The 72089-nt window shown below is 40.9% G+C and overlaps 4 protein-coding genes across 4 annotated transcripts; 1 reads left to right on the top strand and 3 right to left on the bottom strand.

Annotated features, from left to right (window-relative positions):
* The first annotated feature begins 14491 nt into the window (after positions 1-14491).
* On the top strand, positions 14492-15421 carry LOC143400222 (olfactory receptor 7A10-like). Its single transcript, XM_076857531.2, has one exon. It carries the CDS (start codon positions 14492-14494, stop codon positions 15419-15421), a length of 930 nt encoding a protein of 309 aa, XP_076713646.2.
* A 22710-nt stretch (positions 15422-38131) lies between these two features.
* On the bottom strand, positions 38132-39058 carry LOC143410267 (olfactory receptor 7A17-like). Its single transcript, XM_076871059.1, has one exon. The coding sequence runs from the start codon at positions 39056-39058 to the stop codon at positions 38132-38134; it is 927 nt and encodes a 308-aa protein (XP_076727174.1).
* A 15655-nt stretch (positions 39059-54713) lies between these two features.
* On the bottom strand, positions 54714-55670 carry LOC143400211 (olfactory receptor 7C2-like). Its single transcript, XM_076857526.2, has one exon. It carries the CDS (start codon positions 55668-55670, stop codon positions 54714-54716), a length of 957 nt encoding a protein of 318 aa, XP_076713641.2.
* Positions 55671-62686: 7016 nt separating this feature from the next.
* Positions 62687-63625, bottom strand: LOC143400200 (olfactory receptor 7C2-like). Its single transcript, XM_076857516.2, has one exon. It carries the CDS (start codon positions 63623-63625, stop codon positions 62687-62689), a length of 939 nt encoding a protein of 312 aa, XP_076713631.2.
* Between the last annotated feature and the right edge of the window lie 8464 nt (positions 63626-72089).

Raw genomic sequence — 72089 nt, 5'->3', positions numbered from 1 at the left:
AGGGAAGGGAAGTAAGATAGAAATACAGAAAAAAATGGGGGGGAGGTGGGGTATATGCAATTCCTCTATATTATATTACTTTGGTAATTCAGTTGTTCATGCTCAGTTCTTGGTTTCACATATGCTGAAGTTGTGGAAGAGAGAGAAGAAAAGAGAAAGAGAGGAAAAAAAAAAAAGTCTCTCAGAACACTGTTTTCCTTGCTTCCAGTAGGTGGCGTTGTCTATTCCTAGTTTGAGTCTCTGTATTCAGGGTGGTGGGTATAGCCAGTGTGAAGGGAAATGAGCTTCCACCTGTATCTTCCCTACTCTAGTCTCTGAGGTAGAAACCAGGTGCCTCTACAGTTGTTGTTTTGTGTTGATAGCTACAATCCCCAAAAGCTTGTGGGAAATATTTTGAGTTATCGCAGCTAAGGGTGGGGGAGTTGGAAACCGGGTACCTGGATCAGCCGCAACTGTGCTGGTAGCCACATCCACTTTGATGGGTTTTAAGGGTTGATGGGCTTCCTGGAGACTAGCGCTCGGGGCGGGACCGGACTTCCTCCTCCGGTCTGGCTGAGCGGCTGGCGCCTTCCTGCTCCGGTCTGGCTGGGCGGCTGTCGCGGCTTCCTGCTCCGGTCTGGCTGGGCGGCTGTCGCGGCTTCCTGCTCCGGTCTCCTGTCCACATTCTTCAGAGAAAAGACAAACTCAGCTTATTTTGTGGAAGCTCACAAGCTTGTCAGGGTGACTAGGGCAGAGAGGCCATGGTAGAAATCAGGCTATGAGAGTGTGTGAGTGTGTGTGTTTGCCTCATGGAGGGTGACCTGATGTTATATATTCCAGGGTGATTCTTAGCAGCTAGAGGTCAGAACTTATCCTCAGGTGGTAGCAAGGAGGGAATCCTTTTGCAATCCTTTTGCAGCAAATCTAAGGGCAAGAGGTTCAGGGTTACCTTGTAGCCTCAGAGAGCAGTGAGGCCAGCTCACTCTTTAATATTCTCTGACACCATTTCTCATCACTCTTGGCCTTTTTCCTCTTCCTTGCCCACAGCTTTCTTTTATGCCTCAGTTTTTTGAAACAAGCATGTTCCTTAGGACCCGTGCACTGACTGTCCCCCAATGAAGACAACCCCACTGAGGATGACTTGTGGCTCCTGCCCTGCCTTCCTTGTGGTCTCTCTTTGGATGCCCCTCTTTCTGCTGGTTTTCCCTGTATTGCTGTAAAACTACAACTACCTCTGCTCTTTCTTTTTCCTTTTAGTACCCATCACCATGAGACATATTAAGTGATTTTAACCATTTTTGCTTATGTTCTTTCCCTCTCTTTGGATAATGGGGACTTCTGTATTTTAACTCATGCAGATTACTGATCCAATGTGTGGAACGTACTTGGTACTCAGTAATTAGTTATTGCTTTATTTTTAATTGACATATAATTATACAAGTTCACAAAAATAACTTAATATTTACATACATGTATAAATTGTATAATAATTGAACAAGTATGATTGGCTTAATTTTCTGAATTATTTATCATTTCTCTCTGACAATCATTAAAATCCTCCCCTCTATCTATTTTAAAATAGGGAACATGTTATTTTTAACTATAATTATCCTACTGTGCAATACATCACCAGAAGCTATTCCTCTTCTCTTACTGTAATTTTTCCTCTTGATGAGCTTCTCCTTATCCCTTTGGGCTCAAAATGCACCTCAGCTTCTGGTGACCATCATGCTATGCTGACATTCTATGAGATCAAATTTCTCGGAATCCACACAGGAATGTAACCATGCAGCTATAGTGTTCCTGTACCTGGCTGATTTCACTTCATAAATGTCCCCAGGTTCATCTACGTTGTCTCCAAAGATAAGACTCATAATTTCATTAATAGCTGTTATTATTCCACTGTGTATCTGTACTACTTACAAATGGCCAATAGCTGTGTGAAATATGCTCAAAATTGCTAATTATCTGGGAAATGCTAATAAAAACTATGGTAGACTGTGGACTAACTTCAGTTGGAAGAGCTATTATCAAAAGACATGGATATCAAGGGCCAATGTGTATGGGGGGAGAAAAGGAATCCTGACCTGGAGTTGGTAGGAATGCAAGTTATTGAAGCCATTATGGAAAACATTATGGAGAATCCACAAAATTAAAATACTGTTATCACTTGATGTAGCAATCCTATTACTGGGTATGTGGCCAAAGAGAATGAAATGGGTATTTTGAAGAGATCTGCCCTTCCACATTGACTGATGCACAATCCACTGTAGCCAAAACACAGAAACAACCAAAGTGCTCAGGAGGGATGCTCAATTTACACTTCCCAAAGGCCTGAATAACTTTCTTATTAGAATTCTGAAATGCATGACTTCCTAGTCAAACCTTCAGAATGAAACAAGATCCCTTAGGGGACAAGAGCCACACATGTTCTATAGAAGTTATTTTTTCCCCATTCTCTTGGCATTTCTCTATTTGTTTTTGATGTGTGTGGATGGTAACCAGGGCCTTGCATGTTAGGCAACCACTCCAACATGACTGACACACACATCACTAAAATTATTTTTATAGCAAAATATGTATTGTTTCATTTCAATTATGTAAGTAATACCTGTCTGTAAAAAAATAGTTATGCTCTTTTTCTCATTTCTGGTAGTCACATGCATTTGGAACCAGGGAATAATACTCAACATTTAGAATTCCTTCTTTTGGGACTTACAGAGGATCCAGAACTGCTGCCCCTCCTCTTTGGCCTTTTCCTGTTTATGTATCTGGTCACTCTGCTGGGGAACCTGCTCATCATCCTGGCCTCAGACTCCCACCTACACACACCCATGTACTTCTTCCTCTCCAACCTGTCCTTTGTAGACATCTGCTTCACCTCCAACATTGTCCCAAAGATGCTGGCGAACATCCAGACACAAGCAAGGCCATTACCTATGCAGGCTGCATCACCCAGATTCACTTTTTTGTACTCTTTGCTGGGTTGGATGACTTCCTTTTGACTGTGATGGCCTACAACTGGTATGTGGCCATCTGTCACCCCCTGCACTACATGGTCATCATGAACTGCAGGCTCTGTGGATTTCTAGTTCTGGTGTCCTGGGTTGTCAGTGTCCTACATGCATTGTTACATAGCTTAATGATATTGTGGCTGTCCTTCTGCACAGACTTGGAAATAATCCCACACTTTTTCTGTGAACTTAACCAGGTGATTCAGCGTGCCTGCTCTGACACCTTTCTCAATGAGGTGGTGATATATATTGCTTCTTTCTTGCTGGCTCTTGCCCCTCTCATTGGCATCCTTTACTCTTACTGCAAGATAGTGTCCTCCATCCGTGCAATCTCATCAGCTCAGGGCAAGTACAAAGCCTTCTCCACCTGTGCGTCTCACCTCTCTGTGGTCTCCTTATTTTATGGCACAACCCTAGGTGTGTACCTCAGTTCTGCTGTGACCCAAAACTCACACTCTACTGCAACAGCCTCAGTAATGTACACTGTGGTCACCCCCATGCTGAACCCCTTCATCTACAGTCTGAGAAATAAGGACATCAAGAGTGCTCTGAGAAAAATTTGTAACACAGGAAGATAAAAATGTTAATTGTGCTGAGACTAAATAAGTGCCCATGATTTCAGGGATCAGAGCCTCAGTAGCAGAATCCGCAATTCTTCACTGGAATGTGGAAGCAGGACTGGATCCTTCTATGTTAACACAGAGTTTCCATTTCTTTGATTTCAACTTCGACATACAATCTCACTACACATTTCATTTTATTGACATTGTGATCACAATGAAATTCAACCCTTTCCCCTGTCATTTCCAACTTTCCCAAATTATTCCAACTTTGGATGAGAAATACTTGAAAATTCTCATTTATCCCAAAAAAATACATTTTTAGAAATAATCTCAAATGACATATATCATGCTAAGTAATTGTTCATTTTGCTTAAAATATGCATAATTACCATTCACATGTGTAAAACTGAATATAACAACAAGTGTTAATTTTAACAATTTTATTGTGGAAGTAAATCTGAGAAAATAAAATTTAATACTGTGGATTGAACCCAAGGCTGTTTAACCACTGAGCAATAGGCACAGCCCTTTCTGTTTTTTGTTTGAGACAGTGTCTTGCTATGTTGCTTAGGGCCTTACTACATTGCTGAGGATGGCTTTGATATGTGAACCCCCTGCCTCAGACTCCTAGTCACTAGGATTGCAAGTGCACACCATGCATGGATGAGAATAGATATTCAATTTTGTATTTTTGATTTTTTCCTATATTATTTCCAAAAATTCCATTTCTGATTAGGTAACCTTTAACTTCCCAAGGTATTAGCTGGTCATTAGGTTTTATTCTCACTTTTGGATTGTGTTTCTGTTTCAGTGTGGTGTCCACAGTGCCTAACATAGTCGTGGGCAAAACAGGTCATGTCCCCAGTGGTATCTACTCCACCATTTTTTTCCCAGGTGCATATTTTTATGTGGTAGACAACACTTTTGAAATTATAGCAATATATAAATGGTGAGCAGATTGATGGTTCTGTGGGGCCAGGCACTGGGCAGGGAGAAAGGTAGATGTGGCTGTAACAGGGCAAAACCTGGAATCCTTGACTCCTGGGAACAGTTCTGTTTGTTATTTTGATGAGCGTAAATAATTGTAACTATTAAGGAGATTTAGTGTGATATTTCCACACATGCCCACGGTGAACACTCATCAAATATAGACATCCATTATTCACCCTCTCCAACCTGATGTATAGAAATCTGTATTCTATATTCAAGTTATCATTTATTTTATTTTATTTTTATCTTCTTCATTTGAGAGGGACCATGAAGTACTTTTCTTTTGGTATCTGCCTTATTCACTTAGCACAATGTGCTCTGTTTGCATCCACATTGGCCTAAATGACAGGATTTCATCCTACATAAGGATAAATGGTGTTCCATGTTGTATATATGCCACATTTTTTTCTTTCACTCCTCTGGTGATGGGCACTTAGATTGACTCCGAATCTGAGCCTGTGTGAATGATGTGGTAAGACATGAGCAGGGAGCTTCTCCTGGCTCTGTGTGTTCCTTTTCTTGTTATCAGCACTGATGAGCTGCCTGTGATATTTTGCTCAGTGTTACCATGGTGGAACCTGACTAAAGGGCCGTTGGATTTCTCTCTCTCTCTTTTTTTTTTACTACCACATGTTAATCCACAACTTTCTCCAAATGAAAAGTTCCATTTAGAATTATAAATCAAAAGGGAAAGCAGAGCAAGCCATTTGTACATAGTTTAAATGTTGATGTGTTCTCCTTTCCTCCTGAACTCATGGTTGCTGTTCACTTTCTCCCATGGAATTGCAAGCTGTCAGTGCTGCCCTGGTGCATCCTAGGCTTCAAATTACCCTCATGTGCTTTCTTCTAATGAGAGCTGGTAAATGAAAGGCAACACCATCTTGATGACAATGTCAACCCACACACAAAATGTACAAAGACTGTGGTGAAGTCTGCTTTTCAGGTTGGTGTAAAAATGTTGGATTGAAATAAACAGATTTGTGACAAAAAGAAATGTTGGCATATGACAATTCATTGATCTTGATCTCTGCTACATAGAGGCAAGATAAGACAGTACTGATGAATATTTCATTTAGAATATGTTTTTTACTTAAGTAAACCTCTTCTTCTGCCCCCCTTCTGCACAAACATAGGAACCCCACACTGTTCTGGACTTGCCAGAATCCTGAGTTCCCCTATTCAGGCAACCTCATCAATAACATAGTAGCATTCTTTGCTTCTATCATTCTAGAATTTTGACAGTCAAAAACCAGTTCAAAGCCTTTTCTGCATGTGGGTCTAAACTACTGGTAATGTCCTTGCATCATGCACTTTCTATGCGAGTCAGCATTCTGTTACTATAACACAACACCTGAGATAATGGATTTATAAGACGAGAGCATTTATTTTGACTCATAGTTTTCGAGATTCCAATCTGTTTTGGATTGGCCCCATGGCTTGGCCCTATTGCAATGAGCTCATGACAAGGGGTGGCAAGAATGTGGCAGAAGAATGCCGCTGACCACATGGCCTGGATGTGGAAGAGATAGAGGAACAGATGGGGGTCCTACAAGCCCTTTCAAGGGAAATTCCCAAATGAACTAAGATTTCCCACTAGACCATCCTCTTAGTATTTCTACCACCTTCCAATAGCACCAAGCTGGGGACAAAGCTTTAACACAGGGCCTTTAGGTGACACTTAAGATTGAAACTCTAGCACTGGCCTTGAGGTCTTCCTCAGTTCTGCAGGCACTTTGTTGTCTAGATGACCTTGATGTGGCCTTGGTGTCACCCACATCTTGAGCCTCTTTGTCTACACTCTTAGGAGCAGGGAGTTGGAGGGGTCAGGTGGATGGTGTCCCAGTGAAGGCCATGGCAGGACTCTCCTGAGCAGCAGTGGGCACTACATCAAGGGCCCGAGAGCCTGGCCTCCTCCTTCCAGCCCTTTGAGGACTTCAGCTTTCACAGGTTTTAAAGCCACCCCTCCCTGGGGTCTCCCTTCAGGACCTCCCTGTCCTCAGGACTGTTCTGAGGTTCCACATTGGATCAGCCTTTTAACTTTCACCAGGAAATCTCAGTTGTGTGAATTTAACAGGGCACTTTCCCAGTTATCTACAATAAGGGATTGTCTTTAATTTTAACAAACCAAATCTTATACCTTTAACAAATAACCTCACAAGTGATGCCTTGTTGCCCTGGAAACTCACTTGCAGAGATGTGTTCTGAGGGGATGCAAATGAGACCAACTCTGAAGATTTCCTGCCTTTTTGTTGGATCCTCTTTCCTTCCCATCATCCTCTACTTACTGAAGTTTTCCACTCACTCACTATGAATTCCTAGGAATTCTGAACCCTATCTCATCTGTGCCTGCAACCATGATGTCTCATACAGTTCCTGGTAAGGAGTTTGTCCTGTGTGAATTTTAGTTCAATAGAATGAAAATTAGGAGATGATTGAAGAGAAAGAAGAGAGAGTCTGAGCTACAAAAGCATACATGGGCTGATGATCTAAGAGGATTTGAGGAAGAAAAATAACCCAGACTCACGGAGGTAGATCTTGATAATAAAGGGAGAGAGGAAGTGAACTCAGCACCCAAAGACGTATCTGCACTCCCCACCTTCTTCACAGTAGTCAAGGTATGGAACTAGCCGAGCTTCCTGTCTGTGGATACATAGAAAAGGAAATGAGGTATATCCCTAACTGAGCTCTTCAGTCTTCAAGAAGATTAAAATTCTGTCATTTACATCACAATGAATGGGACAGGCCCTTGTGTCCCATGAAAGAAGCCAGACAGAAGCAAACACTGCATGTGCTCCTATGTGGAGGTCAAAGGAGCCTCAATCTATATACAGAATAGTGACACTGGAGGCTGAGAAGGAGGCAGGAGGAAGAGGAGCAGGGGAGGCTGGATAACAGGTACAGGAACACAGGTGAATAGGAAGACCCAGTCCTGGTGTTTCTCAGTGACTGGAGGTGGGTGGGGGCTGCAGTGCCCAGATCTTGACATGTGTTTTATGAAGATCTGAAGTGAGGAGCTCTATCTCTGGGTGTTGGAGTTTTAGGACTAAAGTGAACACCAAGGTAAGGCATTTAAAGTTCCCTTGATGGTTTTAATGTGACTTTCTCTGTGTATTCATGAAATTGAGCAGGGGTTCATGTTCCTAATCCATTCGTATTTATTCTTTTGGTCACTGGCTCAGGCACATTGATCATTTCTTCTTGAGTTTTTAAGATTCTAATTGTTTTGAAATAATCTGTACATGTCTATTTTGCTACTTTGGATTTAATTTACTTTATTTTTCGGGTACATTTTATTGTCCATATTTGAGGTTTAAAACTTGATGTTATAGGGGCAACATCATAGGTAGGTAAATTATTAGTAGTAATGAGACAAATTTCCACAGTACACAATATATCATATTTTTCCCTAGATTTTTATTTTCTTATCAGTGTTTCTTTTAATTTATTTTTTTAAAAAATCATTTCAATTAGTTATACATAACAGTAGAATGCATTTTGATACATCATGCATAAATGGAGTATAACTTTTCATTTATGGGTTTATACATGATGTAGAGTAATGCAGGTCTTATAATCATGTATGCACATAGGGTAATAATGTCAGATTTATTCTATTATCTAATCATTTTATTGATATGCATAATTTAAGATATTTCATTCAAAATTATTTTCTTAATTCTACAAATTATTAGAGAGTGGCATATTAATTCAATTCATGTACACAGTATGTAATGATCGTGTTAGGATAGTCAACAAGTCTATTTTTTTAAGCAATTTCAGAAACACGTGTAATTCACATGTAATAATTTCATGTAGGTGTGGGTACAGTGTAATACTTTAAGATTGTGCACAGTAAGTATTAATAAAAATGAAGATAATTAATGCTTCCATCTATTCCTAACTACCTCTGTTCTGGAGACTTTGACCTCCTCTTTCCTAGTTATTCATAAAATATATAAAGTGTTACTATGAACAGTTCCCCTCATGTGCTCAATTTAAGAACGTGTTCAATGAAATTTTACTGTTTTATATATAATATTTATAAAATTGGCATCCTTGATCCTATGGAGACAACTGGAGGTCACCATGTGAAGGGCAATAAGCCAGGCTCAGAGACACAAGTACGGCAGGATCTCACTCACATGTAGAAGCTACAGAAGTTGCTCTCACAGGAGCACAGAGCAGAATGCTGGTTCCCAGAGGCTGGAAAGGGTAAGGGAGCAGGAGGGTCAGAGAAGGTTGGCCCCAGGGTACTAAGTTGTAGTCAGGTAGGAGGAATTGGTTCTGCTATTCTGTCGCACAGTAGGGTCTTGATAAGGTCCTGCATATTTCAAAAATGATGGAATCCAATATCCTTTGCAATCAGTGCTTTATAATTATATATAATATTGGGATTCATTTTGACATAATCATAAAGCATGGAATATAATTTGCTCCAACTTAGTCCCCATTACTTCCCCTTTTCCTCCTCTCCCCCTTCCTTTTTTCACTTTCCTTGTTTTGAAACCACTCTTGAGTGTTGTCACCACAAAGAAATGATAAATCTTGGGGAGGTATACATGCTTACCTTGATCTGGACATTGCCCAGTGTATACCAATATGGAAACATCACATGGTGCCCTAAAAATATGTGACACTTATATGGCTCCATTAAAACTCTAATATCAAGAAAATTAATCTCCCCAATGCTCCTTTTTTCTGAAGGTAATCTTGGGAAATAAGCATAAATTCAGACCAATGTTGTGAGGAATAAATGAAATGTGTGGAAAATACCACAGAAAGTGGTCATGGTACAGGGTGTGAATAAGACCATGTGTGCCTCTGGATTTGTAAGACATTTTGCTTAAAAGTTGAGTTGTCAACCCTAATGGATACACATGTACATAAAAATGTCCATTTTTTCCTCTTGAAATGCGAGAGAAGGGATATGAAAAGAGCCAACTTTGAATGAGCATGAAATGGGAAGACAGCTCCGGTCATGGTGCCTGAAGAGAACTTTATTCATTCCTTCAAACTCAACTCACATCTGAAGTCAAGAGCCATAATTTGGTGTCTTATTAGAAACGTGAGTTTATTAGAAGCATGTCATTCCAGGTACAATTGGCAAAGTGTGATGAATATAGGATGGGTTGTCTTATGGCTTCACATTAAAAAACCAACCAACCAACCAACCAACCAACAAAAACAGTGCATGCTTTTCTGATAAGAGGAAAACAGGAAAATTCTGGAGAAACCAGAGGCTGTCTTCCCAATGTGAGTCAGTGTTTTGAAGACATACAATACCTAACCAAAACAAGTTTCTTAGCTTCAGACATGGAAGTAAACTATGTCAGACGAGGGATATGGTGATGGGAGGTTGGGACTTTGGGAAGGTGGCACTGACAGATTGGTGGTAATAAGGGGAGGATTTGCCTGATTCCACTATGATCTCAGGGGAATCTATGCAAACCCTTCCTTTCCTGTATAGACCAGAGTCCTGCAGGGAAATCAGGTGCTTGGAGGTTAGAGTAAAAAGAAGGTCATGTGCCTAATGAGCAGATAGAGAAAGCTGTAAACTACGATTGCTCCAGTCTCCCTGAGTGCACTCCCGTGGCACACTTGATTCTTCAGGATCTTGAAATCTGACTTGAGAACCAAAGCTGGACCCATTCCTGTTCTCCTGTCTGGGGTCAGAGCCTCACTCTGCACCTTCAACATCCAGGGAAAAACTGAAGCCTGTGCATGAAGACCCTCCCATCAGAGATGCCACCCAGGTGAGCCTGAGGACCCAGCAGTCACTGCAGGAGAGGACTGAAGAGAATGAAGGCAGGAGCATTCACCTGAGGTTCCCTGAGAGCCCAACTAGCCTGGCCTGCAGCCCAGAGATAGTGTTGTCTGTTGCTAGCTTATTTTTTTATTAATGGATTTATAAGATACTAAAAAGAGAAGTGATTCAGAAATCAGCAACACGGGGTCATTGTTGGCCATTAAATTATGGTCACAGAAGCTCAATTAGAAGAGGGATGGGAGGCATGAAGTGGCTCAAATTAAAGTAAAACGGAAGTCTGCTTACCTTTGCAATGAAGGGGAATGTGTAAATCCAGAATTAAGTATGAAGAGATATGCACTGGGGAGGAGCTTGTTTAACAAAAATTACAAAGGAGCATATTTCAGCACATTTTCATATTTGTAAGAAAGATCCAGATTTAAGATTTTTTTTTTCAAATAAATCCCTGTAGGAGAAACTCTTGATACAGATATTTCACAGAATCTTGTTTCATTCTGAGTATTATCCAAATGAAAAATAAATTTACATAATAAGTGAAAATGGGCATGCCATAGAGTTTTATTTTGCAATTATTCCATAAACTGTCAAGATGAAGTAAATTGGAAAGCTGTTGACTTCTCTATTTCAAATTGTTAAAACCCTTATCTTTGGGTTGGAGTGTATTCCTTCCCCTTCTTTCTTTTTCCATTTTATTCTTTCAGACAGAATATTTTTCACTGATTTTGATGTTGCCACTTGTTTCTTTTACATAAGCACAGCGCATAGGTGGAGATCTGTGTGTGAAGAGTGTCTGCAAATCTACAGATTTTAATGTCTTCCAATAGATGAGTGTTTGTACTGAGTTCCTGCCAGGGCTCTTCATTCTGAAAGATCTGACTCAATAATCTGATATTTCTTCACTTGGGAATCCTCAATTTAAATGGAAATGCTGATGAAAGTTTTTCTGCACTTTTGGTGCTAATAAGTCACCTTTTCAGCACATTTCCAATTTATTTTCTGTTGTGTCTCTGTGTCTTGATTTTGCACATTTAGATGTAGGTGCATTTCCAAAAGCCTGGTCATCTTGGCCAGCAGTTGGAAGGCATTCCCCTTCATCATTTCACTAAAGATCACCTCCATCCTCCACAAATAAATTTGAGTTTATTTATCTTTAGATGAGATGCAATCATGACTTTATGTTATACTTTCTAATCTTTTATTTTCAAGTCTCTAACAATTTATTCTTACATTTTATTGCTAGTACCCTGATCTGATCATTATATAATAGTATTCATGTATCAAAACATTTTAAAAAATACCTGATAAAACACCTATACATTATTATGTGTCTTACAAAATAACACTTATAAAAAGTAAGATACCCTCAAGCCCAAGAACATGCATGAATTGATTCCACAATTCATGGAATAAAAGAAATGGTGTCTAAGGAGAATGAAATGCTAATCACCCTGATTTGATCAACACACAACACATACATATATTGAATTATCACATGTATACTCAAAAACAGGTACAATAATTCTGTGTGAATTTTAAAACAGAAAGAGTTCTGCCTTATCTGCTATGAATCTAGGGAAAAGCCAATACATTGGGTGAGCAGGGAAGACAGATGTACCATTTCATATTAAAAGTTCTCAACTTTCTGTACGTACTTTGGCATCTGCTGTTATGTATTGTTGATTTTTGACCTTAGGTCATTTTATTATTTGAAGTGTATAATCTGTCAGGTGCCTTAACATCAGGAAGGGTTATGGTTAGTGGGTGGGAGGAGAGGAGGGAATGAGAAAATTCTGGGGACCAAGGTGGACTAAATTATATTCCATGAATGTGTAATTGTGTCAGTAGGACCCCAACATTAGATTTCACTGCAATGCACTACTAAAAACATTAAACAGTAGGTTCAAAAATGTTACTACTTTGGTCTTTTGGCAAATTTACTTTTGCTGCTTGTGGTTTTTGCTGGGCACCTAGTAAGTGTCACTGGGTTTGGAATGCTGCTAAAACCAAGGCAGTCTTTTCCTCCTGGAGAAGAGACACCTGGGCTTGCAAAGTCCTGTTCCCCTGGGTCCATGTCAGCTCACCCTGTCTCTGCCCTCACCTCTTCATGTTCTATCCACCCCTTTGCCTTCTCTCTCCTTTTTTCTCCCTCCCCACCCTTCTCTATTTCTCTTCCTTCCTCTGTTGACTGGACAGATTTTCATGCTCCTTTGTAAACACAGGGAAGAAGAGCAGCATTCTTGAGTGGGTCTGCTCATTTGTTCATGGAAAATTGTGTCGAGTGGACTCTCCAGGTGCCCTGTCCACATTCTATAGGGAACTGATCATCTCTGTTGTGTTGACACTCACAATCTTGTCAGGGTGATTGGGGCTGAGAGACCATGCTGAAATAAGACCATGAGCCCAGGGTGTGTTTTGTGTTCCTCTGTGTGTGTGTGTGTGTGTGTGTCTGTGTGTGTGTGTGTGTGTGTGTGTGTGTGTGTGTGTGTTTATGTGCCTCATGGAGGGCTCAGAAAAGGGGTACCTGAGCTTATGTATTCCAGGGTGACTCTTAGCAGCTAGAGGTCATAACAGAACTTAACCATCAGGTGGTAGCATGGAGGGAATCCTTTGCAATTCACAGAATGTCTTTGCAGCAAATCTAAGGGCAAGAGGTTCAGGGTGTGGATGAAGGGCTCCCTGTACCTTGTAGCCTCAGAGAGCAATGAGGCCAGCTCATTCCTCAACATTCTCTGACACCACCTCTCTTCTCTCCCCCTCTTATTTTTTCTCCTTGTCAAGGCCTTTCTTTTAAGCCTCGGTTTCCTGAAACAATCACATTTCTGAGGTTCTTTGCGCTTACGATTCCCCCAGTGAAGACCACACTGCTGAGGATCATTTGTGGCTCCTGCCCTGCCTTCCTTGTGGTCTCTCTTTGGATGCCCCTCTTCCTGCTGGTTTTCCCTGCATTGCTGTAAAAGTACAACTACCTCTCCACTCTTTTTTTTCCTTCATAGTACCCATCACCATGGGACATATTAAGTGATCTTAAAATATTTTTCTTATGTTCTCTCCCTCTCACTGGGTAATGGAGATTTTTGTCCTTATACATATTACTGATGCCATAGAGTTGATGCTTAATAATTAGTTATTGTTTATTATTAATTAACATAATTGTACAACTTTATAGGTATAACTGTAACTTTCCATACTTGTGTAAATAGTGTAATACTTGCCTAAGGGTAATCAGCTTAATTACCTGAAACATTTATCATTTCTCTGTGGTGGAATGCTCAAAATCCTCCCCTTTAGCTATTTTAAAATATGTAATATATTAGTGCTAACTATAATTATATACTGAGTAATACAGCATTATGTTGTCCCCAGTAACAGGATTCAATCTTTCATTAATAATGAATTTTATTCCACTGTGTATCTCTACCACATACAAACAACCAATAGCCATATGAAAAATGCTTAAAATTGCCAATTATCAGGGAAATGCTTATTAAGACTGCAGTAGAATATCACCTCACACCAGTTAGGAGGGCTGTTATCAAAATGACCAAAGATATCAGTGAAAGGGCCAGTGAGAATGTGGAGAAAAGGGGAATCCTTATTCAGAGTTGGTAGGAATGCAAATTAATGAAGTCATTATGGAAAAAGGTAGGGAGGTTCCACAAAAATAAAACAGAGACACCATGGGAACCAGATATCCTACATCTGGCTATGTAGTCAAAGAAATGAATTGGCTATGTTGGGGAGATATCTGACCTCCTAGTTTACTATGCATAATTCACAGTCGTCAAGACAAAAAGTGTTCATCAGGAGTGTTTGATTTGTATTTCTGAAATGCATGAAAATCTTTACAATTCTGAAATATATGACTTCCTAGTGAACCATACAGTGAAGTAGAAATTCATTATAGAGTTGGCACAGGATCCCTTAGGGGATAAGATAAACAGATCTTCTATGGAAGTTAATTTCTCTCCTTTCCCTTGGTTTTTCTTTTTCTCTTTTTGTGGGGCTAAGGTTGAAACCCAGGACCTTGCACATGTTAGGCAACCACTCCACCACTGAGCTACTCCCTAAATTAATTCTTTTCAGAAAAATATGGATTGTTTCACGTCAATGATGTGAGTAATACCTGTCTAGGGAAAATCCATAATGCTCTTTTTCTCATTTCTGGTAGTCACATGGATATGGAACTAGGGAATGATACTCAACATTTAGAATTTCTTCTTCTGGGACTTGCAGAGGACCCAGAACTGCAGCCCCTCATCTTTGGCCTTTTCCTGTTCATGTACCTGGTCACTGTGCTGGGGAACCTGCTCATCATCCTGGCTGTCATCTCAGACTCCCACCTGCACACGCCCATGTACTTCTTCCTCTCCAACCTGTCCTTTGTGGACATCTGCTTCACCTCCACCACCATCCCCAAGATGCTGGTGAACATCCAGACACAGAGCAAGGCCATTTCCTATGCAGGCTGCATCACCCAGATTCACTTTTTTGTACTCTTTGTTGGGTTGGATGACTTTCTTTTGGCTGTGATGGCCTATGATCGGTATGTGGCCATCTGCCTTCCCCTGAACTACATGGTTATCATGAACTTCAGACTCTGTGGATTGCTCGTTTTGGTCTCCTGGTTTGTGAGTTTTTTACATGCGTTGTTACAAAGCTTAATGATGTTGCGGCTGTCCTTCTGCACAGACTTGGAAATCCCACACTTTTTCTGTGAACTTAATCAGGCAATTCACCGTGCCTGCTCTGACACCTTTCTTAATGACCTGGTGATATATATTACAGCTGTCTTCCTGGGAGGTGGCCCCCTCGCTGGCATCCTTTACTCTTACTACAAGATAGTGTCCTCCATCCGTGCAATCTCATCTGCTCAGGGCAAGTACAAAGGCTTCTCCACCTGTGCATCTCACCTCTCTGTGGTCTCCTTATTTTATGGCACAAGCTTAGGTGTGTACCTCAGTTCTGATGTGGCCCAAAACTCACACTCCATTGCAACAGCTTCAGTAATGTACACTGTGGTCACCCCCATGCTGAACCCCTTCATCTACAGTCTGAGGAACAAGGACATCAAGAGTGCTCTGAGAAGACTCTATGAGAGAGAAAAATAAAGTGTCAATTCTACTGAAACTGGAGATGTGCCCATGATCACAGGGCTCAGAGTCTTTGGTCTGAAATCTGGGATTCTTTATCAGAACTTGCTCCTTCTAATTTATTCCTGAGTTTTCATTTCTTTGATTTAATCTACTGCATACAATTCCACTGAATTGGTCACTTTATTTCTCTTTCTGATCTCTATGTATTCAAATCCCCTCCATTTGTCATTTTTCAACTTTCTCAAAATTATTCCCATCTTTGGATAAGAAATATTTGAGAATTCTCACTTATCCCATCTTTTTTAGAAATAATTGAATCTCAATTTACATACATCATACTAAGTAATAGTTTATTTTGCCAAAATAGTCATAATTTGCATTCTTAGTGAAAAAAACTATTTGACAACTAATGCTATTTTTATAATTTTCTTGTGGAAGAAAATTTGAGAAAAAAATTTCTTTTGGTAGCATTGATTGAACCCACTGGTGCTTAACCACTGAGCTACATCCACAGACATTTCTGGTTTTTGTTTGAGACAGTGTCTTGCTAATTGCTTAGGGCCTCACTAAATTGCTGAGGCAGATCTTGAACTTGTGATCCACCTGCCTCAGCCTAATGAGTCGATTGTATTACGAGCATGTACCACCTTGTCTGCCTGAGAATAGATTTTCAATTGTGTATTCATGATTTTTTTTCCTATATAACTTCCATTCTTGAAAGGTAGCCTTTCACCTACTGTGGTGTTAGCTGTTCATTAGGTTTTATTTGCATCTTCTGGATCCTATTTCTGTTCCAACATGATGTTCACAGAGACCACATTAGGCATGGAAAAAACAGGTATCCACTCCACCATTTTTTCCAGGCACATATTTTTACACATTAGACAACATTTTTGAAAAGATAGCAATAGGTAAATGGTAAATAGATTAATGGCTCTAAGGGTCTAGGCACTGGGCAGAGGTGGGGGGTTGAAAGGGGTTGTAACAGGACAAAACTTGGGATCCTTGACTGATGGGAATCATCCTCTGTGTTGATGAGCATATATTAATTATAAACATTAATGAGGTTCAGCCTGATATTTCCACATATGCCAATGTCAATTCTACTGAAACTGGAGCATATATATATATATATATATATATATATATATATATATATATATATATATTCATTCTTTAACTATAATGCAATGAGTATATTCCTTAAATAAGCCTCCATTTATCCATTCCTCTCCAACACCTTTCCAATATCTAGTAATCTCTATTCTACATTCTAGTTGGCATTTTATTAACTTCCTCATACAAGAGAGACCATGAAGAGCTTGTCTTTCTGTATCTGCATTATTCACTTTGCACAATGTCCTCCAGCTCCATCCACATGGCCCCAAATGACAGGATTTCATCCTTATATATAGCTGAATGATGTTCCATATTGTGTGTATACCATATTTTATATCTCCACTCATCTGTTGATAGGCACATAAGTTGACTCCATATCTTACTATTTTGAATGATGCAATAAACATGGGCATGGATGCTTCTCTTTGCTTTGTAATTTCATTTTTTGTTATTAGTGTAAATTCCCTGGATGTGATATTTTGCTCAGTGTTACCATTGTGGAAGCTCACGGAAGGGTCCTTGGATCTCTCATGGTCATTTATAATTTTCTCCAATTAAAATGTTAATTTATAATTTTCTACAATTAAAATTTCAATTAAAAATTATTAAAGTGAATGATATCTGCTAAGAGTTCAAATTTTGATATGTTTCCCTTTCCTGTTGAAGTCATGATTGCTTTTCACATTCTCCCATGTAATTGCGAGCTGTCATTGCTGTCACGGTGCATCCCGGGCTGAAATTACCCTTGTGTGCTTTGTTCTAGTGAGACCTGATAAATTAAAGACAACCCTGAAATGTGCTGTGGCTTTCTGTAAATCCAGACATAAGATGTACAGAAGACTGTGGTGAAGTTTGCTTTCTGATTGGGGTAAAAATGATGAATATTGAAATAAACAGATTTGGGATGATAAGAAAGACTGGCATCTGATGTTTCACTGTTCTCACTCTCTGCTGTGTAGAGACTAGGGAGACGGTACAGATGGACTTGTGATTTACATTGTGGTTTTTACTTAAGTGAACATCTTCTACTGCCTCCCTTCTGCACACACATGGGAACCCTCACTCTTCTGAGATCTTGCCAGAGTCCTGAGTTCTTCCATTCAGGCAACCTCATCAATAAAGTAGCACTGTATTTCGTTTCTATCATTCTAGTTTTTTTTCTCTCTTACTGAAATGCTCTTCTCTTCTTCTCAGATTTTTTTCCTGTCCATCCTGAAAGTTTTGTTACCTGGGGGCTAGTCCAAAGCCTTTTTCACCTGTGGGTCTAATGTCTTGCTTGATGCCCTGGCTGTGCTAGTCAGCACTCATTACTCAAATAATTGATTTATAAGGAGAGAAGGTTTATTTGGGCTCACAGTTTTCAAGGTTCCAATCTGTGATGGATTGGCCCCATGGCTTGGCCCTGTGGCAATGAGCCCTTGATGAGGGGTGGCAAACACGTTGCAGAGTAAAGCTGCTCACCTCATGGCCAGGAAGTGAAAAAAGAAAGAGGAAGAGACCTGGGTAACATTTCTCATTCACGGTAAATCTCCCAGTGAACTAAGACCTCCCACTAGACCTTCCTCTTAGCATTTCTACCACCTTCCAATAGCACCAAGCTGGGGCACGAGGTTTAACACAGGTCTTTGGAGGACACCTCAGATTAAAAATGCAGCTCTTGAGGTCAACCTCAGCACTGCAGTAACTCTCTTGTCTAGGATGACCTTGATGTAACTTTGGAGAAGGTCACCCACATGCTGAAACTCTTTGTCCACAGTCTGAGAAACAAGAATGTGAAGGGGCCAGCAGGATCATGCCCCCTAGTGAAGGCCATCACAGGACTCTCCTGAGCAGCAGCATGCATGACATCGAGGTCCTGAGAGCCTGGCCTTTGTCATCTAGCCCTCTGACTACTTCTGCTTTTACCTGTTTAAAGAAACTCATCCCTTGGATCTTCCTTCAGGTTTTTTTTTCTGATCTTGGCACTGTTCATAAAGTTCTATGTTGATCACCCATTTTACTTGTCATCCAGAAAATCTAAGTCGTATGAGTATAACATGGCATTTACCCAGCTATCTACAATAATGGTTTCTTTTCTAATTTTTAAGAAACCAAATCTTTAATAAACATTCTCAGAAGTGACACTAGTGACACTCTGTGTGTGCTTTTGCTCTGAAAACTCACTTGCAGAAATGTGTTCTGAGGTGAGGCAAATGAGACCAACTCAAAGATTTCCCCTTTTTGTGTGATTCTCTTTGCTCCCCGTCATCCTCAGCTTACTGAATTTGTCTACTCATGCACAGTATGAATTCCTCGAAATTCAGAACCCAATCTCATCTGTGCCTGAAAACTGTGATGTCCAGCCCAGTTCCTGGTAAGGAGTTTGTCCTCTGTGAATTTTAGTTGAATAGAACAAAAATTAGGAGATGGTTGAAGAGAAAGAAGAGAGAGTCTTAGCCACAAAAACTACACATGGGCAGGTGTACTAAGAGGCTTTGAGGCAGAAAAATAATCCAGACTCATGGAGGTAGATCTGGGTAATAAAGCAAGAGAGGGAGTGAACTCAACACCCAAAGATGTAGCTGCACTCCCCACCTTTCCTGAGGCAGTCTTCACAGTAGTCAGGGTATGGAAGCAGCTGAGCTTCCCATCTGTAAATGCATGGAAAACGGAAATGAGGTATATCCATAGTTAAGTGCTCTTCAGCCTTCAAGAAGAATGAAATCCGGTCATTTACAACACAATGAAGGGGACAGGTTCTTGGGTTACATGAAAGAAGCCAGCCAGAAGCAAACACTGCATGTGTGCATTTCTATATGGAGGCCAATGGAGCCTCAATCTATATAAAGAGGTTGGCATCTTCTTCACAGAAGGAGTTCAACACATGTATGTGCTTTTGAGTGAAAATGAAAGAAAACTTACTCGTGTGTTCCCTGGCCTTTGAGAAGAGATTATTCTTTAAAAAATGCAAGTTGTCATATGAGATAAACGGAAATTTCCAATATTTTCAATCCACAATTGAAAATAACTTTGAGAAAGTATGAAAGAGACAAAGGTGAACACAGTTAGGATGTCAAAGAGCAGAAAGCTTCACAAAGTGAGTTATGAAACTGTTGTAGAGGAGTTGAAACCAAAGAAAGGAAACTCAAGAAAATAAACAGAAGGAACAAGTTCTACTTCCACCTTCTGAATGAACTGGCCATTTCTCGGTCTGAGGCTTCAAACTCTGCAGTCAACAGCAATTTTTCAGTCTCAGGACAGTGGATGCTTATATAGTTTATCTGATAATATTTTCAGAGCGCTCTTGATGTCCTTATTCCTCAGACTGTAGATGAAGGGGTTCAGCATGGGGGTGACCACAGTGTATGTCACCAAGGCTCTTGCACTTGAGTGTGAGTTTTGGGTCACAGTAGAACTAAGGTGCACACTTGGAATAGTACAATAAAATAAGGGGACCACAGAGAGGTGAGATACACAGGTGGATGCTTTATACCTCCCCTGAGCTGATGAGATCTCACAGATGGAGGAAACAAGTCGTCCCTTAAACTTTAGTTTTAAGCAGCTTCCCTGAGACCTAGTTATAGTTGAAGGACTGCACATATGTCATGTGCACAATCTGATGAGTTCAGACATGTACAGAGCCTGGTGCTCCCACGCAATCAATGCCCTAGACACATCCATCCCTTCCCGAGTTTTGTTTTGTTTTGGTTTTTGCTTTGTCTTTGTCTGTGGTAACAACAATTAACACCAGTTCTGTCCGCATGGAATGTTTTCAATATCATTTGCTAGTGCCAGGCACTATGTTGTAATCAGGTATCTAGAAATTAAATGTCTTATATAATCAACTTTACACCCAATGAAGAAGCAAATGTTCCCTCCCACACTCCCCCAACACCCTTCTGCTCTGTGCTCGATGAGCTTGGTCACTTTAGGCTTCTTGTTTATGTGGAATCATATGATATTTGATTTCAAAGGCATCCCTATACCCAAATGGATTCCTTTGTTTGTTTCAGGCATCTGTATTTAAAAGTGATGATCTGGAAAAAAGAAAGAAAGAAAAATTGCAGGCTGATGTTCTTCATGAACATAAATAAAAATACCCTCAACAAAATATTCGCAAGATGAATTCAACAGCACCTTGAAATGTTGGATGGTTCCCAACTGAGAATACATGAGCTCAAGAACCACAGCTCTGAAGACCACTCTCTATAACCTCCATAGCATCTTGTCCCCCTCAAGACACTCTGTCCACTTCATGTGATTTATCCTTGTGGATGTTGTCTCACAGACACTTTGCCATTACAATGTAAGATCCACAGGAGTAGAGATCTTACCTGCTTTCTTTATGTGTTTTTACAAAGGTGAAAAAATGTTAGAAAATGCAGAAAATATTGAAACAAGTTAGTTTATACACTGGAAAGAATGACTAAGTATTTGGGGCTGGGGTGATTGCTCAGTGGTAGAGCATTTGCCTAGCATGTGTGAGGTGCTGGGTTCAATCCTCAGCACCACATAACAATAAATAAAATAAAGATATTTTTTAAAAAAGAATGAGTATTTAAAGGGGTTCCAAATAACTGCATTGAATGAAATTGAAATAAAATTTCAAGTAAATTCTCAACAAAAGGCCCCAAATAATAATAATCTTATTCTATCAACATGAGCATCTAATTCAAGATTGAATTGGCAAAGACCTAGAAATATAATAATAAAAACAGATACTTAGGAGCAGTGAAAGAAGCACCCATATTATCATTTCATCCTATATAAACATAAATGGATTTAAAAGAGCTTATGTCTCTGGACATGATGTCAAGAATGATGAAATTAAGTCTCAACCATGATAAGAACTCTTGAATTCCTTTCCGAGTTCTCACCACATGTGAGAGCTAAACACATTGCATACATCTTCTCATTGTTCCTCATAGGAGTCCTATGACGCCAATTATTTACACCTGTTGTATAGACAGGGAATCTCCATAAATACAGTAAAGCTTCTATGGATAAAAGTATGCTCATGAGAAAGATGTGGGTGATCTTTAGTTGAATGAAAAAAAAGTAGGTTCCATCATGTGGCAGGAGTTGTTTGCTATTTATATAAATTGTATCAATCCCAGAAAGCAATAAGGAAAAACATGCAATAAGGTAGCAAAAAGCAAAAGAGGCAATTGACTACCAAAAGCTGTGCAGAGGAACTGCCTAGATTTAAAAAGCTCTGGAGGGATGTGACTGATGTAGGTTTGACCACAAAAGGTTTATAAACTCTCACATGCCCCCTCCCCCAAATATATCTATAATTTATAAAATAATGAAATTGTAAATGGCAAACAGTGGAAAACCAATGAATCCTGTGAAATAACAAAATCAAAAGTTACAACACTCGGTTCTGCTCCCACCAGAAAAAAAAAGAAAAAAAATAAAAAAAACTTGCACAAACAGGAGATCCAAGATGGCGGAACAGAGGAGGTCCTGTTTCTGGCTGCTCCATGGCATGAAACCAAGAAGGCAGACAGGCAGCTTCTCCACAAGGTCTTACTTAGACTGAATACAACATCTCAGAGAGTGTGAGAGGACCCCTGTACAGTGGGTTTTCACAGAAATCAACAGCGCTGAACCACCTGTGCAGAAATCAGAGCCTCTGGGCCTGAGTAAGTCTCTGGACTCTGGACACAAAGCCCGCAGTTCTAGCTCACACATGGCTCACAAGCGGCTTAGCAGAACCACCTACTGGCACTTCCGCAGAGCTCCAGAGTGTGCTGCTCCCATGCAGGTCACTCAGCGGCTACCTACCCATAGCACAAGGCCATCGCCCAGTTCCCCCCACCCCAGACACCCAGCACTGGAAGCAGACGGACTCCAACTTGGAAAACCTTCCTCACCATTTTGTGGTGGGTGTGGCTATCAGATTGGATCACCATTTGAGCAGGTACCTGATTTCCAATTCCCGCCCCCAGCAGCCATAACTGGGCACAGTGACCACCCAACACATGAACAGCTCTCAGCCGGACAGGAGTGCAGTGCAAACAGGGTGCCACCTCCTGGTGTGAGCCTGGGAGTGAGAAGACCCACAGTTGGGACCTGATAAGTAAGAAAGGGGAGGGGACTAAAGTCTGGAGCATAACAGAGAGACCAGGATCTGGGAAATCTCCAGGCAATAGAGGGAGAGGATACCGGGGCATCATGTCAGACCAGTGGTCACAAAAAAAGACCCATGAGGTGCAATTTTCTCCCCACTTCCAGATGCTCCACACCAGGTCCAGTCTTCACACCAAGGTTACCTACACCCTCCTGAGGGTGGAGACACCTACTGGATGAGGCAATCCACCTACTGGATGAGAAGAGAAAGAAATGGTTCTCAAAGAGTATTTTTTTTAATAAGAACTGTAATGCATTCTGCTGTCGTGTGTTTAAAAAAGTAAAATAAAATAAAATCAATAAACTAAAAAAAAGAAGTTGCACAAACAATATGGAATTGCAGAGAAGGAGATTGGCCAATACACACAAAATATATCCAACCTCATCAGTGTTGCAATGTAAAGCAATGTAGTTTCCCCTTTGACCTAGTGAATAAGTTACGTTGCTCCTGTGAAAACCCAGAAAGACTGTAGATACTGTGGAATGTTCATCTGTGGGCTGTGTTGCAAAATGGCATTTGTCAGCAGTCCAATAATCTGATCTCTATAATGTAAAACTCCTTTGGATATGTTCTAATTTCATGGAAAATACATTACACTTCTTTGTCGAGTCTGATCCAATTAGACTTCTATTCCCAATATATAATTGTCAACCATGATCCATGCCTTGTAGCTTCTAAAAACCAGTATAATTTTAACACATTAAACAAATTGCTAAGTAGTCAAGCACACAATGACAGGGATGTCTCAGCTAGGCTGGCTTGGTCCAGGTGACCTTAGGGAAACTCTGCTAACTTTCATTCTTGCTGAACCTTCCCTGCAGTATCTACTGGGGTCTCATACTCGCCTGGATGGGGTCTCTGAAAAGAAGGTCCATGGGTGGGAGTCTGGATTCTAGCCTGGTGCATTGATACTGAAACGCTGTCCTCAGACAAGCAAGAAGGAGTGAAGCCTTTGATCCCTAGCTTGATTAAGGACCCCCAAACAGACCACAAAGTCCCCATCCAGCCCAAGAGCACCCTCTGGGTGACAGCATCAGAGGCTCTGCTGACAGTTCCCTCTCCTGCTCATTAGGTGAATCTCCTCTGGATCCTTCAATCCCTGAGCATTGATTTCCCAGTGGGATATTGGTCTGAGCAGAGAGGAAAATTTTCCTGCTCTTTCCCTGTTTGCACGAGACCAGGTTAGAACTCAGGTGGAGCTAGCCTCTATTGCTGCTTGTCCACGAAGCTTCCTGCCTTCCTGAAGTCTCACCTCCTTTGCACTGTCACCCAACGTTTAGTTACTGGCTGAGCATCAGGAAGTCTCAGAACAACTCTGGGCTTTGTCAAAGAAGTGGGAGGAACATGGGGTAGAGGAGAAATGAGGGAGTCAGAGCCAGAGATGCAGACCTTGGGGCAGAGAGCGGAGCAGATGGTGTTGGTGAGAGTCCTTCTCTGCCCTGAGCTTCTGCTGTGGCTTCCACTCACTGGCTGTTGCCTCCAGAAGGTGGTGTAGAGTAGGGACCTCTGTGGGGAAAAGCAGCAGAAGCACACATTGGTGTGTGTGGTTGTGTGTGCACACGTGAGTGTGAGCATGCATGCTCCCATGCTTGCATATGCCTGCCTTTTGTTTGCTCGTGCATGTGTGTGCCCATGTAGGCTTCTGTTTTCTCACATAAAGTGTGCTCCCATGTATACCCATGAGCAGAGTGTATGTGTGCGTATCTGTGAGCACACGTGTGTGTATATCAATGCACACATGCTTGTGTGTCAGGGTCATACACCTTCATAAATCATGGACATTAGCCAATCAGGGGCCTGTACACAGCCACCTGTCCATGACAATGGTGGCATCTCTGGCTGCCCTTCATATTGACACAGCAGGTGGAGTTGTGACCCTGACATTGCACAGAGCAGCACTCCTCCACAGCTAGGGACATGAAGGACTGGGTCACCCCATATCCCAGCTCCATTCGGGCCTTGCCTCCAGTCATCCTCCCCAACCTTACACCCCACACCTTCCCCCATACCATGTACCCAGGAGCCGACCAGATCAGAAACGCCTCTGGGATGGCACACTCTAGTCTCCAAGCAACTTGGAGGAGGAGCTGGGAAGCAACGGTCCACAGGCCAAACCCATTTGCCCCTGTCTTGAAATGTGACATGAGTGGGTTTTATGTTTTCAAGTGGCTGAAAAAAAATTAAAGCAAGAGCAGTAACTGTGACACTTGAAAATTGTATGAAACTAAAATTGAGTAATTATTTGTTTTTTCTGTGATTAAGACGTACAACATAAACAAATAAAATAAAATTTGCCATGTTAATTGTAGTGGAATGAAATATATTCACAATTACTACGGTTTCCAAAAGTTATCATTACACAGACTCTGTGACTATTATTGAGAAAGAGCTCTTCACTTCCCACCTCAGCCCCGGCTCAGTTCCCATCTACTCCCTATCTCTACAAATTTGCATATTTTAGCTATTTCATATGAGGGGAATCCCACTAGATGTGTCCTTTTGTTTTAGTTTATTATTTAGTTTAATGCTTGCAGAATTCATCCTTGCAGCAAGTGTCAGCACGTAGATTCTTTCCCTGGCTGAATGATCTGTGATGAGCACACACCATATTCGTGCCAGTGTCTGTTGGTGGACACTGTCTTCCCCCATTTTTGGTTACTGCAAATATTGCTGCTGTGGACATTGATGTACCAGTGTCTATTTGAGTCCCTGTTTTCCATTCTTTGATGGGGTGGAGTTGTTGGGTGTAAGATAATTCTGTGTTTAGCTTTTCAGGAACTGCCAAAGTGTTTTCCCCAGTAGTGGAGCCATTCTCCATTCCTGGTGGTAATATGTGCGGATTCCTGGTTCTCCCCCTTCACATCAACATTATCATTTTCTTCCTAAAAATTTATGTTACTTTTGAATTATTAGTCTATTTTTGATTGATGATAATTTTATGTAATTATGAGTCACAAAATGATATTTTGATATATGTATACATTATGTAGTGATCAATTCAAGGCTATTGGCCTATCCATCACCTTAAATAAGTATCATATCTTTGTGCTGAGATCATCCAAAATCCTCTCATCTAGCAATCTTTTTATATATTTTTTTATTTATTTTATTATTTTTTAAATACATGACAACAGTGGAATGCATTACAATCCTTATTACACATATAGAGCATGATTTTGTTGTTTAGTCACCTTCATATGCAATAGAACAAGAGAGTGCATTCCTCCTGTCTGCCTGTACCTTTGTGCCTATTGTCCAACCTTTCTCCATTACCCTTTTCTATTCCCCTATCCAATCAGTGGTAACAGTTACTCTACTCTCCACTTCCAAGAAATCAGCTATTTTAGATTCATTTTAAGAAATGTTAATAGTATCTCATTGTGATTTTGCATCAAATTCAAATTTTGGTCTCCATAAGTCAGGTTTTATTGGGAGACAGTCACACCTGCTCATTTGTGTGTTACCTATGATGGCTGCCACGCCTGTTGCAGAGCAGTGTCACTGTGAGGGACCATCTGGTCTGTGAAGCCTAAGACATTTACTATTTTTCCCTTCACAGAAATTTGGTGGCCACTCCTTTCAAGTAACTAGACAGAGTGAGAACCATGTTAGTGAATGTGTGTGTGTGTGTGTGTGTGTGTGTGTGTGTGAGAGAGAGAGAGAGAGAGAGAGAGAGAGAGAGCACTTCCCTAGTCAGAGCTGCTTGGTGGCTTGGTGGGTGGAGGATGTGATGGACAGAAGGACAGGTGCCCCAGGTGTCTAAGACCTCACCCCTGCAACTTCTGACTATTTTACCCCACCTTTTGTATTCAACTGTGAATATTGTCTTTAAAATAAGAACAAATAAAAAATACACACTGGGAGATTATTAAAATTGTCCTCAGTTCTATTTCCTTTAGTTTTTGTAATAGCTAGCTATTGCTGCAGAACAAGCAGTCCTCAATGCAAATGGTCTAATAAGGATTTTTTTTCAACAAATCGGACAATCTGGTTTTCTAATTCCGGCTCAGGAAAAGAACATTCATGTTTTCAGGAGATCCCATGGCTTGGAATCACATGAAGGAAAGGAATTCATCTCCCTTGTGAGTCATCCTTTGATCTTGAGGACTGAAGTCATTCTGAGCCTGAAGACACACATAATGGAGGAGGATATGGATATTGCTCATTTACTACCCTTATAGTGCTGTGGCAAAATTCAGAAAGGGGAGGAATATTTTACTTGGAACAATGGAAGGATTAATATTTCTAGGCAGCACTGGACATTTTTAAGCAGAGACACATCAGTGACTCAATAACACAACCTAAAAAATGCTGACCAGTCCTCAGTAAACAAACCCCTGACACACGAACACCAACCTTCCCCACTTCAGTGATTATAATTGCAGCATGAAAAGACATATTTACAAGGTAATGCAATGTGTAATGTAGAAGTTCATCGCATATTTAACGTCCTCTCTGATTCTGAGGCCAAAGTAACCAAACTTTCATTTTAAGTTTTTCTTTGCATCTAGACTTCAAGTAGAGACATGTATTTGAAAATAAGCTTTGCCAGTGATTATGTTAGAGACTGTGGACACCATGCTGGGCAAGAGAAAAGAATCCCAATGGTGAGAAGAAAAGCCAAAGCTCAGCCATGAAGCTCACTGGTCTGTTAGAATCTGCCTCATCAGGAAGAGCAGCTGAGATGGGGATGCACCGAGGCATGAGGGACCCACAGGGCAAAGCCATGCTGTGGGATTCCCTCCAGTATAGGATTATTACACAGGCCATCTTAACTGTCAAATGCATTGTTTATACATGGAGGACAGCAGATTAGTGTGTTTTATTATCAACAAAAGAAAAGTCACTTGGTATGACCCATCATTTGAGAAAAAAAATGATTTTCAGAAATTTATGTCGTCCCATGGGATAAGTGTGAATTTCCAATATCTCTAATTCAGGATTGAAAATACTTTGAGGAAGTCTGTAGATGATAAAGAGGAAGACTGCTCAGATCTCAGAGGGAGTAGAAGCTTAGCATCTGTGTTTTATAACTCTCAAAGAGAAGTTGAAAGCGAAGAAAGAGAAATTCCAGGAAATGGATAAAAGAAACAAGTCATATTTCAAAATTATAACAAAAAAAATTCATAATTTTTTACTGTGAGGCTTTGAGCCCTGTGATCAAAAGCAATTTTTAAAGACCCACCAACATGGGCTCTTTAATAATTTCTTCACAAAAGAGTCTTCTCAGAGCGCTCTTGATGTCTTTATTCCTCAGACTGTAGATGAAGGGGTTCAACATGGGAGTGACCACAGGGTACATCACTGAGGCTTTGGCACTTGAGTGTGCATTTTGTGCAATAAAAGAACTAAGGTACATTTCCAGGAGTGTGCAATAGAATAAGGAGACCACGGAAAAGTGAGAACACAGGTGGAGAAGGCTTTGTACTTGCCCTGAGCTGATGAGATTGCACAGATGGAGGAAATGATCTTGGAGTAGGAGTACAGGATGCCAGTGAGGGGGCCACCTCCCAGCAGCCCTGCCACAAGATAGAGCACCATATTATTCAAGAAAGTGTCAGAATAGGAAAGATTAAACCAACTGATTAGGTTCACAAAAAAAAGTGTGATATTTCCACATCTGTGCAGAAGGACAGTCACAACATCATTAAACTTTGTAACAAGGAATTGAGAGCACTTGTGATCCAGGAAACCCAAACCAGCAGTCCACAGAGCCTGGGTTTCATGATGACCATGTAGTGCAGGGGGTGACAGACGGCCACATACCGATCATAGGCCATCACAGCCAGGAGGAAGTTCTCCAACCCTACAAACAATGTAAAAAAGTAAATCTGCACGATGCAGCCTGCATACGTTGTGGCCTTGCTCTGTGTCTGGATGTTCACCAGCATCTTGGGGACAGTGGTGGAGGTGAAGCAGATGTCCACAAAGGACAGGTTGGAGAGGAAGAAGTACATGGGCGTGTGCAGGTGGGAGTCTGAGATGGTGGCCAGGATGATGAGCAGGTTCCCCAGCACATTGGCCAGGCACATGGAGAGGAAAAGGCCAAAAAATGAGGGGCTGCAGTTCTGGGTCCTCTGCAAGTCCCAAAAGAAGAAATTGTGAAATTCTTTGATTCCATGTGCTGTGAAGAGAAAAAATTGAACATGAGTAGTTTTTGTAACTAATCCCTTTTAGGGTGACCCCGGTGCCTTTTCTAGTTAGTAGATTTGTTCCCTAACAAGCTGATTTATTCCTATTTAGTAGTTTCAGTCCTTCTCTGCCTTTTCCTCAGCATGGTTTGTATTCTACCAATGAACAGTCCTTCCATGTCCCTGAGGAAGGGGCCTTGAGTTCTGATCCTGTTCCTGGCACTGGCTCTGCAATGGGCACAGGGCGATGAAAAATAGAAGACCCTAAGTTTTCATTATGGACAACAAATGTATGTAGACAATTATTAAAAACAGCAGCTCTTGGGCTGGAGATAGAGCACTCAGTGATAGAGTGTTCACCAAGCATGAATGAGGCCCTGGGTTTGATCCTCAGGACCACATTAAAATAAATAAATAAAGGTATTGTGTCCAAATACAACTATAATTTTTTTTAAATAAAGTAGCTGTAGAAGAGAGTTTCTAATGTTTTCTCCATAAAGTGCTGATACCTGTTGAGGAGCTAGATTTAAACATAGAGTGTACCTAGATTAGCACATCACAAGGCACAATATGCATATGTGTAAGGGTTATGTAATGGTTAAAATTAAAAAGAAACATCCTCATAATGACACATGGTCTAGTCAATATGAATCCAACTAGGACAGATCAGAAGGGAAGGAGATAGAGGGGCTGTTCTTTGGGGGGGGCAGGAGGGGTCAAAGGTGGCACTTGAGCAGAGGCCTGCAAGAGAGGAAGGCGCCCTGAGGTGGTCTGCAGAGACCTGGGCCTGGCAGGAGGGTGAGCGGTACAGGGTCCTGAGGACAGTGCCTACTGTGCACATTCTCATTTCAAAGGAAGCCACAGGGGAAGGAGCTGCCTCCTGGCTTCTGTGGAGATGCGGAGATTCTCAGGAGGGGCCTTTGTTCCCCTGCTCTCTCCTGACAGTTGCTGGAGGTGGCTTTCCTGAGGTGGCTGACCCCTGAGGAGCGGCACATATTTTATGTGGACGAGAGGATGACTTTAGACACCTGTGAACTCTGGCTGTCCCTTCAACACATAGATGTAATCATCACCTCCAAGAGTGTCCCTGGGTCCCTATTGTTTCTTGTTTTATTGATTTTTTTACTTTGGCAAGACCTTTTACCCTAAGGTCTACCCTACCAGGACATTGTCATATGCACAATATTACATCATTAGTCCTGGTACTACATGGTGTAGCCGCTGTCTGGAAATTAATCACCGTATATAACTCTAACTTTCCATCTATGAACACAAGGCCCACATTTCCCCTGCTCCACTCCCTGACACCACCGTTCTATTCTGTGTATGTGTGTGACAATTTTAGAAATCTCATGCCTGTAGAATCATGCATTTTTCTACTTTCAAAGATATCCTGTGGACCAAAATGTGTCCCTCCTCATTTCGCTCTCTTGGTTAGGGTCAGGAGTCTGTATTATAACAAGTTCAATTTAGCCAGATAAGTACTAAACAAAAAAGAATGATTACAGGCCGTTGTGCTTGATGAACATAGAGGCACAGACTTCAACAAAATAAAAGCAAAATACTTTCAATGGCATGGTAAGAGGATTATTACAATTTGGAATACAGGAACTGAATTACTCCTGATCTATAATACTCTCCATAAAATCCTGCCCCCTCCTGATATTCTGCCATCTTTCCTCAGAGGACTTATCCCTGAGGACATTATAACATACATGCATTGGTTTCTGTGTAGTCTACATTGCCAGTATAATCTAAGGTCCAAAGGAGAAGATATTCTACCTTTTCTCTTCATTTTGTGTTTTCACAAATGTGGACAGTTTAATTGAAAAAAATTAATAAATTTAGAGTTTCTATAAGAAAAGAATAATCAGGTGAATAATTGGTTGCACATCAACTTCATTACATGAAATAAATGAAAATCTAATATAAAATTTTCATCAAAAGAACTAAAATAACTATCACAATGAGTCTCTAATTCAAGATTGACAAAGACCTGGAAATAAATAATAAAAAATACTTTTTTTAGGAGCAGTGAAGTGGTATCCAAAGTTACAATTTCATCCTGTAAAAACATAAGTGTGTACAAATGTGCTTAGGACACTGGACATAATGCCAGGAGCGATGGAGTGAGTAAAAACCAAGGTTAGAGCGTCACCACCGCTCCCTTCACGAGTTCCCACCATGCACGTGAGCCAGGAGTGCTACCTGCATCTTCCCACCTATTGCCAGCAGGAAGCCCATGGGGTCAGGTGCCTATTCCAACTGTGCAGAGAGAGGATCTCTGTAGATGTAATGAAACTCCTGTGTATAAAATGTGCATATGAGAAAGATACAGGTGATCTTCACTTGACTGCAATGAAATATGTTCCACAAGAGGGCAGGGGGTGATTGCTACTCATAAAAACAGAACCAACTCAAAAGCAAAAAGGAGTAATAAGGAAGAACAGATAAGAAATGAGATGCAAAATTGTATAAAAGGGACTTAATTACTGCCGATAATGAAGAAGGACTTTAGTATAAAAAACAATAGAGGGGTGGGTCAGCAATGTGACCAACTCATAGGTTTGGCCCCAGGAAATTTATTAACTCACTTGTTCTCCCTCGAAAGGGCAATACATATATAAAAGAACTAAATGCAAACAGCAATCTTAGGGAAAACGACTTCCAATTCTTCTCAGAGTTAAAATAGACTCAGCCTTTGCAATAAAAATTGTAAAATAAAGCTTTTTAATTTTCTACACTAACGTATTAAGTAAGACTTATTTCATGTGACCACCTAGCATGAGAGAGGATGCTATGAGATGTGTGTCCCCTGAAGGCAGTATTTGTGAGCAGCCCATTAGTCTCACCTTTGTAATGAATATGGAAGTGGCTTGAATACACTCCAGACTGAAATTAAAGAAAGAAATGCCCTCACCTCACTGCACACCCCACCACCCCTGAGACTCATTTTGCCCAACCTGCTATGGGGAGCTCCCTGGTTATGTTTTCATTTTATGGAAAATACTTGATAAGCTTTCCCAGTCTTGTCCAATTGGACTCTGTTCCCATTATATAGTTGTCAGCAATGATCTAAGCATTGCCGAGTCTGAGAGTTGTTTCTCTTTTTAACATGTTAACCAGTGGCAGATGGGTAAGTCAGCACTCAGCTCTCTCAGCTCTGCGCTGTGTGGGTCATGTTGTCAGCTTCTGTTCTTGCTGAACATTTCCTGCGGGACCTACCAGGTCTCAGACTCACATGGATGGGGTCTCTGAGAAGGTCTCCTTGTGGAAGTCCATGTGGAAGTTGATGGTGGAGACTGAAGCTCTGTCCCCAGACAAGACAGCAGGAGGAGTGAAGCCCTGGACCCCGAGCCAGACTTAGAACTCCAGAACAAGCCACCAGGTCCTGCTCAGCCTGTGATTGCACACTCTGAGGGACAACATCAGGGCGGCTCCTTGTAGCTCCCTCTCTGCTCATTAGATACAGTCCTCTCGTCACTCCATCCCCTGAGCTCCTGACTTTCCTGGGGGATATTGCTGATAACGCCAAGGTCGCAGGTTCATTCCCTGTACGGGCCACCAAATGCTACAGTCTGGCTGGGCACAATTCATGAGCCGGAAAAAACTTTATTTTTAGAACACACACGCTGCACCACACAAGCTCTTCAGGAATTCCCTCAGAGCCCAACTGCCACCTCAGGCACTCCCTGTGAGCACCTCCCCCAATCTCTTCCCACTCTTGAGGCTGATTGGCTGGGTCATGTGGGCGGAGCCAAAAGAGTCCCCCAATGAGCAGCTCCATGTTCTAAAAGGGTGGGGAAACAGCCCAATGAGCATCACTGCAGAGGAGCCAATCAGCTGGTTGCTGGGGCAGAGGTGAGCCAATCAACTGGAAGTTTGCTGGGGCTGCTGTGAGCCAATCAGCTGGAAGTTTGCTGAGGCACCTTCTGCTGTGGCTCTCAACAGGTCAGAGCAGAAAGTAAAATAGTCCTGCTTATTCTATATTCCCAAGAGATCAGGGCAATTAGGTGAATCTGGCTTTGTTTTTCTTTCTCCATAAAATCCTCCAACTTCCAGAAATCTACACTCCTTAGTATTTTTGCCCAATCCTTAGCTACAATTTCTTCCAAGCTACTTGACTTTGCTAGATTCATGGACTGACCAAGCACTGGCTGGGAGGGACAATGGTGGGGACTTTGAGAAACACTTTTCTGACCAGAATGTTTCCAACTTCAGTGTGAATATGAATCACTTGGGGATCTGGTTGAAATTCAGGTTGTGAATTGACAGATTAGTGTGGTCAGAGATTGTGCTTTTCCAAGAGTTGCCAGTCAGGCTATAAGAATGGTAGGTGGACCATTCTTCTTCTTCTTCTTTTTTTTCTTTTTTAAATCGTGATAATGGCCTATAACAGAACGTTTTCAAGAACACATGCACTGTGGAGTGACTGCATTCAGCTAATCATTATGCACATCACTTCCTGTGGTTATTATTTCTGTGGTGAGACACTAGATATCCACTCACCACTGTTAAAGATTCTGTTGCTAACTATGGTCACCAGGTTGTAGGTCTCCTGAACTCTTCCTCCTGTCTAGCTGAACCTCAGATTCTTTGACCAACATCTCTCCACACAATCCCACAAACCACATCAGTCCCTGGTGACCAACATTTCACTTTTTTATATCCATCAAATTAATGTTTTTAGATTCCACAGGTGAGTGAGATCATGCAGCATTTGTCTTCCTGTCTCACTTTTACTTCTCTGGGGACTTCCATTTACATCTGTGTTGTCACAGCTGACAGAATTTCATCCATTTTTATGATTGAACCATACTCCCCTGAGTATACGTAAGGTGTCTAATTCTTCCATCCATGTATCCAGACATAGGTGGATTCCATATCTGCTTACCTGAATAAGGCTAAGTGAATATGGAAGTGCAGAAGTCTCTGAGGCTAACTTCATTTCCTTTGGATGAACATTTCCATTGATGGGATTGCTGCACCATCTGGTTTTCCCATTATTGACCACTGAGGCTACTGTACAGCATCAGAGTCAAGTGCAGGCATTCCAAGGCCTTCTCCACCATGAAGGCCTTCATCACCTCAGTTGTAATTTAGGTGGTCAGGAACTGGACTCTGTAGCTCGGCTTCTGCCTAAATAAGTTGACATTTGCCTCTTGAAGGCTTCCCTTGTGATAGGAAATCAAACTTGTTGTCCTTGGCGCCTTATCTACAAATTTGGTAGACTCCCCTTCTTCATGGAGTGTCTGTGTTAACTAACTCATAGGTTAAAGATCACATGAAATGACCTGTGGAGAGTAGATGTCCCACAGATAACAGCCATTGTGACCATCACCTTGCTCCTCATTGGCTCAGGTCACTGTGACATCACAAGGGTTTCCTGGCACAGGAAGTGAGTTCATCATTGAGTGTCTCCTGGGAGACGGGGAGAGGTGGTGCAGAGACATTCCTCCCAGGACCCAGGCAGGAAGCTCAGAGCCTTGGTCCACCACCCTGTGCTGTGTTGGACTCATCGGCATCACCTCTGACCCACTCAGGAATGGTCCAAATAGTCACAGTAAAGGTTTTCAGACTCTTTTAAGTTGTTTTAATATGTTCTCCTCTTGGGAAGATCTAAAAAACTGATATTTCTTGGTGCATCAAATTATTTGTCCCTTATTTCTCATCTGGTGAAAATCCATAGAAGATAATTTATAAACTTTTTTTTGATGCCACCAGAAGTAGAAATGCTTTCCTCTCTGATTCTGCCCCACAGAGAACTTGTTTTATATTTTACAATTAGTCATCACTCCCACATATTCTGCAGGATGACTGACCAACACTACCCAGGACTTTGGGTCTTGGCCCTGCCTTGCCTGATATGAATGCATGTTCCTCCTGTGTGACGTTGGACATGGACAAGTTAGTGGTTAATTTTTGGGGTCTATTTGAGTGGATTGAAGGATGCCAGGAGAATTGGTAAATCTTTAGCTCTCTGTGCCTCTGGGAGAGTGTTTCCAGGGATGATTGTCACTGAGTCACTGGACAGAGTGATGAATCTCCCTCCCCAGGAGCAACTCCATCCAGACGTCTGCCCCTGCACTGAACAGGAAGACAGAACAAGGGGAAGCTCCCTGCTGGTTCTTCCTTCGGGAACAGGCATGTTCTCTCCTGCTGCTGCTGCTGGACATCTGACTCCAGTTTCTGGAGCCTCTAGACTCTGGCACTGGCCCCAGCAGCCCTCTGGGTCCTGACGTCTCTCCTCCTGGACTGGCTGCTGCACCATTGGCCTCCCTGGTTCTGAGGCCTCTGGCTTCTTGGACTGAGTCACACGACTGGCTTCTCTGGCTCTCCAGTCACAGACACCATTGTGGAAACACTCAGCCTCTGTGATCACGGGAGTCCATGGCATATCTGAACCTGTGTTTCCATCTGTCACTCTCCACTTCCTCTGGAAAAGCCTAATGTCAACGTGACCTGCATCAGGTGATAGGATGTGGGCAGACATGACCTGCTCCATGGGAAGAAGCTGTGAGCGGCCTGGGGGATTCTGCCACACCCTCCTCTTCTTCTGTGTTGGAATGGTGGGCTCCTCTCACTTGGGGACCTTTTCCTCAGCCATCCTCCCAGAATGATGACGCACCTGGGGCAAACACAGCTGGGTCAGAGCCACACACCTTGAGGTCTGCACTTGAGGAAAGCACTCTGACTTGGAGTGTGGTTTGTTTTCTGCACATGAGAGCAACACACTCCCCAGGTGATCTTAGGTGCCTCCAAATCCACTGAGGCTGTGGCATGTGTCAGAAGGTCCTTTCTGCTCCTGGCTGACTGACCTTCTGTCCTGAGTACAAAGCGTTGTGTTTATGCAGGTGTCTGTTGATGGACACCTTTTTCTCACCTTTTTCTACTGGTAATCAAGTCTTTCTGAGACCCTGTTTTTCCTTCTTTTGTGTGTATACACACAAGGTGGAATTGCTAGGTAATACGACACTTCTATGTCAACCTGAGAAGTTGCCAAACTCTTTTCTGCGGTAGCTATAATATTTACATTCCCAGGAATAATGGATGAGGATTACAAATTATTAATTCACCAACATTGCTATCTTCCTTTTAAAAATTTTTATTACTTTTTTAATTTTAAATTTTATTGTTATTGACCAATTATTGTATATATTTGGGGGTATACAATATGACATTGGATAAATGTGGACTTTGTGTAATGATTAATGAAGATAATTACATATTTTCACCTGCAACATCTATATTTCTTTGTGATGAGATCAAAATCTTTTCTTCCAGCTTTTACAAAATACATATGATATACTATTAATTTTTGTCACCCTAATATGCAGCAGAACACCAGAATTCTTCCTACCATCTAACATACCCATTGACTAACTTCTCCCCTTTATCCCTCTTGCCTCTCCTGTCCAGACCCTGCTAATCACTTTCAGCTTCCATGAGATCTGCTTTTTCAGATTCTCTCTGTCAGTGAAATGATTAGTTTTCCTATGTTTATTTGAAGAGGTGTGAAATGCATCTCACTGTGGTTTTGATTTGCATCAAGTCTAACTTTTGGTCTCCACAAGTAAAGTTTTATTTGGAGTCAGTCACACCTTCCCATCTGTGTGTTGTCTATGGTGCCTGCCACCCTCATGGCAGAGCTGAGTCAGTATGAGAGACCATTTGGCCTGTGAAGCTCAAGACATTTATTATCTGCCCCTTCACAGAAGTTTTCTGGCCACTCCATTCAAGTAAGTAGGCAAGGTGAGAACCATGTTAGTGAATGTCTCTCAATCTCTCTCTTTCTCTCTCTCTCTCTCTATCTCTCTCTCTGTGTGTGTGTGTGTGTGTGTGTGTGTGTGTGTGTGTGTGAGCTTTCCTAGGTAAGAACTCCTTGGTGGAAGGTAGATATGATAGAATGACAATCCAGTACAGGTGTCCAAGTGCTCATCCTTGCAACCTGTAACTGTGTTACCTGACCTTTAGCATAAAACTGTGAATGTTGTCTTTAAAGATTATGGTGAATGCCCCAAATTGAAATATCTGATTATTATAAATGCCCTCTGTTCTCTTTCCTTTGTTTATTGTGATGGTTAGATATTGTTGCATAACAAACATTTCTAAATGCTGACAGTTTCATGTAATGGCTTTATTCAAATGGGACCTGATGGGAGGACTTATTCTGAGCTTGATTCAGTAAAAGTATATGCATGTTTTTGATAGCTGTAGCCTGCTATCACAATACTATGCAAGAATCCAGGATTGTTTGCAAGTTATGCTCTGGTTGGGATGATTGACATGATTCTTGAGTTTGAAGGACATATGTAATGGATGATATTGATATTGCTCATTCACTACCCTTTTAGTTGTTGTGAAAAAATTCAGAAAGTTGTGGATAGTTCACTTAGAACAACAGAGAATTCTTTTTTTTCTAGACAGCACTAGAAATTTTCAAGGAGAAATGGAAAATAAGAATTGCTCACCGATATTCAGTGAGAAAACCCCCTTACACATGGAGAGTAGTCTTCTACTCTTCAGTGATTATGTTTACAGTATGAAAAGTCATATTTTCATAGCAATACAATATGCAATGTACAAGTCTATCTCATCACATTTAAGGTCCTCTCTGATTCTGAGGTGAGATAAATTAACCTATTATTTCTCATTTACTTTCTGTTGCATCCTTCTCTTGGAGATGGAGATTACATAACTGGTTTTTCCCGTGGTAACGGTAGATACAGCAGAAACCAAGCTGCATAAGAAAACAGAATCCCAATAAAGAGAAGAAAAGCTTCTGCCAGTTACAAAAAAAAATAAATAAATTGGTTAAAAACTCACATTCTTAGGAAGAGCAGACAAGAACAGTGAGATACAAATTAACGATGACCCCAAGATAAAATTGTTGATCCTTTCCTCTCCTCCAGGATAAAAGTATGCACGTGACCTTTATTGTCAAGTGTGGGATTTTTCCACCTGAGGAGCACAGCACATGACAAAGTATTTTCGTACAATCAAACCAAAGTTTACTTGATATGATCTATGTCCTTAAAAGAAATTATTCTTCAGAAATTCATGTTGTCCCATTAAATAAATGGGGTTTTCCAATCTTTCCAACCCATGATGGAAAACAAATTTGAGGGAATGTGCAACCAAATAACAGTGAATGCTGTGTAGATGTCAGAGCAGAAATCTCATAAGGTGATTTACATACATTTTTTTGGAGAAGTTAAAATAAAAGAAATGGAGATTCCAGAAAGTAAATAGGAGACAGGTCTCATTCCACAATCTGGTGAAAATATTGTAATTTCTTGCTCTGAGGCTTCAAACCTTGCAACCAGCAGTAGTTTTGAAGGTCCAGGATAATGGGAGCTTTTATAGTTTCTCAAAGAGTATTTTCAGAGCACTCTTGATATCCTTATTCCTCAGACTATAGATGAAGGGGTTCAGCATGGGGGTGACCACAGTGTACATCACAGAGGCTGTGGCACTTGAGTGTGCATTTTGGGCAATGGAAGAACTAAGATACACTCCCAGGAGTGTGCAATAGAATAAGGAGACCACGGAGAGGTGAGATGCGCAGGTGGAGAAGGCTCTGTACTTGCCCTCTGCTGATGAGATGGCACAGATGGAGGATATGATCTTGGAGTAGGAGTAAAGGATACCACCGAGGGGGCCACCAGCCAGCAGCACAGCTGCAACATATATCACCAGGTCATTAAGGAAAGTGTCAGAACAGGCTCCGTGGACTACCTGATTAGGTTCACAGAAAAAGTGGGGGATTTCCAAGCCTGTGCAGAAGGACAGTCGCAGCACCATTAAGCTGTGCAATAAGGAATGGAGAGCACTCGAGACCCAGGATGCCAGCACCAGAAATCCACACAGCCTGGGGCTCATGATGAGCGTGTAGTGCAGGGGGTGGCAGATGGCCACAAACCGGTCATAGGCCATCACAGCCAGAAGGAAATTGTCCAGTCCTACAAATAATGCAAAAAAGTAAATCTGTATAATGCAACCTGCATAGGTAATGACTTTACTTTGCATCTGGATGTTCACCAGCATCTTTGGGACCGTGGTGGAGGTGAAGCAGATGTCCACAAAGGACAGGTTGGAGAGGAAGAAGTACATGGGCGTGTGCAGGTGGGGGTCTGAAATGGTGGCCAGGATGATGAGCAGATTCCCTGTGACTGTGACCAGGTACATGGAGAAGAAAAGCCCAAAGATGAGGGGCTGTAGTTCTGGTTCCTCTGAAATTCCCAGAAGAAGAAATTCTGAAATTTTTGTGTCATTTTGTGCTTCCATGTGCTTTGATTGACACCAGGAAAGAGAAAATTAACATCACTAATTTTTCTATCTGGTTCCCTTTAAGGCATCCCCCATGCCATCTCTAATTAGGAATTCCGGTCCCTGTCCACTTTTTACCAATGGATCATATACTATACAGTTTTATGAACTACACTTTTTTGAAAGTATGGGATATAAGTTGGGTCCAACCATAATCCTTGCACTTTCTAGGCATTAAGCTTTTAAAATAAAATATTCTTGCAGAAGAAATACAAGTATGTAAGGAAATGAATAAAAATCAGGACGATTTTGAGAATTTTCACCATAAAGAAATGATACATATTTGAGCAGATAGATTTTAACTTTATGTAATGTCTACATGTATTAAAACAACACATAGCATCCCCTAAATACATAGAGTTTCACTTTATCAGTTAAAATATTAAAAACATATGGTGAATTCCACATTTGTATATACCTATAATGTACCAATTTATAAAACAATAAATAGACGGGGGTAAGGCTGGCGTTGTCCAGCAAGGTGAAAGGGGAAGGAGAAGGGACGAGGAACTGAAATGGAACAAATTATTTTCCATGCAAGTGTGATTATGTCAAAATGAACCTCATTGTTATGTACAGCTGTAAGGCACAACATTAAAAGTATTTCAAGAAAGAAATGATCCTATTACATGTCAGATGGTAATAATTGTCATAAAGAAATCATTGACAGGTAAAAAGAGTGGATGGAAGTGCTATTATTTATGGGGCACAGGCAAGACAGGTGAATAAGATGATATTTAAGTAGAGATCTCAAGATAGATTGATGAGATTGTCCACAGAGGTGTGTGCCTGTCTGGAGGAGTGAGCAGTGCAAAGGTCCTGTGGGTGATGCTCTTTCAAAACCAAGCCATGCTATCAACCAGAACAAACAGGAGGAGATCGGGGAAGGACCCAGTATGAGAACAAGGAGGAAGGAGGTGGCCTCCTTGACACTGCTGAAAGTTTGTGATTTCAAGATGCAGAGGGGGGGCTGGGGATGTGGCTCAAGCGGTAGCGCGCTCGCCTGGCATGCGTGCGGCCCGGGTTCGATCCTCAGCACCACATACAAACAAAGATGTTGTGTCTGCCGATAACTGAAAAATACATATTAAAAATTCTCTCTTTCTCTCTCTCCTCTCTCACTCTCTCTTAAAAAAAAAAAAAAAAAAAAGATGCAAAGGGTCCTTTGTCCACATGTTGTTCCTTATCTTCTGTTTTAAGCAGATTTACTGAAGGGTAGTTATATCTGAAGAGCTGTGTGTATGTAATATGTACAATCTGATGAGTTCAGACACACGGAGCCCTGGTGCCTCTTATGTAATCAGTGCTATAGACACACACATCACCTCCCAGAGAGTGCTTTTTAATTTTGTTTTGTTGTTTTCTGTGGTAAAAACGATTAGCCCCAGATCTATCCTCATAGCAGGACTTCAAGTGTAGAGTCATTTGTTACTACCTGGCCCTGTGTTGCATGGCAGGTGTCTGGAAATGAATGATCTTATATAACACTGACCATATACCCACTAAATCAGCCCACACATTCCTTCCTGCCCTCCCAGACACCGCACTGTCCCATGCATTTATGAGATTGACAGCTTTACAGATCATGTACATGGAATCATGTAGTATTTTGATTTAAAAATCATCCTGTGGATCCCTCCCAATATCTCTCAGTTATTTAGGATTCAGATGGCTGTGTTATAATAGTCACATGTAGGCCAGACAAGAACTGTACAAAAAAAACTAAAAGCTTACATCCTTAATAAACATAGATGTAAAAATCCCCAACAAAATACAAGCAAAATGAACTCAACATTATGTAGGAAGATTATTTACAGTTTGGAATAGATGAGCTCAAGGGCCCTGGCTCTGAGGTCTGCCCACTCTATATGAATCTCTATAAAATTCCGCACCTGCCATGGCCCTCCGTCCTCCTCTTCCTGTGGTGTACTCTTGTGGACATTCTACAGATGCACTTATTCCCCTGCACTCTTCCTTTGTCACCATAATATATAAGGTGCAAATGAGCAAAGATCTTACCTGCTTTGTTCACTTACATTATTTTCACAAGGGTTAAAAAAGTTAGAACACATAGAAAAGATTTTGAAGTTAAAGGTCTGCAGAATAAAGAATGACAGGTGAATAAATGAATTCAAAACAACTGCATTAAATGAGATGAAAATTTAAAATAAATTTTAATAAAAAGATCTGAAGTATAAATAATGTAATCCCATCAACATGAGTCAACATTGCATTGGCAAACCCTTGGAAATAAAATAATAAAAATAGGTACTTCTTTAGGACCATTGGAAGAAATAATATCCAACAATATTATCTCATCCTATATAAAACAAATGCATCCAGATGTGCTTATGACCCCAGATACAATGGCAAGAATAATGAAATTAAGTCACATCTGTGATTGAAATATTCTCAGAGCTCCCTTTAGGAGTCTCACCATGCATTGAGCTGCATCCATTACATGTATTATCTCACTTATTCCTCAACTAAAAGAATGAATATTTATACCTATCATACAGAAAGGGAAACTCCATGAACATAATGGAACTTTTATGTGTAAAATGTAAGCTCTGAGAAAGATGCAGGCAAGCTTCAGTTGAGTGAAAAATATACATTCCAGGATTGCAGAAGATGATTGCTGCTCGTCCAAATAGAAGTAATCACCCAAGGCAGAAAGGCAGTGATCAGGAAAAACATAGGTAAGAAGATGGAAAAAGGCACAGGAGGTAATTGATGGCTACTAGTCAAGCAGAGGAACTTTCCATACTTAGAAAGCAATAGAGGAAAAGAGTCTGCAATATGCCTGGCTGATAGATTTCACCAAAGTTTATATAACACCAAAGTTTATATATCATTTCCCCCAAATATTTGAATACCTAAGTAAAAGAAATGGTAAACAGCAAACTTAGAAAAAATCTCCAATTTTTTCCTTCAAAAGAATGACAGAAAGCAATGACAACAACTTTCATACAAGCAAACATTTTGCATAAACAACTTGGAATTGCAGAGGAAGGAAAAAACAACCCACCCCAAAATATATTCAATTTCAGCAGAAGAAAAAGGAGACATAAGATAAAGTTCCTTTGGTTCTTTTGACCTATCGAAACTTCTTTTCATGTGAATGCCATGTATGAGAGAAGATATTGTGCAATGCATGTCTCAAAAACTGTTGTTGTAAGATAGTATTTGTAAGCTAAGCAGTAGTCAGATACTAGAAATGAATACGGAAAACAGACTCAAATATACTCCATGTTAAAAATTAAAGAAATAATACCCTCACTTCACTGCACTTCTCCCCCAACCTGATACTCCCTTATACTTCTTTATTGACAATCTCCTTGCCTATGGTCTAATTCTATGGGATTGCTTCCTACCACTTATTCATGATTCTCACGCCACTGGACTTCTATGCTCACTACATAATTGTCCACAGGATCTATGCACAGCAGAGTCTAAAAGACACTTATCTTGTTAACACAGTGAATGAATTGAAATTAGTCCAGTAAGGAAACAGAGTCTCTGAGTTCTTGGATGAGCTGGCTTGGTTCTCAAGTGACCTCTGGTCCATTTTATCAGGTTCCATCCTTGCTGACCCTTTCCTACAGTACCTGTCAGTGTCTCAGGCTCACCTGGATGGATTGTCTAGAGAGAAGAACTCGGTGGAAGTCTGGATTCCTCCCTGGTTGGTTGGTGATGGAGACGGACAAGCAGTAGAAGGAGTGAAGCCCTGGTCCCCTAAACAGACCTCAGACACCAAAAGAACCACCTGGTTCTGTCCAGTGCCTCTCTGAGGGACAGCATCCCAGGCTCTATTTATAGCTCCCTATCTCTTCTCATGAAGTACATGCAGTTCCTCTTGTTAACCCCAACCCCTGAGTAGTACCTGATGTCCCTGTGGGATATTGGTCTGAGCAGAAAAAAAGATTCCTGATTATTCTCTGTTAACAAGACACAAGAATAGAAATCGGCTCAATCTGGTCTTTATTACTCTTTGTCCATGAATTTCCCTTCCATCTAGAAGTCTAACCTCCTTACACTTTTGCCCAATCATTACTTAAATTCTCTCTGAAGTCTGAGTTACCTGAATTTGCTAGATTCCTCAGAACTCCTAATCACTGCCTTGTAAAGGGGACACTGCTCCTGACATCTTTTAAAAATTGCTATTCCCCCTTCATAGAAGGAGAGAACTGTGTTTGCTTTTTAAATAAAATTTGTGATAAGTAGCTACAACTCCTGGCTTCATGGTGGTTTTGACACAGCATATAGAAGTTTCATTCTTGAAGCAAAAAAATTTTTCATAGATTCCTTCATTTATGAAACTTTTGGCAATTATAAGAGATATTTTATATTTTTATTCACCTGGGATTGATGATAGAATATTACAAGAGTAATCTCTTTTAATTTCTACACGTACATTATAAGAAGTCAGTACTATTAGGGACCCACTTTACTTTTGCAGAAATGAGCTCAGAGAAGTTAAGCCATCTGCCTAAAGTTACAACTTGAGTTAAGAATGAGCTTGACTCAGAATGTTCCTGTTCTGCTCCAGGGCAGTGGTCCTCCACCAGGGTGAGGTCTCCTGGAGACACTGGTGATGTCCAGAGAAAGTTTGGGTCTGTAAACTGAGGAGTTGTTGCTGCACCTGGAGTTGGATGAACTGTACTTTGTCCAAAGAGATAGGGAGCTATAAATACAGCCTAGGTGTTCAAAATTCAATGTTATTAATTGTAGTCACTATGTTGTGCAGTAGATCTCATGAATGTATTCCTCCTATCTCATGGAAATATGTATTCTTTGATAGCATTTTCTCAAATTTCCCTCCCCTAAACCACATCATCCCTGGTCACTAGCATTTGAATCTTTAGTTCCATGAAATTGAAATTAATTTCTCTTAACATCATGACCTCTAGTCCCATCTATTTTGTTGCACAGGACAGGACTTCATCTGTTTTTATGGCTGAATCCTGTTCCATTGTGTACATGTGCTATATTTTCTTTATCCATTCATTGGTTGATAGGTACTTAGGTAGATTCCATGTCTTGGCTGTTTTGAATAATGAATGCAGTGACAAATATAGAAGTGCAGATGTCTCTTTGAGATATTCACTTTTTTGCATGAATACTGTTGTGGTTTAGATATGAAGTGTGCCCCAGAAGCTGATGTGTTAAACAGCACAGACATTCAGAGGTGAAATGGTTTGATTATGAGAGCCTTGACCTAATCAGTGCATTCATTCACTGACAGGGATTTACTGGGTGGTGACTGTGGGCAGGTAGGGTGTGGCTGGAAGCATGAAATCACTGGGGTCATGACTTTGGGATTTATATTTTGGCCATGGTGACTGGAGCTCTCTCTGCTTCCTGAGTACCATGCCATGAGCTGCTTTCCTTCTCTAAACCCTTGTGCCATGGTGTTCTGCCTCATCTCAGGACCAGAGCAACAGAGTCAGCCATCTGTGTACTGAGACCTTGGAAAACATGATCCCCAAGTCAACTTTCCCTCCTCTATGTGTTCCTTGTCAGGTCTTTTGATCACAGCAGTGAAAAGGCTGACTAGAACCAATACTAGAGTTGGGATTTCCAGATCATCACATGGTGGTTACTGAGCACAGAGTGTGGTCCAGTGTCAGAGTCAAGGACAGGCCTCCCAAGGCCTTCTCCACTCTGAAGGCCTCCACCACCTCAGTTCTGGTGGTCAGATATGGACTCAGTAGCTCAGCTTCTGCCTAAACAAGTTGACACTTTCCAGCTGAGTCTCATAGAAGCAGGGAGTAGAATAGTAGTCACAGGAGCCTGGGAAGTGAGAGGGGGAAATGTGGATCACCAGGTACCAGGTTACAGTTTCATGCATGGTGTCAGTTTTGCTATTCAGTCACACAGTAGGGCAACTCTAGTTACCAATAATGTATTGCATATTTTAAACTACCCATAGGGAGTGTTTCAATAATTGCAGCACAATAACTTTTTAAATAAATAAATTACAAATATTTGAGGTGATGGACTTGCTACTTACCCCAATAGGAACATTACAGAATGTTTATATGTAATGAAACTTCACATCTCACCCCCATAAATACCTACAATTAGTGTTTTTGAACAATTATTGTGTTGATAAAAATTAAACATAAACTCCAATTTGTCTTCTCAGTATGAAATGTCATAGAAATGTCTTTTCATATTCTGTGTAGTAATGTACAAATTTTGTCAGCCTTTGTGTATTTCCCCTTCATGGGTTCTCATTGTTTTTCTTTTCTTTGCTCTTATTTTTTCCCATATGGATGATCCTTGTATAGGTGTCTTGGAATCAAAAACATATGATTACTTTTGTTGTTGAGAAATTTTTATTTTTTTAAAATTATTTGTGTTCTTCCTCAAGGAGATATGATTGAAGATGGAATGCCTAAGAATGTTCCCAGGACCCAGGCAGGCAACACAGAGCCTGATTCCACCACCCTATGCAATGTTGGACTCATGGGCGCCATGTCTGACCTGCTCATGGTGGCTCCAAGTAGGCCCAGGAAAGATTGTTAGATTCTTTTCTACTATTTTACACTCTTAGCAAATCAATGCAGCTGATGGTTCTTGACGCATTAAGTGATTTCTCCCACTCTTCTCATCCTCCTTGTTGCAAATCCAAAACACACAATTAATAAACATTTGATGCTTGAAGGAGTGTGAAATGCCTCACCTGTTTTCCATTTCACAGTTGGTTGTCACTCTTGTGTTGTCTACAGGAAGACTGCACCACCCCACCCACTACCTGGGTCTAGTCAGTGCCTCACATGATAGGAACACATGTCTTTGTGCCTTTTGAGTTGGACAACATGATGATCGATTTGGGATATGAAATTTATTGCCTGGAGGAATTCCTCAAGAATTGAGTGTTTCTGAGAAGGTGTTTCCAGAGAAGAGCTGTGTGTGGGTCAATGGGTGGGTGAGGACCACCCACCCTGAGTGTGTGTAGTAGGGGGAACCTCCATTGTCAAGGGGGTCGATGTGACAGAATGGAGAACAAGGGGAAACTCTCGCTGGGTTTTCCTTCTTGAGCAGGGCATGTTCTCTCCTTCTGCTACCCCCAGATGTCAGACTCTAATTTTTTCAGTCTTTGAACTATGGGACCTGCACCATCAGCCCTCGGGGGGTCTTGTTTGTCTTTATTTGGACCAGGGGCTGCACCGCTGACCTCCATGGCTCTTCAGCTTTCACCTTCTTTGATAGAGTCACTAGATTTGTCTTTTCTGGCCCCCAGTTCACAGAGAGTCATGGAAATACTCAGCCTTCGTGATTTTGTGGGTCAATCTTCTGTCTATATCTGCATCTCTAACTATCATCCTGTGAGTCCCTCTCTTGTCTAGTCTTTGTTATTTTTCTCTGGCAACCCTGACTAACAAAACAAAGCACCTTCTTTAGTTGATAGAACATGTGTTGATACGAATTGCTTAGAGATTAAGAAGTTGCAAAAAAATAAAGAAAAAGAAAAAATAAGAAGTTGTAAGAGGCTTATGAGATTCTACTGCTTCTCCTTTCTTCCCTTGTTAGGAGAATGGGCACTTCTCACTTAAGGGCTATTTCTGTGGCCACATTCCCAGACTGATGCCACCTGTGGAGCAAAGAACACACGACAGGGCAACGTGCCCTGAAGCCCCATGCAATGTCCCTGGGACTCCTCTTTCTTCATATGAAAGCATGGGAATTTGAGGCACTGTTTGTTATGAGAGAAAACATGAACCATACCACCCTTTTATTGTGTTAAAAAATATTTAATTGTTTACTACCAACCAGCTGGACACTGCAGTTACAAGCTTGTTCTAGTCTATATCGCTGGGTGTCACGCAAATGTGAATTAAAAATTAACTGTGAAGATGGGTAGAGGAGGTGTATAATCAGTACTAAGTTTCCTACAGCACAGTCTGGTGACTATTGTCCTCGAAATCCTAACATATATTTATGTACAACTAGAAGTGAGCGGCTTGGGGACTCCAAACACATGTTAATTACCCTGACTTGTTCAGTACATAATATATACATGTATTGAAATATCAGACCACACGTAATATGTACAACTTTAATATTTTAGTCAAAACTTAGAAACTTTGAAGGAGATTAAAATATTAAATGCTCTGAAAATCAAGTACATACTGAATACATGTACTAAATCACACACTCTATCCCATAAATGTGTAGAATTAAAGTTATAATTTATTTAAAAAGTTAAAGATTAAGGCTTTGACTACATTTTTTAAATGCAATCATGGTCACTGTCTTCTGTTCTCTAATGATTCATTTAAAAGCCTATAAAATGCAATTAATACTAATTATTGGTGTTGCCAACTGGTTGAGGGTTCTTTTATTCAATTTGGAGAGAAATGACAGAGGCAAAAAGCAGCTCTCTTAGTGTTAGCAGCTCTGAGCTTTGAACACCAGCAGCTCTCAGGTAGAAAATCCCCTCACTGCTCCCTAGTGGCTCGAGGTAGCAGCTCTTGGCAGTTCAAAGGAGTTCTACATTGCTTACTGGCTACTATTAGCTGCTCTTAGTGTCATTAGCTAGTTGGAGTGTGAGCAGTCTTTAGTGCCCCCCCCCTTACAGCAAACTTCTTTTTTTTTACTTTACTTGAGACAGATATAATGAGTGAGCAAAATGAGCCATCTGAAAGAAGCTCTATTAGAACCTATGCTGCAGCATAAGGGGAAGGAATACATGGACTGACCCAGTAATGCTAGAGGAAGGTCAGTGGTATAGATAAAAAAGGTCAGGCTCATGCATAGGCACAGTGTGCAGCTGGCTCAACCCAGATTTTCTGCTATAGGTGGGGAAGGCAGTTCTCTGGATTGGAGTGAGGAGAGGTGAAGCAGCTGAAAATGGGAGGAGTCATCCAGAGAGGCTGTAGAGAGAGACATCTGAAAGGGTCAGTGGTGGGACATCCCAAACTGCCCTAGTTTGTTGGGGTGTTGTGGGATGTCAGATGTAGCCAAGGTTGTCATGAAGGCAGCCTGAGCCAAAGTGACAGCTCAGTTGTACCAGAGCAGCCAGACATGTGGGAGGGGCCTGGCCCCTGATCAGCAAAACAATAATGTGTATGTAAAATGCAGGATCACAGAAACAGCAGAAACACACCTTCTGAGGGATGGTCAGTGATTTCTCTTTTGGCTCCTGTATACAGTTGCTCCTCCTATTAATCATCATAAATTGCAAATACCATAGGTGTTATGGTTTGGATGTGAGGTGTCCCCCAAAAGCTCACCTGTGAGACAGTGCAAGAAGGTTCAGCGGAGGAATGATTGGGTGGTAAGAGTCTTAACCGAATCAGCGATTTAATCCCCTGATATTGATTAACTGAGTGGTAACGGAAGTGGTGGGGTGTGGAAGGAGGAGGTGGGAATTGGGGGCGTGGCTTTGGGTATATATTTGTATCTGACAAGTGGAGTCTCTCTCTGCTTCCTGGTCACCATGTGAGCTCCTTCCCTCTGCCACATGCTCCATGATAATGTTCAGCCTCACCTCCAGGGCCAAGGAATGGAGCTGGCCTTCTATGGACCAAGATCTCTGAAACCATGAGCCCTTAAGTAAACTCTTCCTCCTCTACAATTAGTTAGAGCAGTAAAATAGCTGAATAAAACAATAAGTCACACAAGGATTTACACACCCAACCCACCAGACATCATGGCTGAGTATGCTGTAGGGGATCTGTGTCCGTCATGATGACCATGTGTCTGAATGGCTGCTACTTGGCTCGGGGCCACAAAGTGCTGGCCTGGGAAAAGGTAAAAATTCAAAATTTAACGAAACATTTCTACTCAATGCCATCACATTCCCATCAACCTTCAGTGAAAAGAAAAGTAAGTTGAGGAACCATCTCTATTACTTTCTGAGCTCAAATGGTTCTTGTGATCCAAAGTACTAATCCATGGAATGAAAGACAATTTTAAAAAAGGAAAAAACTGGACTTCATCAAAATTGTATAAATTTTCTCATCAAAAAGACCCTGCAAATTAAGCGGAAAAGGAGTTATCTTATTAATAAAAGATAGATATATGTGTCTTATAAAGAAATTACATCCTCTTATAAATTGCTTTTGTGGAGTGTGTGTCTGCCTATTAAGGTGAGAGCAGGTTTCAGAAAAGCAGGACCTGGATTTAATATATTCCCCAAGTCACTTTGTACTCCAGAGGTCAGAACATCAGGAACCAATATATACATGTAGAGAAACTTCAAGTCATACCTCTTAACTGTGTGTAATCTGTGTTGTAAAAATGCAATAAAAATTTAAAAAGCAGTCAATGAAATCAATATTGAATGACACAGAAACAAATTCTCTTCTAATATTTCATATAAAAATGTTCATCTTTTTGTTCTTTGTGAATTTCCTTTTTTGAATCTGTGCAGTATTATTCCCTACACACTTTTTCCTAAATGAATATTCCATCTGACCTATGCATGGTGGTCTATGCCTCTAATCCCAGTGGTTTGGGGGGGCTGAGGCAGGAGATCACAGTTCAAAGCCAGCCACTTGCAACTCAACTCAGTGAGACCCTGAGAAATAAATAAACCGGGATTACATTTCAATCCACACAGATACCTTGTCAATCAACTTAATAAAAGGCCAAGGCAGGACACCTGGACAGAAGCTCCTGGCATCTTGAACCTGCAGCAAGTGGGAGGCTGCTTTGTTCTTCATTCTCCTCTGATACCAGCTCATGTCACCCTCTCCTTGCTCCTGGGGAATTTGAACATTTGTATTAGGCACCTTCTTCAGGGCTTTTGCACTTGCTGTACCTCCAGCCAGTCACAGGCTTCTGAAGATGGTGGCTCCTATCCTGTCTTCCTGGAGGTCTCTTTTCAAATGCCACTTATTGGCCTGTCTTGCCTGGACACCTGTACAAAATCACACTCCCTCTTGACCTTCTCATTCACAGTTGCTTTTTGCCCTTAATAGTAACTGTCACCATTTGGCTTGCCACATGATGATTTCTTCCCCTCCTTATTTGTGCTTGTATTATTTCTCCTATTGAGGTGTTAGGAATACTTGCTTTTTAGTCTTGGCCCATGATTCAGTAGATATTGCCTGGAACATGATCACCACTGAATTAAACTTCTTAAATTCATAAAATAAATTCAAAATTGAATACATAATCTGTTGAGTAAAGGTGAGGGTAGGACTGGGATTCTAAATCAGAGAGCTTAAAAATTCGTGGTGCTGATGAAAAACATGCCTCCACACCTTGACATTAAAAAAATAACTCACCCAATACAATTTTTATTGTAAACATTAATGTGCAGGTGAGTGAACTGCGTGTACATTTACTGTACCTTTATTTTCATTTCATCTTTTACGTCCTAAATTCTCTTCAGTCCTCATAAGCAAAGGACGACTTGAGAAATAACGTGAACCCTGCCCTGTTGAGCCTTGGCAAGGAGTGCAAGGGATTTCCCCTACAACCATTTCCCCATCTGCCTTCTTACCTGGAATGGAAACTCACAGTGAATCACATATGTTTGGTTATACAATAGAAATCATGCTAGAAGAGAGATCAGTAGAGTAGAATAGCACATGAGGGAAGGTAGAGGGGAGGGAAAAGGAAGGTACTGGGAATAAACTTGATTGGATCATGTTCCATGCATATCTGAATGTGTCCTAACATATCCCAGTATCATGTATGATTTTAGTGCCCAAGAAAAATAAGAAGTACCTATACACACTGGAATATTACCCAGCCTTCAGAAAGAAGAGATAGCTCTCATGTATAACAATGTGAAAGCACACACTGGGGACATTCTGCAGAGAAATAAGCAGGCCAGAAAGACCAACACTGCATGATGTCACTTAGGTGTGGAAACTAAAGGGGTCAACCTTGTAGAAAAAGAGCAGAAAGGGGGTTCCTGAGGGAGTCTTTGGGGAGAACTTCCACTCGGGGTGTAATGGGGTTAAGTCTCTGGAAGGCGGAAGAGGGCATGAGATGGAGTAACAGGATGAACTCTCCTGACTTTAACCCTGTCTCTTGGGAATAGAGAATCTGCTGGAAAAAGAAATATCCTTTGCTGTCACAGAAGCAGAGTGTGGCATAGAGACCCTGATTAGCTGACAGGCAAGGAGGAGGGAGAGCAGAGGGAGGTTGAATAGTGGGTCAGAGAGGAGAAAATTCTAGTCTTCTAGAGCAAGCAAGGTGATGATAGTTTATAATTGTTCACTATGTATTTTCTAAAACACTAGAAGGGAGAAGTTGAAACATGCTCAACAGAAGAAATGGTAAAGGTAAGAGGAACTCTATTGGCCAATTATCCCAAGTGGGTTAGCACACATTTTATGTATACATTGAATTACCACATTGTGCTTCATAAATATGTACAATTATTACATGACAATTAAAATGTCAAAAGAAAGCAAACTTTGGTCAATATACCAGTCGTTCTCATAAATAAATGCTAAATCTCTGTGCAACACATTTACCAGAGCCTTACCCATTTTGAAGGAAGAAAAATCAGAAATATCCAGCTTCTTGTCTCACCTAGCATGAAGACAGCTGAGAATACTTGCAAAGAACAGAGTCCAGGTAACAAAAGACATGAAACAAATCTTTAAAAGACACAGTTTACCAAAACTCAGAGCATGAGAACTAACTCACAATCAGTAGAAAGTTGAACAACCCTGAAAAGTCTTTGGGAAAGTACCTGTGGGTGCCGTGACCTTCCCATCAATGACTTTGCTCTGTGTGTCTACACTCACCGACATCTTTCAAGGTAATGGAATCAAAACATGTCAGAAAAAGCACAGGTTGGAGAAAAAGAAGCTCAAGAGTATGTAGAGGTAGGACTCCATGAGTGGAGCAGGCATTGGGATACTCTATCAGTTACCTCTGCCACAAGGACTACTCTCACTGGTTTGCAGTGAATAATATTCATATAATAGCTCATCAGGAAAAAAAATAGGAAAATTAAAAACCAATGAGGGAGCTGTGTTTAACTCACTGATAGGTATGTGTCAGGATGGAGCCTGAACCTGCTGAGAGTTCCCTCTGTCACTGAGCTACATCCCAGCCACTGGCAGAGTTCACCACACAAAGCACATCACTGTTCACAATTCCCCATAGATACATGTATATGAACATTTTTAAAAAGGCAAACAGGAAGTGGGTAGGAAAAAAAACATTATTTTTTGAAGCCTTGCAATCAAAACCTGGAATAAAAACTGCCCAAATTCACTTTACTAAAGGAAGGAAAGGTCTTATACAGAAAATTGGAATATGGAAATTAGCGGATGAGAAAATGTACAAGTACATTCAGTGTTTCAAGTGAGGAAATACTGGCTGAGTGAGGTTCTTCAGAGCCCTCATTTCAACTGTTCAATTCATATTTTCCTATGAATATCTGGCATGAAAGATGATGTGATGGAATGACTGGCTCACAAATCACTGCTGCAAGGTTGCCACCATTCCTAGTCTGGATCATTCTCACCAACAAGGAAACCCACCCCACAGAGCAATGACATAAAATGGCCATGAATTGGTTCAAGACAAAAGAGCACCACAGCCTCACACAGCATCATGGCTGAGCCCCAGAATCACAATGCAGAGACTCTCAGAAGCAGGTTCTCAGGAGAAAGTACCGATGAACCCTTGGAGCATAAACCCAGAAAGAAGACAAAGAAATGGAACTGAGAACATCAGGGATGGATGCACGCATGTTGGGCAAGAAATAAGGAAAAAAACCTGGAGCCCTAGAGAACATATTTAGAACACCTAAGAAAATAAATCAAAGCAATGCAGATTATTTAAATAATTAAAATTGCAATATTTAATATATGTGATCCAAGAAGGAGAGCCAAAATAGACAGGGAATACAGGACAGGAAATCATGACCCAATTTTGAGTCTGTCAAGTGATCACACTGTCACCCGAATGTCTGCAAGGTTGTCAGTTAAACTTCAATAAAACAGGGATGGAGAAGGATCACAGCTACATGAAAGCCTCCACCATCAACGGAAGTGGAAGTAGAAGGCAGTTTCTGCTGCTAGGTGGCCTTTGGCCCCTTGCTGGCTACACATCTGACTTCCACTTCATTGGACAAATATTTACTGAGCATAAATTACTTACCAAGAACCATACTGGGCCCTGGGACTGTAGCTTAGTGGAAGAGCACTTGGCTAGCACGTGTGGGACACAGGGTTCAATCCTGAGCACCACATAAAAAAGTAAATGGATAAACCTGGGGGTGGTGGTGCAGGCCTGTAACTCCAGCCACTGGGAGGCTGAGGCATGAGGATCACAGTTCAAAGCCAGCCTCAGCAAAAGTGAGGTCCTGAGCAACTCAGCGAGATGCTGCCTCTAAATAAAATAAAAAATAGGATTGGGATTGTGGTCAGTGGTCGAGTGCCCCTGGGTTCAATCCTGAGTACCAAAACAAACAATCATAAAACTAAAACAAATCAAATGAAGGCATGTAGTCCATCTACAACTACAATAAATAAATGAATAAATAAATAGGAACCATACTAGGCATTGTAGTTGGAAAGGTGGATAAGGTACAGCTTGGATATTCTATGAGTCCATATTTTGGATGAGTCCATAAATTCAATAATATTGATTTGACCAAAAGGAAGAGATTCATATAAAAGGAGAAAATCTTTGAGTTAAGTTTATTTACATAACTTCAGAAATGTAAATGAGATGCCAGACAATATTTTTACAATAGCATAGTTACACACCCCATCACTGCTGAGCATATATGGCTGACACAGAAGATTTGATTCATAAATAAGCACACAACAGGCCCAGGCATGGAGGCATATGCCTGCAATCCCACCTACACAGGAGGCTGAGGCAGGAGGTTTGCAAGTTCAAGGCCAGTATGGGCAGTTTAGTGAGAGCTGGTCTCCAAAAAAAAAGGGATAGGGGATGTTGTTCCATGGAGCAGCATTGTCCTAGCACATGTCAACCCCTGGGTTCCATCACTAGGACAGAAAAAAAAATAAAGAAATCTAGGAAGATAAGCACAGCACATTCTTGCTCACCTGTTCAGCTAACAAAAAGATTTCATAAACGTAGTTGCCAGGAGTTACAAAGGGTAGGGGGGACAGTGGGATAGAGGGAGGCCCAAGAAGGAGGATAAAATCCAGTTACACAGGAGAAGAATGATCTAATGTTCCACATAACAGTGGGGTGACAATAGCTCACAATAATTTAGTACACAATTTACAAAAAGCTAAAGGAAAAGAGTCCACATCTTGACAATAAAACAAAACAATGAAGTTAAGAAGAGGGAAATGTTAATGATCCTCTTTTTATCATTATTCATGGGCACGTGTAATGATCATGACAGAGTACCTCATCAATATGTGCCATTATTCCCAATCAATAAGATACATACATAAATGAAAAAACCAAATCACTATTGCTGATGACAGAAAATGTGCAGTTGAGTTCATACAAAGTTAAAATGACTGTGTAGTTAGTAAAAAAAAGGTGGTACACTATAGAACATATTGAGCAATTACTAGGGTGGGAAAACCCCGAAGGAAGATGCAAAGAATGAGTTGCCTTGAAATGCACCAAGCACAGGTAGCCACAGCTGGATGGAAGGGGTGAGGTCTCCAGTCCCCAATATGGTGCACACTGTGACTCAGAGGAGATGTGCGTTGATCCTTTCACTGAGAGGCACCATCTTGCTGAGGACTCTCCCCAGGGCCACCTTGATGTCCCTGTTCCTCAGACTGTAGATGAAAGGGTTCAGCATGGGGGTGACCATGGTGTACATCACTGAGGCCATCAGAGCTATCCTAGATGACAGTGTGGCTACAGAACTTAGGTAGACCCCAAGGCCAGTGCCATAGAACAAGGAGACCACCAGGAGGTGAGACCCACAGGTGGAGAAGGCTTTGTACTTGCCCCTGTCTGATGAGATCCTCAGGATGGAGGAGAAAATCTGAGAGTAAGAGAAGAGGATGCCAGTGAGAGGGAAGACACCCAGAATGATGGTCACAGTGTACACCACTATGTTGTTGATGAGTGTGTCAGAGCAGGCGAGCTTCAGGATTTCAGGAAGATCACAGAAAAAGTGAGGGATTTCTATTTTGGTGCAAAAGGACAGCCTCAAGATGGTCAAGGTCCCAGGCAGGGCACCCAGGACACTGAGGAACCAGGACCCCAGAGCCATGAGCAGACAGAGCCATGGGCTCATGTTGTCCACATAGTGCAGGGGGTGACAGATGGCCACAAAGCGGTCATAGGCCATCACTGTCAGGAGCAAGTTGTCCTGGCATCCAAACAAAACAAAAAAATAAATCTGTGAGATGCAGCTGGAAAAGGTGATCCCTTTGCTGTGAGTCTGGATGTTCCTGAGAGCCTTGGGGATGGTGGTGGAGGTGAAGCCAATGTCAGCCAGGGACAGGTTGGAGAGGAAGAAGTACATGGGCGTGTGCAGGTGGGAGTCTGAGATGACAGCCAGGATGATGAGCAGGTTGCCCAGCACAGTGACCAGGTACATGGCCAGAAGCAGGCCAAAGAAGAGGGACTGCAGGTCAGGGTCGTCTGTGAATCCCAGGAGGATGAAGTTGCCTGTTTGGTTTCCTCTTTCCATGGTGCTGGTGTGTTTTCCCAGGAGGAAGAGAAGGAACTCCAAATTCACTCCAAATAGGGATTCCCCAGGATGAACCCAATGTCTATTATTGACACCTTGGGAACTCAAGGAATCATTTGTTTTGTCTTATCATCGGGTCTCTTTGCTGACAAATTGTAGCTATCATTGTTACTTGATGAAACTGGCTCTAGATCATTGGTTCCCCAATGGGCATCACCTAGAAACTTGCTGGAAATGTGCATATTCTCTTCCACTTTGTGTTTAACAAGCCCCCTGGGGATTCGGAGGCTCACAGCCATAGGAGGACCCTGGCTGCAGTGCCTGAGCCTCCCTAAGCATCCTCCCTCCCCAGCATCCCTGCTGGCTGCTCTGGGGTGTTCTGCCACAGGCACATGGGATGAGAGCACCCTAGCTCCAGGCAGGTCTGTGAGGCATTGGAGGCTTGTTGTTTTACTGTGCTGCTTTTCTGGAATTTCTAGGTGTGTATCCAACCATTGGTGGCCCTTCTGCTAACACACATAAAAAGCATTGCTATCATTAAGCCTTGTTTCCATTTCCTCTGAATTACCACTTTTTTTTTTATAAATCCAACCAACAAGGGTTTTTCTAAATAAAGAAATCCTAGTGTTTCAAAATAGAAATGTGAATTTATGGATATTTTCCATCATCTGATTCTCATCACATCCAATTATTCCACCACACGGAAATGGCTCTTCAAATCCTGCCCATTCTTTCTCATTTTTTTGTCTTTATGGCAAATACAGTTTGGATTAATTTTAATTTTATATTTCCTTCTCTTAAGATGCAAATGGCCTCTATCAGTTTTTATAAATTCAGGTATAATCTTTTCACATTCTTATAAATAAATGATTAAAAATGACCATTTATCAGGTTGTGAGATCTTTGGCCCCATGTTAAAAAAGTGCATCTCTCTTCATAATGGAGTAGGAGTACGGCAATTCATTAGTATTTTTTCTACTGTAATTTTATTCCTTTTTCCAGATTATACTCAAAGGTGAATTTAAGAATGACTAAGCTCTGTTGGGAGAACATTGTGGCTGGAAACAAATGACATTATACTATGTTCAGATTAGTATTGCAAGAACAGGAATTGACCTCCAGATATTTCAATTCTTTTATTCGCAAACTTTTCTTCTAAAGAAAATTAGATTATGTCCATTCCTTATTTATAATATTGAGGGTAGTTTTGATTTAACATTGTTAAGAATGATTATTCCCCACATTATATCTCCACCATTGCTATTATATGCAGAGATCTCTTTATTTTTCTTCATCAATGAAGTGTCATACAATTTCTTGGCATTTTAGAATTAATTTTATGATGTTTTCTAAAAGTCTCCTTTGACTAAGTGATGTTAATTTGTAACATGTTATCTCTTATTTCAGTTTCATTATTTTGTTTCCCAAATCCAGATCCTTGTAAAGGTTTTTTTTTTTTGTAAGATATGAAATTCTTCTATTTTTTCCTTTCTTTTAAGGGCATAACCCTAGAGTTTTGTCTTCTAATATGATGCTCATTCTCATATTCAAGTGTTCATATTCAATATGTAATTTTAATTTCATTAACATGTATTTTTTAAAATTCCTAGATTATTTAGAGAGACTATTTAAAGACATCAATAAATGTGTCATGGTTAATTAACTATTTTGAAAACATAATCTTAAATACAATCTGTATATCCTCAAATAAATTTCAAATATTTGATGTGGAACAATAAACTATAACAGCTAACTTAAGAAATCATAAGTATATACATAATATAAATTTATACAGGGACATACATTACCATTAAAATGGAAGCATTTCTGAGTTAATTTTTTTTGGTACAAGTAAGAAAAGTAAAGTTCAGTGATTGGATTGAAAACATCTGAAGAAGAAAAAGTGACATGCAGATAGTTAGGACATAAAAATAACCTGGTTAGTTAAAGTTAGTATCTTAGATTTATAAAGTCTTGGTGATAAATTATAGAAAGACTAATGCATTTCTTAGAAAAGGGCAGATAATATTAAAGATTCTTGAAAGGGAATGTACAAAGAGCATTAAATGCTTGAGATTTTCATTCTTACCATTAATCTATGAAAGGGGAATGTATATAAGATGCCATATTCTCTAAGAAGTAGTTGCTAAAAACAGTAACTGCAAAATTCCACCATGAGAAAGAGAAGTAACAGTTCAGACACAGCTATGAGTGGTGGACACTTGGTCAGGCATCAGTGCTCTTCAAGGTCCAGGTGAAGCCTCTCATTCCTGGCAGAGCTCAGCTGTGGGTGAGAGGATCAAGGGGCATATTTACTATTTCCAGGCCTGGGAGGTTGAATTCTCATGAATGCTCATTAAATTAATTGTCGCAGTGTTGTCTATTCTCTGAGCAATTGAGTTTCTGTGAATGAGGATCCAATACTAGAAAGGTAATTGTGCATGATGCTAGTTTTGCATCCCTGGGACCATCTTGTTTTCCAGCTAAGTCTATCCTTCCCCTGGGGCTGTTGCCTCATGATGTCATTTTGTCCCTGGACTTGACCTCTACTGATGATTGTCCTTCCCCATGAGTATTTCCTCAAATGTGAGATGGAGCCCCTTGGTCTCTCCCAGGCATGAGCAGGCAGTATCCAAGACCATGTGAGTCCTGCACCTCAAGTGGGAGCTGTGCACAAGACACATCCAACTCTTACAGTGACCTTGCTCTTCCAATGACCTTGCCCAATGACCTCACCAATGCTTGTATATTAACTTTTCAAGTTCAGTGCAGACAAAATTCCATGCATCTGGTTAGGGAAGTGCATTGAGTGGTGGTTGGCTGGTCAGGAAGGAGTCTGTAGGGAGCTGCATGTGTTTCTATACATGCTGGTTGCATGGTCCTCGGTACTCCAGTGCAGAGAGTATGGACCATCTTTAACAATTCACAAGGCACTGACCTTTACATCCCTAATCAAACATTTCTATCTGCATTAAAATTTTTTATTAAAAACCCAATTCTAACCATTGAATTATTTTTTTAAAAAACAATCTTTTTTGTAGTGGTCGTTTTTTAATTTTTTTAAAACTTTATTTTACTTATTTATTTTTATGTGGTGCTGAGGATCGAACCCAGGGCCTTGCACTTGTGAGGCAAGCACTCTACTGCTGAGTCATAACCCAGACCCATTGAATTACTTTTTAAAATTTTTTTGTCTTTTGCTTTTCCATGTGCGCATGTTTTTATGTAAATATAAAATATAAAACTTAAAATATAACAATCATTTTCTTATATTTCTTTTTTTTTTGGTTTACAAGTTTATTTTCTTTCATCTATACTAGATCTTCAGTGACTACAGAATTCTGGAGAAACCATGTAGATTTCAAGAAAAAACATGACACTCTTTTGAAGTTATACTAAGTTTCTACAATTGTCTATATGATTACTTGATGTTATAACTAGTTAAAAAGATTTAGTATTCTTTTGCTATGTGAAAGGCAGCAGCTATTATAACTTCTTCTTTCAGTAAATCAATAAAATAAAAATTCATATAATGTGATCAGTAAAATATTATGCCCCAAATCAAAAGCCTCTTGGTCTATTGATCATCTATTTATCTTAACAAGGACCTGGTCATTCAGCAGATAATTAAAGGAATCAATGGAACTGAACTTAGATAACCTAGGGCTTTGTTCCTTGGGAAAATATAATTCTTTAAATAGCATAATTCAAGAATTAAGAAATAATAAATATTATGCATTAATATTAAAATTTTACATGATTTTGCACTAATAATTTGTGACACACCTTCTTTACATCTTTAAATAGGATATTAGGATAAATATGGCTACTGATTTTATGATTTAAATACCAGTTGAATATGTGCCTCCATATATGCATTTTGAAGTCTGTTTCCCTAAGTGGTACAAAATTTCTACCAGAGAATTCAAATTCCTTGGTGAATGTGTGTTTTGTTTTGCTTTGTTTTTTATACTTAATTTTTATTTGCTGTTTTTAGATATACATGACAGTAGGGTGTATTTTGACCTATTATACATGCATTTTAAACACAATTCCTGAAAGTCATAACAGGAGGGCAGGCAGCATTCCTGTGGAGTGACTATGTTTAGCATGAAGGAGCAGGCAATGGGGTGAAGACTTCTCACCATAGGGGAGACCTACCACAGCAATTGAAAAGAAAATCAATGGAGAGCTTCACAGAGTACCATGTGCAGTGACCCCTGCTTGGGAACAAGATGGACAAGTGTTTTCATTGTCCATGGATCAGGAAAGCTTGCTCTAGGGAGAACTCACATGTGCTTATTTTAGCAAGGTCCTGAGCATTGTGACACACAGTCCCCCTTCTCCCTTCTGATGTTGTAGATCATAGGGCCAAATCTGTGGCTCCACCTTAGCAGCTGGGTAAGGACTTACGATCTATCTCTGTCATGTGTGCACATGATTTGGGATAAAGAATTAAGATATGAATCAGGGCAGGAGGCAGGAACTTCTCAGGTAGACTCTTAGGTGACTGGGGCAGATGTGGCTTTTATTGCTGGTGATCCTGGGTTTTGAGGGGAGGAATCACTGGACACCCTTCTATTTTGTGAATGTCTCTCAGGCATCAAGGTGGTGTAGCAGGAGACCCCAGCCTTCACTAGCTCACCTAAGCCAGGCAGAGTCTATTATCTATAAAGCAGGAAAGCCCAAGGAGGACCCAAGGGCCCATTAAGAAATGTGAGACACATCAGTAAATCAGAAAAAATAATGAACACCAATGTGAAAATGTGCCCATCTCCACTGGGTTCAAAGGAAGTGAAATGGAAATACAGTTTCACCCTGCATGGCGACGTTTTCCACAACAACTAACCACACACGGGAGGGTCGCCTCTCCTGACATTGTCAGTCCCAGTGACGCTGTAGCCATCGCACTTCCTGTAAGAGCCCTCAGTGCTGTCTGCACAAAGATGAGACTGACTAACAACACATTTCTCAGAACACAGCACCACTGTTAAGGGATGCGGGACTGAATGATGGGCGAGTCAATAAACCTTTTCTCTAGGGCTTGGTTTATTTCTAAGGCTGCAGTGTCCAGAGACAGAACTGTGTTCACTGGGAAATGGAATTCTGGAAGTGAACATTTAGGTCAAAGGACTCCCATTTCCTCTAAGGCTTAACTCTTATTTTATAAAAAATTTCACTTGAAAGAACTAAGATCACACCTATGCAAGAATCCTCATTTAGTCAGCCCTGGGATTTAGTCTCATCACCACATCTGTGACCTTTAGCAAATGACCTGGCTGCTATAAGCTCTTACTTCCTTATCTGAACACAGGAGAAAGTGCTTCTGATTGCATGCTATGGTTTGGGTGTGGTTGAAGTGTGTCTTCCTAAGCTTCATATGTTGGAACCTTGGTCCTCAGTGTGGCGGTGTTGGCCAGGGGCAGAGTGGTTAACAGGTGGAGTGCAGTGCAGGGCAACTGGGTCATTGGGGTTGTTGCCCTTAGGAGTTATTAGTGCAGTTCTACTGTTACCCTGGTTCTATAAAAGGGCAAGATTCCCCTCCAGGCTCTATGACTTCCATCTTCCCATGTGATCTCTATTTTTGTGCATGTGCTTTGGCTATGACTTCTACTATAATGATACAAATAGAGAGTCACTTGAAATCTAGGGCTGTACTATTAGGACTTTCATCTTCTGAAACCAGGATCTATATCATCGTCTCTATCGTATAAAGTACCCAGCCTCAGGTCCTTTGTTATAATAATGGAAAATTGACTCATACATCCCCTAAAGGACTTACTGTAAAAAAGTAATGTGACGATGTGTATAAAACAGTGAAATAATTGCTGGAACATCCTGAGTGTTGTTATTATTAATATCAATATCACCAAATTCTAATTTCTTTTCTAGCTCAAAATCTAATACTAAACTTTTATGATTGTATGTTTTTGTCCAGATTCTACTTGATATTTAACCTCCAACTTATCTGATTTTCTTTCCATGACAAAGATTTACTGAATATCAATTTTTTTATGGAGAACTCCATTAGGCATCTTGGATGCAAAAGAGGATAAAATATCATTCAAAGAATCCACATTATAGTGAGTAGGAAAATCCAAGAGTTGACTGGTGTGATTGAAAGGAAAATGTGTCAGATCAAGAGCAGGAACACTGTGAGTTAGTTTTATCTTCTCCATCTCAGAAGACATCTCTGTAAATGAGTATGCAGTCGGGGCAACATTTCCAAATTTTTATAGGTGTACATCCCTTCACTTCTGTGGTTATGCAAAGGTGTAACATTTAATGAGAAAACTATAAATATAACATATTCTTGATATATTTATAGTTAACATAATATAGTTAATATAACATAGAAAATGATGAAGTCGATTCCACAGGAGTGGAGAGCTGAGTAGATGTTGCAAGTGGTTAGGAAGGAGAAAAAGGAGGGGCTGGGGGGTGGTTGAATAATGGGATCCCAGGTACAACTACACAGAGACAATAACTTCTAACGTTCTATAGCATTGTAGGGTGACTATTGTCCAAAGATTATATATATATATATATATATATATATATATATATATATATATATATATATATAACAAAGAATAAGAGGAGCTCAATGTTTCCCAACTCAAACAATTTTGAAATATTTAAGGAGATGGAAAAAATCATAGATTTGATCATACACATTAGTTATGTTTGTTAAATTATCACACTATACTCATAAATATGCCAATTGTTATTTGTCAATAAAAATTCAAAACAACTTCCTAGGCGTTAGTGCACATAACTGAAGAAATGTCACATTATATTACAAAATGTTAAGATTATGAGTTAGAAAGTGAAAAGAGTGTTCTAATATGTAAATTTATGAATAGTTACTACAGCCAGAAAGACCCTATAGGAAGACCCAAGGAAAAACTTAAAATTAAAAGCAGAAGTAGAGTAAGTATTGGATGAAGGGGTCCAGGGTCTCTGGTCTTCAGAATCATGCACAACGTTGAGCAAGAGGTTCATGCAAAAGACCCTTAGTTGAGAGGCACCATCTTGCTGAGGACTCTCCCCAGGGCCACCTTGATGTCCCTGTTCCTGAGACTGTAGATGAAAGGGTTCAGCATGGGGGTGAGCATGGTGTAGAGCACTGAGGCCATGAGACTCATCCTAGAGGATGGTGCAGCAGCAGAACTGAGGTAGACCCCAAGGCCAGTGCCATAGAACAAGGAGACCACCAGGAGGTGAGACCCACAGGTGGAGAAGGCTTTGTACTTCCCCTCAGCTGATGAGATCCTCAGGATGGAGGAGAAAATCTGAGAATAGGAGAGGAGGATGCCACTTAGAGGGAAGACACCCAGGACAATGGTAACAGTGTAGACCACTATGTTGTTGATGAGTGTGTCAGAGCAGGCGAGCTTCAGAACCTCAGGAAGATCACAGAAAAAGTGAGGGATTTTCAATTTTGTGCAAAAGGACAGCCTCAAGACGGTCAAGGTCTCTGGCAGGGAGCCCAGGACACTGACCAACCAGGACCCCAGAGCCATGAGCAGACAGAGCTGTGACTTCATGATGACCACATAGTGCAGGGGGTGACAGATGGCCAAGAAGCGGTCATAGGCCATCACTGTCAGGAGCAAATTATCCTGGCATCCAAACAAAACAAAAAAATACACCTGTGAGATGCAGCCTACAAAGGTGATCCCTTTGCTGTGAGTGTGGATGTTCCTGAGAGCCTTGGGGATGGTGGTGGAGGTGAAGCCAATGTCAGCCAGGGACAGGTTGGAGAGGAAGAAGTACATGGGCGTGTGCAGGTGGGAGTCTGAGATGGTGGCCAGGATGATGAGCAGGTTCCCCAGCACAGTGACCAGGTACATGGCCAGAAGCAGTCCAAAGAGGAGGGACTGCAGGTCAGGGTCGTCTGTGAATCCCAGGAGGACGAAGTTGTCAGCTTCTGTTTGGTTTTCTCTTTCCATGGGGTTTATGAGTTTCCAGAGAAGGAGGGAGAACAGGAACTCAAAGTTTTCTCCCAATAGGTGTTCTGCAGGATTACCCCACTGTCTTTTATTTGGATCCAGGAAATTTAAGAAAGTATGCATTTAGTCTAATCATTGAAATTTTTTTGATAAGAAACTGTAGTTACCATTGCAATCTGCAACAAAATAAAATAAAACAAAGGAAAACAAGCTGAAAGTTGGTGATCTCCAAAGGTGCTCTGTGGGACAACCACCTCAGCCTCATGGGAACTCCCTAGGTATGTGCATTTCCACGTCTGAATCACCTGGACCTGACACCCTGGTGTGGAGCTGCCATCTGCACTTTAACAAGTCTCTCTGCACAGTGATGTGTTTGCTCTTTTGTGGACCACAGCTCCAGCATCTGCTGCTTCCCTCCACAGTCCTCCCTTCCCCAGCATCCTGGTGACCACAGCTCCAGCATCTGCTGGGTCCCTCCACAGTCCTCCCTTCCCCAGCATCCTGGTGACCACAGCTCCAGCATCTGCTGCGTCCCTCCACAGTCCTCCCTTCCCCAGCATCCTGGTGACCACAGCTCCAGCATCTGCTGCGTCCCTCCACAGTCCTCCCTTCCCCAGCATCCTGGTGACCACAGCTCCAGTATCTGCTGCATCCCTCCACAGTCCTCCCTTCCCCACCATCCTGGTGGCTGCTCTGGTGTGTTCTGCCCAACCGTGTGGAAATGGGAAGTCCCTAACTCTAGACAGATTTAGCGACCATCAGAAGGCTCTTTGGTGCTGTCTTCCTGTAATGTCCACACTTCACGTCCTCTGGACCTTGGGCACTCCTTGTGCTAAAAAATGTGGAAATCTATTAGTTTATAGATTTCCCTTTAATTACTACTTTCTCTGTGTAAATCCAACCACCATGGAATTTCTAAATATAGAAATCCTAGCATTTCTAAATGGAAGGATGAATCTTATGCACATTTTGCATCATCTGATTCTTAACATATTAAAATATTGCACCAAGCTGGGGCTGTAGCTCAGCGGTAGAGCACTTACCTAGCATGTGTGAGACACTGGATTCAATTCTTAGCACAACATACAATTAAATAAAATAAAGGTCCATGGACAAATAAAAAAAATATCACAACAAAATATCACCCTGGAAATGGCCTTTAAGACATGCTTGCTTTGTATATTTATGTTTATATACTGTGTTATATGTTCCAATTACTTCTTATTAAGAGTGTTTTAGAGTTTGAAAGTTTTAATGTCATCAAGAACATCATGCACCTACATTATCTCTCTGCTGTTGTTTTGGTAATCTTAAAGCTTTAGATTTTTCTGTATTAAAAAGTGTCTTGTTCCTAAAATGTTAAAATTTACCTTAATAGTTTGCCAAAAATTTATCCACATTCTTCAATTATTATTCTCCAAATAATAATAATTTACGACAGCTATGTCTTTTCTAGATCTTCTGTTATTGGCTCTAAATTCAAAAAAATGTTATAATTTGTGGGGAGAATAGAGTAACAATGTAACAATTAATTTAATGAGCATTCCTCTTTTTAGGGGATAACCCTAAAAATGATGGTAAAGTAATGTTCCCTGTCATATTATCATTTTTCATATTGAATATATAAATGTAAAAATCACTATCATTTTTTAAATTTCTGGGTGCTTTGGAGAGGGTATTTGTAAAGGCACAAATAAGTTTTTAATGACTGTTTAACTTTTTAGAAAATACAATGTTAAATCCATCTCCAAATTATTAAATAACTTTTTTTAACTTCAGAAGACATCTTAAACATTAGATGTGGAACAAGAGACTACACCAAATATCTGAGGACAACATAAATGTCTCATCTGAACTTATCCCTGGAGACATCTAACCTTTGTAGAGTTACTTTCTAAACATGAGGTCTATTGTAGACATAAGGAAAGTAAAGACCAGCAATTGCATCTATAACCTAAAAATTGTGAATGAGAAAATATGTTGCAAGAATAATTTGTGGAACTGACAAAAGTTAATATCCTCGATCTGTAAGGCCTTAATTATAAGTCATGGAAAATGTCGTGCTTTTGCTGGGAAAAGGCCAGACAGTATTACAGAGGTGTAAAGGAAAATGTAAAAGGGGTAATAAGTGTTTGAAATGTTTGATGAAGGAGAACAAAGGCACTCGTGGTGGTTCCAGGAAAAGGACTCTTGACAGATAGTGGAAAGGAGAGAAGTGGACCCACGCTGGGAGGGAGAGAAGCAGAGAGACAGGAGCTGAGCACACAGACGGCTCTAAGTGGGGGCCCCACCTCACTGCAATGTCCCCACTTGGGCCACCAAGTCTCCTTCTGTGAGCCCTGTGCTGCCTCCTACCTGCTCCCACACCAGCAGTCCCGGGAGGTGGTGAGCTCCTGCTCTTCCTTCTCTGGGTGATGAGGGTCAGCTCAGCTTGAAGGCCAGGAGGTGGTGAAGGCATGAGAGCTCTTCAAGGTCCAGGTGAAGCCTCTCATTCCTGGCAGAGCTCAGCTGTGGGTGAGAGGATCATGAGGCATATTTACTATTTCCAGGGCCTGGGAGGTTGAATTCTCAGGAATGCTCATTAAATTAATTGTTACATTGTTACTCTATTCTCTGAGCAATTGCTTTTCCATGAGTGAGAAAACCAAACTAGAAAGATAATTTTGCATGCAGCCAGTTTTGCATCCCTGGGACACATACCTTCCTTACCCCTGGGGCTCATGATGTTGCTTTCTCTCTGGACTTGATCTCAGCAGATCCTTGTCTTTCCCCATGAGCACCTCCTTAATAAGTGATTTGGAGTGTGTCTGTCACAGACCAGACACTGTTCCCAAGCCCACACACATCTGTCCTAGCCCCCCTCCCCCACTGTCACAGCTTCTGTCCTTGCTACCAAAGGTGCAGTGTGGACAGGGTTCCAGGTGTGTGGTTAGAGAAGTATAAAGAGAGCAGCTTGTGCAGGTGGGGGTCTGCATGAATCCACAGCTTCCTTAAAAGGCTCACAACAAGTCCCTTGTGTGGTCCTCAGTATTCCAATCCAGAGAGTCAGGACCATATCTAACAATTTCCAGGGCACTGCCTTTTATAGGCCATGCCAAGCATTGTGAAAAATCAGTTCCACAAAATTGGAACCAAGCATTTCTTTCATGTCCTTGTGCTGAGCATGAAGGAGTAGCCAACAGGTGAGGCCGTCAGAAGGTGCAACCTACTGGGGGCTCCCAATGCCCAGGTGTTGAAGAGTTGAAGCACTTGCCTGGTCCATGCTGTACCCCTGGGTTCACTGCCCATTCTCTTCCCCTCAGGAGGGTCCATTCCTCACTCACATAGGACATGTAGGCATCAGTCTCTACAAAGGTGTATTATAGGAAACAGCCCCGTGAAATCCTTCTTTAGAGCCAAAGAAAGAACATTACTGAGGATAAGGTGCAGTGATTTCTGTTTGAGATCCATGAGGCTGAGTGTTTTCATGGTCTACAGACCAGGAAGGAGTGTTCTTTGAGGTTGGAATGGAATGTGCTTATTCTATCCATGTCCTTTACCTTGTTGTCTATACACTCTCCCTTCCCTCCTCTGGCTGTGCTAGATCATAGAACCAAGTCTGTGGCTCCACTTTAACCTCTGGGCGAGGATACATGTTTCATCATTTTCATGTATAAAGTCATCAGAAAAGAAGGCCAGATGCCTTAGGTAGACTCCCACAGGGCCTGGGGCTCTGAACTTTATTGGTTTTTGAATTCAGTCATTGAACAGACTTTTCTTCTTTGAAGATCATTCAGGAAGGACATCATCAGGATGGTGGAGGAGATACTAGCTTCATCATCCCACCTAAAACCAGGTAGACACAACTACCTATGTACCATAAAATCCCAGAAAGCATCTGGCAAAGCAGTAGAGATGAAAGAAAATGATAATATTCACATAGAAAGGATGGCTGGTGGTATTGCCACTCTTAAGATGCCGAAAGATACTAAGAACTAAGAAAACCAGAGGCTACTGGTATCAGCCATGGTAGGAACCATGGTGATTTGAAGGGCATCTAGGTTGGTTCCATAGCTTGACTATTCTCCGTTGAGCTACTATCAACATTCACGTAGCTGCATCACTAAAATAGACTGATTTTTAAATCCTTTGGGTATTTTTTAAGGAGTGGGATAGCTGGGTCAAATTGTGGTTCCATTCCAAGTTTTCTGAGCGATCTCCATGTGCTTTACAGAGTGGGTTGCACCAATTTGCAGTCCCACCAGCAATGTGTGAGTGTGCCTTTTCCCCCCACATCAGGGAGGAATTTTTACTTCCACAAAAACCATGCTCTGAGCCATCCTGTCCAGGTGAGTCTGAGAGTCTCCCAAACATTTGAGGAGAGGACCCGTGGCAAGGGAGGCTGAGACTTTTCACCTACAGTCAGCTGAGAGCTAAACCAGTTTTGCACAGATCTGGGGGACTGTTGTGGCCCTTTGCTTTGTTGCTTAATTCATTAACACATTTACTAGTGATGCTGAAAAAGGAAGTGAACGTTGAACCCAACAAGGCAGGGGTCATTGTTAGCAATGAAATAATGGTAATAGGTGCTCAATTGTATGAGGGCTTGGGAGACATAATGAGCTTCCAGCAGAAGTAGAACTTTCAGAATACCAGAAATTCTGAAATTAAGGGGTGTAGAGGAATAGAGTATTAGGTGTGGAGGAATATACAGAGATGAGGATCATATCTGCTAAATTTTAAGGACAGGGTATATTTGACTATGGTTCCATATTGACAAGAAAGTTCCAGACCAAGAGAATGCTTGTTTAATGCTACCTTTTTACACCAGTTCATGAGACATAGATTTCACAGTATCTTCTTTCACACTGGGTATTCACATGAAAAAAAATATTAGTGGAAAAGGATATATTAAAGAGCTCTACTTTGCAATTATTTCGTGACCTGTGAAGTTAAAAACGTGTGTGGACTTGTTAGCCGTTGACTTTCTCTTTTGCAAATTTTCTGCCATCTTCTGTTTTTTTTTTTTTGAATTGGGATTAGAGTGTTTTGATTTCTATATAATATTACTGCATTTTTCATATAAAATGAACAATTTCACCCACCTTGATGGTGCTACTTAATTCCTCTATACATCTGTGTTTGAAATGTTTGTGTAAGGAAATGTGTGAAAATTTATAATTTTATACCAGCAAGCAATAAGACCTATAATTAAAAAAAGGAAAGGTCTCAAATAACCTAATGTCAATTTTCAAGAAACTGGAAGAACAGACTGAAAACTGAGACATCATGCTGAATGAAATAAGTCAGAGCCACAAAGAGAAATACTCCATGATTTCTCTTGCATGTGGAATGAAAAATGAAGCTGAATACAGAGAAACAGAGCAGGTTCATATGTGATATGACCTCTTTTGGAGACCCCATATTCTTTGGGCTACAAAGCTTTTCTCAAAAGTATATTAGCTAATGTCACTCAGGGCCCTTTTAAAAAAGCACTTGAAAACAAGATCTGCAACACCCTTGAGAGCAAGAAATGTATTTTCATTGAAAATGACATGCTAAGATGATTCATGGTGGAGAAGACCTAGAACCATCCACACTTGATTTTTTTTTATGTTTTGGGTGCTAGGGTTGAAACCCAGGGACATGCACATGCTAGATTAATGCTGTACTAATAAGCTGCACCCTAATTCTAACACAGGATCATAGGTTTGCTACTCAGAGTGGCCTATGGACTTGGTCCTCTAACCCTAATATGACCAGGGATGTGGTTAAGGTGCTGAGGCTCTGGACTACAGCAGAACTATGGCCTCAGAATTTACACTTGAACTTGAACACTTGGTAATTCTTATGCATGGTGAAATTGGTCTAAAACGTATTTTCACTATTGACATTTGGGGTCAGAATAATTCTTCGTGTTGGGATTTGTCCTTTGCATCATCCTTTAGACATTGCCAACTATCCCCAGGGGAAATATATCTCTAGTTGAGAACGATAGTTTGAGAACTGGAACCATTATTCCAGAATTCAAGTTCAGGCCAAATCCCTTCCTTGACTGGCAATATTTGTCTGCTCTATTTCTGCACTGGAGAATGGAGTGCATAATAACACAACTAACTCACACAATAGGATTCAAAAAATCAAATTGCACAATTCCTAGAGGGTACTAATCTCAGGTTATAGTACTCAAAAAGAATGAAATACATATCTTATTATTAACATGAGAACTTTTTAACTTTTACAAAAACCATAAAATAGTATAGACTTTGAGAAACAGACCATGAAAGCAAGACGTGTATTTCCCATACCTTTTCAACAGAGGAGCACAATTCTCCCTCTAGTTAAAAATGGCATGACAATTTTTAGGGGTATCTGGTGCTTTGTACCCACTACAGATACCTGCTTCTAATAACTATGGGATCCAATCAAGATGAGCTCATCAGTGTCAGACTATGAGAGGAGACTGGACCTCTGGAAGGCAGGTTAATCCATGGAGGAACAATATAAACTAGTTTAACTGGACTATAAATGGGTCTCCTGGGAACAGAGAACAACACAAAAGATTTCCTGTCTTTCCAGGACAGTGTCCCCCAGGGGAACAAGAGGGAAATGAGCCTAGTGAGCAGATATAGGGAGCTGTGGCTCTCTGCTGTGATGTCATCTCTCAGTGCACAGCCTTACGTGGGATGGGACATGGTGGAGTCCTTTAAGGTCTTCAGCCTGCCCGTGGACCTGACACTGACTTCTACCTGCTGTGTTTTCTGGGGACAGAGCTTCAGTCACCATCAAGCCCACTCAGGAAGGACCTTGCACATCCACAGGGAGACCTTCCTCCCAGAGCTGGACTCCAGGTGGGTCTGACAGTTCAGTGGACACTGCAGGAGAGCAGCAGAGAGAATGGAGCCCAAGACTCTATAGCTGAGAGGCAGGCCAACTAGACCAGAGCAGGGCTATTGCTCTCCTGAAGATTTAGTCACAATTTTGCACAACTAAAAGAGAAGTGAACATTTCACTGGTTAACACAGGGTTCACTGCTGACCATGAAAAGGTGTGAACAAAGGCTGAAGGGAAGATGGGAGGGAGGATCCCAGTGCTCCCAGAGAAAGATCATAGATCCAAGGATCTTTGAAATTAATGGGAATAGAGGATAGGGATTAACTGTGGAGGGACATGAAGTGAAGTTGGGGCTCTTGTTGATTAAGATGAGATAAAGTTGACACACTTGATTATGCTTATATACTGCTGACAAAGATCCTGAGCTTGCAAATATTAACTTGAAGAAAAAGTTCAGGAGAACAGGAGTTCAAATATTTTTAAAGTATTATTTCTGACCTGAAGCATTCACATTAAAAAACATGATTTCATAGGTCAATAAATAGATGCCTACAACCCTTATTTTGAAGAGATTTGAATACCTGTGAAGCTGAATGTATCTGTGGTTTGGTAGCCAGTTACTGCTGCATGGACAAGTGTCTAAGCAAGTCATGCCCTTGTATGTGGAGGTGGAAAAATTAGCTCCCTCCCACTGACTTTTGCAATATTCTTGCAAACAAAGTATTGAGACTTATTTTTTCTTTCACAAATTGCCTGTTTCCCATTTAGTTCTTTCATGCATATATAGAGATATTTGTGGGGAACATTTAAGAATTTGTGAATTTTGTGTGCCAAATCTATCAATCATATTATGTTTGCACATTGCTTTTTTTTCCCTGAAAGAATTGAAGTATTAATTTAATATTCTTCACTTGTGGATCCTTACTTTAAAAAAAAGATCATGAAGGTTCTTGTGCACCTTAATGCTAATATTACAACTTGTTTTCTCATCTTTGTTATTGCTTATTATATTTTGGCTTTTTCTGTTTAGAAATGAGCCTAATGAACAAATATAGGGAGCTGTGGGGGGCAAAACCTCCAGCCCCCATTGGGAAGGCATTCATGCTTCTATCTCATTTGATTATAGCTCCTTGTGTCATTATTAAATATATCAAGTACAGATATATTTATATGAGACAAATTAACATTTTAGATACTGTTACCATCATAAATTTCAGAACTCTGTTATTTCCAAGTCTATGGCAATTTAATCTTTAGTTAGTAATCCAGGTTGATATCATTAAGTAATTTCTATGTTATATCATTTAGATGTTTTATATTTTCCTTCAATTTTATTTTAATAGGTGCATGCTGCATGTGTGCATTGAAGCATGACACTGAACCCCATTAACAGACACAGAGTTCATGGTAATAAATTGGAGAACATTTAAAAAATAGCATCAAGAGTATAATGACAGTCACAGAAATCAGGAAGAGTAGGATGAGGGGGAGAGAGGAATGTTTCACAGTGGGCACCTGTACACAGATACATGGGAGGAATAAGTCCTGGTGATGTATGAAGTGGGAGGAGGATTACAGGTCAAAACAAGGTATCCCATATCTTTATGTCCATGATCTTTATCATAAAATCACGAAATTACTTACAAAATGC

The sequence above is a fragment of the Callospermophilus lateralis genome, chromosome 1, assembly GCF_048772815.1.
Source record: "Callospermophilus lateralis isolate mCalLat2 chromosome 1, mCalLat2.hap1, whole genome shotgun sequence".
In the NCBI taxonomy this organism is placed as follows: domain Eukaryota; kingdom Metazoa; phylum Chordata; class Mammalia; order Rodentia; family Sciuridae; genus Callospermophilus; species Callospermophilus lateralis.
The sequence above is the reverse complement of the archived record's forward strand: the minus strand, read 5'-3'. Positions and strand labels throughout refer to the sequence as shown.

What these genes read in the sequence shown, in the direction of transcription:
- LOC143410267 (XM_076871059.1), bottom strand. Translation starts at nt 39,058, where the DNA reads ATGGAAGCACAAAATGACACAAAAATTTCAGAATTTCTTCTTCTGGGA.
- LOC143400211 (XM_076857526.2), bottom strand. Translation starts at nt 55,670, where the DNA reads ATGGAAAGAGGAAACCAAACAGGCAACTTCATCCTCCTGGGATTCACA.
- LOC143400222 (XM_076857531.2), top strand. Translation starts at nt 14,492, where the DNA reads ATGGAACTAGGGAATGATACTCAACATTTAGAATTTCTTCTTCTGGGA.
- LOC143400200 (XM_076857516.2), bottom strand. Translation starts at nt 63,625, where the DNA reads ATGGAAAGAGAAAACCAAACAGAAGCTGACAACTTCGTCCTCCTGGGA.